The following is a 72089-nucleotide window of genomic DNA, read 5'->3' as shown; positions in this document are numbered from 1 at the left end:
CTCTTTCTTTTTCTATGAATCTCCCTTTTTTATAGCAAGGTAGGGGTCAGGATGGGGTTAGGAATGTCTTGTGCTCCTTATATAAGCTTTCTACCGATGCTTCTGTTTGATAGCTCTATCCTGCACCCCTGCCTTCAAAGACACATGGTATCTCAGAGGTCTGAGCTTTGCTGAGAGTCTATGGTGGGCTTTGCATTGCTTCGTGTTGCCTTCCTTCATTACAGGTTTGGGGTCCACCTCTGTCGTGTGTGCTTGGGCACTTTCCACAGTCCACCTATTTAATGGCCTCCAACATTCTGCTGACGTTGCTCGTCCACTGTTGCCTCATTTGACATTGGTCTCTCCTGCGAGACTGGGAATCCCATGAGGCCAAGGGCTGTGTTTGTTTTGTTAACTTCTAAATACTATACCTGGCATTTCGAAAAGATTTGTTGAATAAATAAATGAAGAGGACTAAGCTGAGACTTGAAGGATGAGATGGAATGGAAAGATAGAAATGCAGTCTGACCGCAAGGGACTGGCATGTGCGGAAGATCGTAGGTGACAGAAAGCAAGGAACATCTAGAACCTGATACAGCTGAACACTCCTGCAGTGCAAGGCAGCTGGGGGTGGGGGTGGGGTGGGGGGGAGGATGCAAAGAAAGAGGAAAGGCTGGAGAATGCAGCAGAGACCAGACGGTGGTGGGTCTTCTAGCTGTGTTAAGCACTTTACCAGTGTTAAGCACTGGCTTTACCCAGCAAGCAATGGGGAGCTCTTTTAGGGTCTGTATTAGTGCATAGGGCTGCTGTAACAAAGTACCAGAGATTGGGTAGTTTAAAATAACAGAAACGTATGGTCTCATGGTTCTGGAGGCTAGAGTCCGAAATCAAGATGGCAGCAGGGTTGGTTCCTTCTGAGGGCTGTGAGGGACAATGTGTCCCATGCCCTTCTCCCAGCTTCTGGTGGTTGCCGGCAAAATGAAAAAATGGGATTCTCTGTTGAAAAATGATTAAGAATTTTCAGACCCTGACAGCAGAACCTTAAGCCAAGTGCAGAGCCCTTCTGAGCACAGGGCCCCACGTGGCAAATGCCACATGCCCACGGAGGAGCCCCCAGTCAAGAATCCTTCCTTGACCATCAATCTAGTCTTTCTTCTCCTCCTAAAACCTATAGTGTTTGTTTATAAGCTATTCTTTACATTGACTGCATGCTACCTTTCTTTGTCAGTTAATCTCTATGACTAGCTATCTATGTGTTTGCAGCATCTTTGTTCATTCATCAAGCTCTTATTAGGAACATACGATGTTCCAAGCCCTCAGAAAACAAACCCAAAAGATTCAGTCTCATAAACTCGAGGAGTTCACAATCTGGGAGGTTACCCAACGCACTCACAATTATCATCCCCTGTGACAAACACTGTGATAGAGAGATGCTTAATGTACCAATGACAGGGGAGTGGGGAAGCAGGCAGGAAGGCGTCTTAGAAGATGTGTAGCTGAACCTCCAAAATGCTTAGAAGCTCGTCAGGCAAAGGATGGGAAAGAGAGCGATAAAGGGCGTTTCAGATAGAGGAACCAGCATATGTACAGTGTGGTCATCTCCCAACTAAAATGTCAGCTTCTGGAGGACAGGAATTGCACCCTCTCCTACCACCTAACACAATTCATTGCTCACAGTACAAATTCAATAAATATTTGGTTAGTTGAGAAGGCAAATTGATTCTATGAACAATATGGCATTTAAAGGTTAAACCAAAGAGCAAAGGCAATTAGATGTTTTAAATAGACCTCTAAAATTCACTAAGCATGACAGTTCTCCCAGAGAATTTATATATGCGGCTGCCATATAAAGACTGACTTTCACACATGTTTAATGCTAATTTTACTTTCCCTTTCTGATAATGGTGCAATGAAAGCTAATTATAGCTATTATTGCCAGATAGATTATAAAAGGAAGAGGGCTGTTCATAGCTGCAAATTTTATTTTCACAAAATGTCAAGTACATAAAAATGTTACCTCTGCAATATTTCTAAGTATTAAAAAGTTGAATCCAGCACAGTATGTGGTCTATGACCATTTCAGAAGTAGAGCATCTGCACATCTTTGGTTTATAACAACTCCCTAGATATTCACTGACATTTAATAACCCATTTGCACTAACAAGAGTCATTAAAACAGATGCAGGCTGAAATGTACGCTACTTACATTCAACTTCAAATGTACGCTACTTACATTCAACTTACACTGGAAATACAGTATTTTCTCAACTTTTGTAAATAGATACGCTGCTGCTGCAGCTGAGACCATGTTTGAGACACTCCCAACCACCAAGAATACAAATACAAGGACAATGATTTTTAAATAAGCATATAGAAAACAATAAAAGAAAAAGAGTGTGAATGAACCTTTTAACAATGCAAACCTAAAAATAATAAAAATTTAAAAACTAGTAAGAAAACTCTTTGAGGATGGTACACAGGAAAAGCAAAAGACCTGAAATTAAAAATTTTAGAGACAAATCCTGATTCCAGCATATGCTAACAGATCTTGAGTGAGGCATTTTCCCTTTCCTTAGCTGAACTTACATGTACATTAGAGAAAATACCACCTATATCATAGGGTTACTTTGAAAATTAAACGAGATGATATATGCTAACACACCCAACACCATGGTCCTAGTTAGTGCCAAATTTTAGTTGAATCTGAATTTTTAAATTGTGATTTATATAAAATACCTAAATATTTCATTATATTGATTCAAATTCATTCCATCAATCAATCTTGTTTTTTAGTAAGATTCAGTTGGAATTGATTTTACATCTACTACTGCCCTGAGCTGGGGGCCGTAATGCATCACATTGAATACCTCCAACAAACCCATGATATAAGTGGCATTTACTCTATTCTAAAGTAAAGAAACTGAGGCCCAGATGAAAAGATTTTGTCTTTTCCGTTTATCTGCAGCTGCAATATGAAAATATTTCTGGTCAAGTTCTCCATTCTTTAAATAGAGAGATGAATCAGCCGCTAGTTCTCTGCGTATTAGGCCAAAGGATAGTCAGCAGAGTTTCAGTGAATTCATATGACATAGTTTCCAGATTTCAATCACTCACTTATTAAGCAAGTATTTACTGTGTACAATGAAGTGTCAAGGAAGACACAAAGCAGACCCAGGTAAAGAGCATCTTAGGAAACATACACAATAGAAAGTAAAACAGTGAAATAGATGATTTTAGATTAGTCTGGTGGCAGAGAAATGGGATGGATGGGAAATGACTGGAAACAGGGAGAAGGGTTAGGAAGCCATGGCTACTGACAAGGTATGAGGCAGTAACTGCCGGGTCTAGACGGTGGCAGTGGGCACCTAAGAGATGTTTCTGAGGCTAACTGTCTATAGAAAATAAATGAGAAGATGAGTCAAGGATGACTTTGAGGTCAGTCAGCTGCGGGAGGAGTGATCTCCTGGATGGAAATGTGGCACTTAGGGAGGAAAAGGATGAACTCCACGTGACCACAATGAGGTTAGGGCCACACGGAAAAGGCTCAGGAGAGCTCACCTGTGCAAAATGCAAGCTGTGTAACTGGAGGGTGAGGCTAGATCAAGGCAGAAGATACAGATCCGAGCCTCATCACCATGGAGATAACTAAAACCATAGGATGGAGTCAACTCTCTAGGAGGGGGAAGCGCTTAGAAGCATGTGAGCAGAAGTTCGAGGACTGACACCTAACATTAAGAGAGGGAGAAAGAAGAAGGGCCAATTTGATCAATTTTGGGCATGTACTGGAATATATTTAGATAATATTATTTTAGCATTCATATTATTTTAAATCAGATGAGCTAATAAAGGACTATATTTTATTCCTGTTTTTCTGTGCCCAGTAAAGGTTAAGTATCAACAAAAGAGAAGGCACATACACTTTCAATTCTGTCCATTTTGAGAAGAATCATATTCAGGGAAAGGAAACCATGGCTGAAAATGAAGTCCCTTCAACCAAGTGGGAATATTTAGAATCCATTTCCATTTACACCAACGTGTAACATCTGTTTCCATCAGCAAGACCCTGAAAGTGCCCAGCTTCTGCCTTCAGTGATCCCAACATCCAAATTCATTCACTATTTTCCTCATTCATCCTACTTTCTGCAAGGTGCTCAGCCAGACACTGAGAGGACAGTGATGGATAAGACGGACACACTCTCTGTTCTTGTGTAGTTCATAGTCTAGTCCACAATTCCTATCCTGCCTCTTTGCTTCTAATCCAAAGCAATCAGGATTGAACTTCAGTGACATTTCCCATTGTCCTCTGGCCACGTACTTCTTCTTCTTTATTTTTTTAAATTTATTTATTTATTTTTGGCTGCATTGGGTCTTCATTGCTGCGCGCGGGCTTTCTCTAGTTGTGGTGAGCAGGGGCTACTCTTGGTTGTGGTGCGCGGGCTTCTCATTGAGGTGGCTTCTCTTGTTGCGGAGCACAGGCTCTAGGCACGTGGGCTTTGGTAGTTGTGGTGCACAGGCTCAGTTGCTCCACGGCATGTGGGATGTTCCCAGACCAGGGCTCGAACCTGTGCCCCCTGCACTGGCAGGTGGATTCTTAACCACTGTGCCACCAGGGAAGTCCCTGGCCACATACTTTTTACAGATGAAGGCTGAGCGTTTGTTAACCAGCAAGTAGAAGTCTTCTTTTAAATGAGTTATAGAGTAGCCAGAAAATGTGACAAATATATGCCCCAGTGGTTACACATTTTAACCTGAGTAGTTTAACAGGAACTTGTGGTTCCTGTTACCACTCCAGAGGGCTGTGTCAGTTGTCAACACAGTGAGGTCTGGGCCTTACAGAGGCCTCCTAGTCCTTTATGACTCCAGTCAGAGGAATGAGAACATGGGAGGGAGAAGAATCCTTTGCCATCTCATCTCCTTTCTCATCTCATTGCTCCTTCCCATGTAAGTCAAAAGAAATGAAGGGTAGGGCTTCCCTGGTGGCGCAGTGGTTGAGAGTCCGCCTGCCAATGCAGGGGACATGGGTTCGTGCCGCGGTCCGGGAAGATCCCACATGCCGCGGAGCGGCTGGGCCCGTGAGCCATGGCTGCTGAGCCCGTGCGTCTGGAGCCTGTGCTCCGCAACGGGAGAGGCCACAACAGTGAGAGGTTCGTGTACCACAAAAAACAAAACAAAACAAACAAAAAAGAAATGAAGGGTAAATGAAAGATAAACAAAAATATATATTTTTTTAAATTAAGAATAAAAAAAGAAATGAATGAGCCAGAATGAATGAACTTCTCCAAAACTACTTCCAGTGGTAGTTTCACTGAAGCTACTGAATTTATAAATTTTCATTTTGTAAGTGTTCAGAGAGAGGAAGCAAAGCTTCAGAGTAAGTATACAACTCTGCCTACTGTAGCAGGTGGCAACAGTGAGCACACAGGGTTGTTTTAATCTCTAAGCCATTTCTCTGCCTATGGTTTGAGTCCATCTCAAATACCTCCAGGGACCAGGCAGGTAACTAAACTGAGCTAAATGAGCCAAGTGTAGGTGGCAGGAACTGACACACACTGGAAAATGTATGTCTTGTCTAAAGGTAGTAGCAGAAGGAAGGCAAATTTGATTGTTCAAGAGAAACCAAAAATCTGATTTTCTTGGGAAATCATCTGATTTTTAAAAATACTGGCAATGAATTTAAAAATATTAAATGTCATATTGGTTACTCTGTAACTGATTCATCCAGAGGTCATTAATTTACAACCTCTGGTCTATGGCAAGTTTGCTGTGTTTGCACAGAAACATGGAACTCATCACAGGTTTACAAACATGATTAACCTTAGCATATGCAATCAGTGCAAAAGACTTAAGAATGCTGAAATAACCTAAAGGAAGAGGCATGCAATTATAATTGAAATGAAAAAAGAGAAAAATTTAAAACTTAAGAATAATAAGAACATAATGACCATTACTAGTGCATATTGGATGAAGATGTGACAGTAAAGATGATACTGAAAGGTTGATAACGAATCATGCAAAATGTTGAAACAGGCTTTACCTATGTAATCATTATCATCATCATCATCAACATTATCATCTGCAAGAAACTAGGGAAAAATCTTTGGTGTGATAAATGTTGGATGTCTAATGTTAATTTAGAGGAAGAAAGCTAAGAATCTGAGTCATAACATACTGTGGCAAATTACTGCTCAAAGTTGTTGCAAGGCGTGGATAAGTCTATTGGTTCAAAGCCTGTTTCACTAAGGCTTGTGTTGAGGTTCCAGTACAGATTCATGCATCCATTCATTCATTCAACGAATATTTATTGAGCACTTACTATGTGCCAGGTACCATCAGAGGCACTGGAGATACAATAGTGCATGAATGAGACAAAAGTTCCTGACCTTCTGGAGTTGACATTCCAGTTAAGAGAGACAGACAATATACAATATAAATAAGTAAATTCTATATTACATACTGATAAGTCTTAGGGGGAAAAATTAAATCAGGAAAGGGGAATAGAAGCTTGTTTTTGTGTAGTATGTGTGCATCCTTTTGCAGGGAGAAGGGTGAAGAGGATTTGAAATTCTAAATAAGGGGAACAGGAAAGGCCTTACTGAGAAAGAAACATTTGCATAGACACACGAGGGAGGTGAGGGCTGACAGTGAGTGAGTGGAAGTGGAGCAAGCCTTGAGATATCTGGGGTAAGAAAAGTCCAGGCAGAAGGAACAAGTGTAAAGGTCCCAAGGGAAAGGTGCATGTGTCACTTTCAAGAGCAACATGATAAATCCAAGAACTAGGGGCAGAGCAGTAGCAGATGAGGTCAGGGCGGCCTGATCACACAGAGGGCTGGCCTTCACCATCAGTGGTACTGGAAGTCATTGCAGGGAAGGTGGTCTAATCAAAGGAGTTACAAGATTTGACATATGTTCTAAAAGGATCCTCTGACTGCTGTCACGATTGAACCAAAAGACAGCAAAGCCAGGGGCAGTGAGACCAGTTGGGAGGCTGTTTCAATAATCTAGGTGAGAGACAATGATGGCTTGGACTAAGGTCTTGGCAGTGGAGACAGCAAGAAGGCATCAGATTCTGTGTATATTTTTATTGTAGCACTGGTAGGATTTGCTGACATTCTTTGCGGCATATGAGAAAATGAAGAGGCAAGGATGACTCCAAGGCCTTTGGCCTGAGCCACTGGAAGGATGAAGCTGGCATTGATTGATGTGGAGAAGACTAGATGAAAGCAGGCTTGGGGGTGGAGAACAGCAAGAGTTCAGTTTTAGACCCATTAAGCCTACTGGGGATCCAATCAGGAGATGCGGCGTAGGCAGTTGGATATAGTGTCTGGAGGTCCACACTGTAGGTTTAAATTTGAAGTCATCAGCATATATTTGGTATTTAAAGGTATGAGATTGGATGAGATCACCTAGAGGGTGAATACAGATAAAGAAGAGAAATGGACCAAGCTCTGAGCTTTGGGGGCACTCTAACATAAAAGGTTAGGGAAATGAAGAGGGACCAGCAAAGCGTACTAAGAAGGAACTCTCAGTGAGGTAGGAGATAAATCAGGTGATGGTAATGATTTGGAGGCCTACGAAAGATAGATCTCAAGTTGGGGAGAAGGCTCAACCTCTGAAAAGCCACTGGTGGTCATTTAAGGATGGACAACTACTGGCCACTGGATACAGAAACATGGAGGCCGCTAGTAGTCATGTAAGAGCAGTCTGGTGGAGGAGTGGGGCAAAAGTCCCATTGGAGAGCTTCCCTAAAAGAATGGGAGGGAAGAAATTGGAGATAGCAACTATAAACAAATTTCAAAAGATTTATTATAAAGGGAAGAAGAGAAATGTTGTGGAAGCTTGTTCAAGGGGGAAGTGGGCTCAAGAGATTTTTTTTTAAGACAGGAGAAATAACAGTATGTTTCTATGATTCCAGGAATTATCCAGCAGAGAGAAAGATAAAAATAATGCAAGAGACAGGGGGAAGATTAGCTGGGACAATTTTCTCGTATAGATAAGATAAGCTCTAGTGAACAGTAGAGGGCTCAGCCTTGGCTAGGAGCAGAGACAGCTCATCTACAACGATAGGAGAGAGAGCTGAGTAAATGGTCACAGGTGCTGGGAGGTCGGGCTGTGGAAATTCTTCTGATTGCCTCTATATTCACAGTGAAAGATTTGGCGGAAGCTATGGAAGGGTTAAAGAGAAAGCAGAGTGTGTGAAATAACTGTTGAGGAGGTTGGAAGAGTGAATGCTTTAGGGGCAGAGGGTATGATGGCTGAGCAACATCCTAGGCTAGTGATTACATTTTAAAAATATTTTCCTTTTAATTTCTTAACTTTTCATCTTGAAATCATTTCAGAACTACAAAAAGACGCAAAAATAGTTCAAAGAATTCCCATGTGCACTTCACTCAACTTCCCCAAATGTTAACATCTTATATAATCACGGTATAACTGTCCATATCAGAAAGTTTTCACTGATCCACCACTCTTCAGTAAACTAGACCTTTTTCAAATTTAGCAAACTGTCCTATGAATGTTCTTTTTCTGGAGTAGGATCCAATCCACGATCCCATATTCTATTTAGTTGTGTTGTCTTCTTAGTCTCCTGTAATCTGGGACAGTTCTTCAGTCTGTCTTTCATTACCTTGACACCTTAGAAAAGGCTAGTCATAGAATGTCCCTCAGTTTGGGCTTGTCTGTTTCCTCACAATTTAAATCAGGTGCGTAGTTTTGGCAAGAATATCACAAAAGTGATGTGTTGTTTTTAGTGCATCACATCGTGCAGCACGTGATCTCTGCCAGGGTCCTCCTCTGTAAAGGTACTATTTCCTTTATAATTAATAATACAGTGATCATGGATTTTAAAATACAAGCATTCCGTATGGTTTTTTTCCCCACCCCATTCATCTCCACTGGTGCAGGTACTGAGTAAGTGGAGGGTTGATTTAATATTGTGGTTTATCAAGTGAGGACCTCAACCAAGGTATAACTAAAACAGTTGTAGATATCATCAAAGAGAAGGGTTAACTGCCTCAAAAGATTTTCAAAGTAGACCAAGACAATCAGTTACAGAAGAGATGTTTGATAGATTGATTATCAAAGGAGATAAACAGACCTGATTTTAAAGTTTTCCAGGACTGGTTGATTTACACCCAGCTTTACTGGAAATACTTCTGGGGACTTTTGGGAAATACTACTTCAATCCACTTTCGTCATTATCGACTTACATACAAGTGTACTTGAAAACAGCCTTCTGAAATCTAACCTGTTCATAAGCAGAAAAGAGGTTCTAGATTTTCATTCATCCATCCAACAAATACTTATTAGACCAATATCTGGTCCAAAACCTGAATACTTGGTTTGTGCTACAGGTGATAGAGAAAACAAAAGATGTGTCAAATATCTGATTAAAACATTCCAGAGGCTCCATGAAAAGTCAAAGATTTCCCCAAATGACATTAAAAATATGATTAAATATTCTAAACTTCTGACACAGTAGATATGCCTAATTAAACATTTTTCTTGCAGTAGAATCTTGAACTACTCTGTGGCTTCACCTATATACTCTCAAAGAAACGGAGGCCTGGGGTGAGGTGGAAAATATACCTGACCACAAGTCAAGAGATCCTGGATCAAAATTTGGCTGTTTCAACTTGTGTGGCCAGATGAAGCCGGTATAGCTAGGTGATTAAGAGCACACGCTCTGGAGTTACAAAGGTCTGGGTTCCTAACTTGGTTCCTAGGTTTATTGTCTTTGTGCCTTTGGACAAAGCTTCTTAATCCCTGTAAGCCTGTTTTTTCATCACAACGGGAAAAGTAAACAGCACTCACAGCCTAGCATAGTTACAAGGTATACAGGAAGTGATGCATGGAGAGCACTTAGCATAATGACCAATATACAAGATATGAACCAAACGTAAGTCATATTTAATAATTTTTATTATAGTTACTATTATTATTAGTCACCATTCTGTGCTTTGTTTTACATAACTGTAAAATGAGGGGCATCAGCTAGACCAGAATTTCTCAAACATGAATAAATATCTGGAAAAATTATCCCAAACGTCCAAAGTTGTCTTTATTTCTATTACATGAGCAAACATAAAACTTGGCATAAACTGCTAATGCCATCAGAGCCTAAGTATAAATCCAAAATCAGGTTAAATTCAAAACAACAATAACAACAAAACCAAATTAAGTTACTTTAATGAGGATACTCGTGATTTTCTGGAATTAAATTGCCTTGTGAACATGGCGCTTATCCCCCATCGTGCGAGTTCTTCTGTGTTCACCGTCCAGGTTGTCTACTGTGTTCTGCTCAGTTCTCCCACTTTGATTTCTTTGAACAACTGCAGGCTTCAGTGACATCATTTGGCCTTCACTTTGCATGAACTCATGAATTACTTGGAGCTGGTTCTTTTTCATTAGCTCATGAAAATTAAAGGAGGAAGTTGGCCTCAATTCTAGATACATCTCTTAATGCAGATCCCCGTGGATTCCCAGCTCCAAATCTTTCAGTAGCTCTCTGCCTGTCAAAATTCTGACATTTAAGTCTCTCCCAGACTTACATTTGCAGCCTTACCTACCCATCTTCTCTCTAGTCAAACTAGGATACCTTTTGCCATAGACTGTCGGTGTCCCTTCAAAACTCATATGTTAAAACCTAATCCCCAGGGTGATGGTATCTGGAGGTGAGGCCTTTGGGTGGAGCTCCCATGAATGGGATTAGTGCCCTTTTAAAAGAGATGCCAGAGAGCTCCCTTGCCCCTTCCATCACGTAAGGACACAGCAGAAAACAGCCATCTATGGAACAGGAAACGGGCCTCACCAGACATCGAATCTGCTGGTGCCTTGAACTTAGACTTCCCAGCTCCCAGAACTGTGAGAAATAAATGTTTATTAGGCACCAGTCTATGGTAATTTTGTTATAGCAGCCAGAACAGACAAAGACACTTGCAAAATATTCTTTTAGAATTTGCTGAGATTTTCTTTATGGCCAAGTAAGCATCAATCTTGGTCAATATTTCTTGTGTACTGAAGAGTCTGTGTGTTCTCTGGTTACAGTTATCTATATACGTCTATCAGATCAAACTTATCAACTGGGTTATTCAAATTTTCTATATCCTTAGTACTCTTTTGTTTTCTTGATCTCTTAGTTACTGAGAGACGTGTTTTTAAAAAAATCCCCATTTTAGAAATGAATGTATCAATAACATCTCCTTGTAATTTTGTCCATTTTTGTTTCATGTATTTAGAAGTTACGTGGTTAGGTGCAGAGAGTCTCATGTTGGCATGTCATCTTGATGAATCATTTCCTTGCATCCTTAAAAAATAAGTCCATGAGAGCCTACTTTGTCCAATATTCATATATTTCTTGCCCAGCATTACGGTCAACTTCCTTGACACTTCACTGGCTAAGGTGTAGATTTTCTAGCTCCAGAGGATGGGTTGCAGTTTTGAGGCTCTCAACTTTATTCAAGGTGTTTTGATTCAGTTCTCTGCCCACTGGAGACTAGAGAGCTCATCTTTACTTCCTGTGTCAGTGGTACAATCCCAGTGCCTGGCCCCTAAAACTCCATGTTGGATACCCCTGTGGAGTACCATGGCTTCACCTCGACCTTACTTCACTGCCATTAAATTTTTTTGTATTAACACCTGGGATCTCCCTTTCTGTTCATCTCATACATATTTTATCTTACATTTCTATGTATTTGAGGTGGGTAGAAGGCTGTCCACATCGGCACTAATAGCCACATAGACTGAAAGTCCTATCAATGATTTCTAACCAACGAAACAAACCACACATGCTCAAGCATGAAATAACGTTATGAATATATATATATATAATTTTGGGGAAGGGCACAAGTTCCATTCAGTTTAATTTAGCAACAAAGAAAGTCACCGTTATATGTAATTATAATAATAATGGTCAGGAGTGTAGCCTTTTCTTTATACTATTAGATTCTGGAATTATCACTGGGAAAAAATGATAGTTGACATTTATTGAGCATTTTCAATACTCCAAGCACTGTATTAAAGCACTTTGAGGACATTCTCATTTAATTTTCACAACAGTTCTATGTAGGGTAGGTGCCATTACTGTCCCAATTTTACAGATATGGACATTAATAGTTAGAGGGTTGAGAAACTTGACCAAAGTCTTACAACTAGTAAATGGTGGAGACAGTACTCAAACCATGCCTGTTTGGTTTTAGGGCCCAAACATGTAACCAGTTTATGTCTCATCTTAAATAGTGAGGTAGACAAACTGGGTACATTAGGTATCTGTACTATACAAAGACTCCCTTCAAAATCACCACGGGGAATAATAAACACTAAAATGTAAAAATAGGCAAGAGACTAGAATAAGTCATTTATAATAGAAAACATTCAGTAATAAACAGAGAAAAAGATGTTTAAGCTCATTAATAATCAAATGCTAATTAAAATAAGATGTTATTTCCCACCTATTAGAATAGCAAAGCTTAAAAAATTGACTAATTCCCAGGATCAGTTAGAATGAAGGGAAATAAACACTCTTACACACAGCTGATAGGTGCTTAAATCAGGATTTCTAGAAGAAAAATAGGGGGACTTCCCTGGTGGCACAGTGGTTAAGAATCCACCTGCCAATGCAGGGGACACGGGTTCGAGCCCTGGTCCGGGAAGATCCCACATGCTGCGGAGCAACTAAGCCCGTGCACCACAACTACTGAGCCTGTGCTCTAGAGCCCGAGTGCCACAACTACTAAGCCCACGCGCCTAGAGCCTCTGCTCCACAACAAGAGAAGCCACCACAGTAAGAAGCCCGTGCACCGCAATGAAGAGTAGACCCCACTCACCACAACTAGAGAAAGCCCGTGCGCAGCAAAGAAGACCCAATGCAGCCAAAAATAAATAAATAAATAAGAACCTTGAGAATATTTAAAAAAACAAACAAAAAACCCCACTCTGAATCAAGTCTAGTCCTCAAGTGTGGGTCTAAAAATCACAGCCGCTCTAATTCATTACAGCTCATCTTACACTACAAGATTAGCAAAACCGGCCATTCTGGTTCCTAACTAACTAATTCCTACTAAGCAAATGGTGACAAGCCGGATTTGTTATACTTGTGGTTCCACTTTCAGTCACTGTGGTCTATCAGCTTAGCTCCTCACTGATCCCATAAGTCCCTTTTCCATTCACTGGGGACATCAAGTGCCTCACAACCATGTACTGAGAAGAAGCAGAGAGTGAGTGTGAGGATGAGATGCTTTTCTCCTCCCAAAAGGGATCACCTGGGCAAAGTGATATGAGAAGGTACAACTCCCCTGGATGCAAATCCTTTTCAATGCCAGGAGTCTGGGTTTGGGAAGTGGGTGTTGGGGAAGAAGGGGATGGTCTGGTTTCCTTAGCTCCTACTGAAAGAAGGGGTGACTAGAGGTATCTCCTTATGGGTCTCCTTATGGGTCTGATTCGGATGGGTGGGTAGTGTGGGGTTCGTGGGTGCAAGGAAGGTACCCCACCAGCAATGGCATGCGAGGTCTCCATGATTCAGGATGAGGTTCCATCTGATGAAAAGCAGGAGCACAGACTTACTCTCATGCTATTTGGTGGTTTGCATGCAAATCTCTTGTAGTTACCGAACCTCTTCTTTAAAGCAAGTCTTAAGCAGAGCCATATTAATATGTCAAAGAGATAAAAGGGTAGTTGCTCTGCTTGGAACTGCGGTGGATGGAAGAGCAAAGCCCCATGATCTGTCTTCCCCATGGCTCCTGAACAGAGCTGGACACCGTATCTCTTCCATTGGAGGGTATTACCTCACCTGGAATAACTGGCAGAGGAAATGAAGGAACAGGGTGAGAAAAGAAACAGTGTCCTGGGATTTACTAAGTTCAATCCTGATAAACTCTCCAACATCAAAACATAAGGGTGGGGGGGATTGAGAATGTTGTAACTCTTGAAGAACTGTCAAGAGCATACTAAACTCACTGTGTGACACTGAAACAAAAGTGATGGTTCTGTTAGTCCGGTTGTGGTGTAAGAAATGTGAGTTCTTCACCAACATGGAGAATATAAAGCACCATGACATGTGCAGGCAACCTGTGCTCTTCCCCACCTGCCATCCCCAGGCCTCATTACACTTAGGACTGTCAGCATAAAGCAGAGTAAGTTTGAAAAGCAAATCCACCATATTTACTGTTTAAGATCATGAACTGCTATTTGCCTTAGAATGAAGAGTAAGTCATTACAAAGCATTTCTGCTTACCTATGGTTCTACATGCTAGAGGTCTCTTTTTTTTGTTTGTTTGTTTTTTGCGGTACGCGGGCCTCTCACTGTTGCAGCCTCTCCCGTTGCAGAGCACAGGCTCCGGACGCGCAGGCTCAGCAGCCATGGCTCATCGGCCCAGCCGCTCCGCGGCACGTGGGATCCTCCCGGACCGGGGCACGAACCCGCGTCCCCTGCATCGGCAGGCGGACTCCCAACCACGGCGCCACCAGGGAAGCCCTAGAGGTCTTTTTTGAGGACCGAACGGAAGGCACGCAGCGCCTCCACCTCCTGGCACATGCTCCTTGTAAGTTTGGGGCTAAATCCTAGCTGGTCCCAAGGACTCAGTAGATTATTCTCCCAAAGTCCAGTGAGCACTTTAGAAAAAACCTGAGAAAAATTATATACTTTCAGAACATCTTTCCCTCTAGCAATTCTGAGCAGGGACACACTGCAGCCTTCTGGCCTTTTCCGCTTTTGTTTGGCCCACCAGCTGGCCTGGAGGACACCGAGAACAAAGCGGCTTTCATCCTTGGGTCACAGGTTGAAATTCATCATGGATTCGGTCCAGCTCAGTCAATGCTGACAGCAGCTCACGGACTCAACTCACGTAAATGACACAGGTCAAGGTCTCTTTACTCACATCACTGCACTTGGACACTTTCAGGCATGAGCTGTCCCATGGCTCCTCTGCGGCCCAGAGGGGTATAAGGACCAGTGACAGAATGTAGGGACCTGCCCTGGAGCATGCGCTGCATTTGTTCACAAGTTGAGAGGTGCAGACCTCTTTCACCAACATATCAGAGACGTTAGCAAACCAAGTGTGATACTTTATGGATAAATGCCCAGGATTCACCCTTCAACCCTCCAAATACTTTGGTTAACATCAACTATAATCACATAAAGCAGGGACAACGCAGATAGGAAATCTGAGCTATTTGTTTTTAACAGTTAGCATCTAATGAGGACTCACCTGTACCCAGCAGAACCTAAGTCCTTGACCTAGATTCTCTCTCTAAATCCTCACAACATCCTGAGTCAGGTACCATTTTACCCCAGTTTTACAGGTGAAGAATCCACAGGAGCTTTAATAGGTTGAGTAGCTGGTCCAAGGGCACAGAGCTATCAAGTAGCGGCCAGGGATTTGAACCCAGCCGAGCTGAGCTATGCTGCCTTGGATTGACATATGATGCAGGTAATAGAATTTTCAGTTAACGTGAGAACTGTGGAGTAAGATAAAACATAAAATCAACACTTAGACCAGTGCCTTCCACGTGGTAAGTAACCACCATTGACATTTCATCACTCACAGCATGAAAGGCAATGTTGCTTAGTCAACCTAACATTAAGGAAACAAGTATTATCTACCCTTTTTTGGTGAAGGTCACAATCATACAATATACACAGATATCTAGTATCAGCTGGGCGCAGACAGTCTAAAACAATCACTGAAACTAAGGAAATACAGAACTGTTCCTAAGTGTTCGGGGTACTGTGAATACATAACAGTATTCTATCCAAGCAACATAATAAAAAAATGTTAAAAACATTAAAAAATCTCAAGTAGTCATAATTATAAAGACTGAAAAGATTTAAATTTTCATTTTAATGTCTAAAATTATAAAGCCTCAAATGAATCATTACATGTTGTTTTAATAAAGTTTAAAGTTTAGCACCTAGCAAAGAGCCTTACACACAGGTTCCAATAAATCATTCTGGAATGAATGGCTGAATTCATGAATATGCTTTTATAACAGATAGACGTTGTTCTTTCACTATGTCTGGGAATTTTTCTTAATTCTATGATGCAGGTTGCATGACCTTTCCTTATTAATAATGATTTTTCTGAAAAAAATCCCAGGACTATCATCATGAAAGACAAAAAGGAAAAACTAAATAACCCGCCCCTAAATAATTAAGAACAGAAACGAAGTTTTTGCCTTTGCAATGAGATAGGAGAGGTAAAAAGAAAAGCAGCTTCTTCAAAATATCTTTATTAACATTTAAGAAAATATAAAATTGTTCTCTATGCAGCAGCATGAAAACACATGAAACAAAAGTATACATTTAAGCCACTGTGACTAGTGAAGAGTAAAGACATTTCTCAGTATATATATAAGAAAACAGGTAAACTCAGATCAAGAAAATACCTCTTTCTCAAAAGCTTTTTGTGCCTTGGTTTACCCTGGGGACTCAACAGTTTATTCAATGTACTCTCAAAAATAACTGTTTTTTTTAAAGAACTTCTAAAAAACTAATATGAGCACAAAAATACAGATCACTGCAGTTATTTCCATAAAGTAGAATGCTAAATTAAATCTACACTGACCAAACTATTTTGTAAACCTCCATCCTGTTTAAAAGGAAAACAAACAAATAGAGCGGTATATAGAAAATAGTTTTTCTATATATAGAAGATTTCCAGCAACAGTTTCTACACCATTCCAACAGAGCTGTGTCCTTTCACCAATAGCAAATCTGAGATTCCCCAAGTACTCCCCATTCGCGAGGAAAATCAATAGCATTACCTGCAGGGTGCGTAGGGTTGCTTGTGCATAAGGCTTTTATCTCATTTTAGCAACATTAAAAAAAAAACAAAAAAACCCGCAGAATGTATACAACCTTGGCGCTCACCATTACTGTGGCCTCCTTAATACAGTCTGCTAAAAGTGCTGCGGTTCAGTTTGACAAGCTTCATCACACAGCTAATGCGACAAACAAAAAGGATGACTGTACTGTACATCAGGTGAAGGAGACCCTTAAAATCAGAGGGAGTTGTATTATTTAAAGAGACATGACTATTTTTTAAAAAAAAAAGGAGATAGAGGTAGCAATGTTTCCCCCCAAAATTTAAAAATTAATAAATTAAATAAAAATAGTAGAAGAATCCAAATTGAATGTGATGTGTACTTTCTAAATCCGGCCTGCACTTGTACATCATTTCCATAGATGAAGCACGTAATCTGTGTTAGAAAAACTGATATATGCATATGAAACACACCAAGCCATGAATTGAATTTTCATAATCACGATCTCATTTACCTAAATGTTTGGTGCTAAGTAACAGAAATAGTAAGTAGTGGAAGACAAAACATTCACACCTAAGGAGGTTACATATTAAACAGCCTTAGTTTCTGCCTGCTATTTGCTAGAAGAAATCTGCAGGGAATGAAGCCTGATGCCTGATTCCATGTGTGACAAAGCATTTAAAAAAAAACTATTGATAAGTGCATCGCTTTGATTTTGACTATGCAATACTAAGTACAAATTTTAAAGGCCAAGCATTGGTCAGTAAAACTGAATCCCAGTAGTTCTCACGGTTCAAGCAAATTTTAAGAGGATAGGAACCTGACTCAATTTATCTATTGGAACATAAATATTTTTCATGGTTAAAAATATAAACATTTTTCACACTTACAAAATATGCACAACAAATATTACTTGAGACAAAACCTAGCGAACAGATCTGCCTATTGTCAAGTTTCTTAGCTTTCTGAGAAGCTAATTAATCTATGCAGTCGATTAAGAGTGGAATAAATTCATAGTGTTGAGCAGCAGCTTAATTGGGACATAGTTATCTTACAAGGAAAAGAAACTACATACAAAGGAAAACAAGGTGCAGAATATTTCCCAGAGTCTGATGAAATACTTTTTTACTTTTCCACTTTTTTCACTGACTGTTTAAAAATATATGCTTGCTCCTAAGGAGAAAAAGGAAGACTTGGTTAGGGAGTAAATCTTGAAAGACCCCAAAGTTACAAAGATTTACACACAAGTCTCATCTTCCAACAACTGTACTAAAGTTCCTACACTTGTACTTACAAAATAAAGCAAAACAAAACAAAACACAAGACTGGAAGGTAGCTCCATCTACTTCACTTTCTGAGCTGGGATTTACACACCTACCTAATGAGTTTTCTCTCTCGCACTTTTTCCATCAAATCTCCAGAGAAACACATGCGCATACATGCAAACACACACGATGTATCGATCACTGTACGTACAGGTTCATCAACAACGTGACACAGGACACAAGTCACAACACGATAGTCAGAACAAATAACTAGGACAGTGAGAAATGGGTTTCTTTTAAAGCTTTCTTGGATCCTTAATGCCCCTATGCCTACACATTTCCTATTCATCCAGGCACTTTAAAGGATCAGAAAGACAAAACAGGTTGCATTAAAGGAAGAGAAACAAAACAGAATGTTCGCTATTCGGGGGCCCTGTAAAATCAGCCCCGGGACCCGGCTGCGCAGAAGTGCAGCATGAAAGAATGCCAGCCTGGACCCCAGACACCCGAGTTAAGCACCTTGCAAGCGAGGAAAGTAAATACATAATAGTGGTCATTGTCATTAAGAATAAAAACAGTAATAACGATTGTCACCACGGGGTTCCGTACAGCAGGTGCACGTGGAGCGGGCTTCTCCTGCAGCCCGGCACAGCGGCTGGGCAAAGCGAACGGCCTCGGCGCGCGCCGCCCGCTGGGGCGGGACCCGCTGCGCAGTGCTCCGCAGGCGGGTGCGCTCCCCGCCCGGCCCCGCCCGGCCCCGCCCTCCCCTCTGCGCCTGCGCATCCGGCGGCCGGGACGCTTTTATCGGCTTCCAGTTGCTAGGGCCTGTCTCCTTGGCCTCGGGTCGCACCTGGCGGTTGGGTGAGGGTGGCCTGAGTGCTTTCTTTCCGGACAGCATATACCGCGGGAAGACCTGCGACCTCACTTGCCCTTAACCTGCCTACATTCCCAGGAAGAGGAGATAAAAAAAGGAAAAGCTGATTGTTTTGAGAAGCAGCTGATTGCCCTAAAGGAGAGCGTACAAGTCCAACGTTTCCAAGCATCTCTTCCAATAATAAGAACGGAAAATTACAGGCATCAAGTGGGACGTACTACCAGGAAGCATACCTTGAGTGCTTGTGTGCAAGTCATCCTGGGGGGATAAAGCGGCCCATTTGTGCAGCTCCAGAGCGTACCCGCCTAGACTGTCAACGGAATAGTGATGTCCCAGGCACTTTGATATTGTCGCGACTAAGCACACATATTTGGTTCTATCTTCTGGCGTCATTTCTCAAACAGTACTAATTGGGACCGCGATCCTGGAAAATCTCATTATATTGAAGACCATTTTATTTTTGGGTTAAATAGTTATGGCCCAAGTGTAGTGGTTGAAATTTAAAATAAGTCATTATTACAGAAAGGAAACAACTTATTTGTGAAGAGTTAGGTATTGTGGGTCTTCAGAGGCCATGGAAGGTCTTCCTCACCTTTTTGACCAACAACTCTTTCCAAATTTATAAATTGATAATATTTTGGAGGTAGAAAAAAGATGAGTGTCAGTTCTACTGTTCTGGAAAATCAGTATTTACTAGCTGAAATAACACTGACTGAACTTTTTGCTAACGTGAAATTTTAGAATGATCCTGATAGGTAATAGTATATGTATTTTTAAATTCTGTATTAATTATAAACCTAAATTTTATTTAGATTCTTTCTAGAAGTTTTAAGAAATTATTTTCTTCCCCTCTTTTCCTTTTATAGGAATTCTGCTTGGACCCAGTATAGTATTAGTGCAGAACAAGTTTCATTAGGATGTAATCTGCATTCGAATGAATTATTTTTCAGCAACAATTCAAACACATTCAAAAACTTTTCAATTCTCAATAGCTGTGAAAAACAGTGCTTATTAGTAAAATGCAAAACCATCCGCAACTTCTTAGAAGACCCTTACCTCCAAATCTCCCTAAGCTGTCTTTATGTCAGAAGAAAGCCCGTGCAGGTATGTGCATTACTCAGATGTTTAACTTTATTTTTTACAGAAGTCTCTCAACCTGCACAGCTCAGAATCACAATAAGGACATTCACTAATAACCAGCAACTTAACAAATGTTTGTTGTAAGATGGTAACATCCAATTCATTTCTACAAGTACAGTTTATCCTCATCATTTGTGGGTTCTGTAGGAGTGAATTTACCTAACTGCTAGAATCTATTTGTAACTCCTGAATCAGTACACTGTACTATATTTTGTCTTTTTAGCTCCAAAATATACCATGAAGAACACTTTGGAGCAGTATATAGAGCTCTTTCTCAGTCCTTTTATAATAGTGAAACTGTGCAGGAGGCGGGTATATATGATAATTCTCGGACACATGCAGGGCATTGAAAACACACATGTTCCCAGCTGAGGTCAAAGAAAGATATGGCTGTGCCTTCTTGTTTTAGCTCTCATATTACAAATAACTGCCCTTTTCCTGGTCTAGTTAGTGCCATGCTTTCTGAATTCTGTACTTTCTGTTGGTGATTTAACAGTCTAACATAGCCCCTAAGTATAGTACAAGAAGGCTGTGATGTGCCTTATGGAGAAAATATATGCCTTAGAGAAGCTACCTTCAGGCCTGAGTTACAGCGTTGTTGGCTGAGAGTTCAGTGTTAATGAATGAACGATCTATATTAAATAAAGTGTCTTGAAATAGAAGCACATATAAAACAAGGTTATGTATTGATTGGCTGCTGATAATGTTGAGACCAGAGGCTTGGAGGAACCTAACCCCGTATCTTCCCAAGAAGTAATGGCTCAGTGTTGGATAACTCAGTGCTCACTGAGACTACAGAACAGAACTGCCACAAATCATGAGAACAGAGTGTACTTATAAGCACAGTGCTAAGAACTGGAGATATAATAGTGAGCAAAACCAAGTCTGCCACTCCTCTTTCTTAGTTACCCTCTGGTGGGATCCAATGATCATACAACTAAATGTAAAATTATCCGTGATAAGTGCTGTGAAGTAAAGATGAGCCACTTTTATGATTATAACTTTATATAATACCCTTAATCCTCTATTTCTGTATATGGTATTTATTAACTCCTTACTTATAAGCAATGGTAAAATTAGCATATTTCCTCTTCTTTCCCCTTTTCAGTCTCCTCTACCCCCTGATTTTAGTTGATTATATTATTTTAGTGTCGGCATTTATACTGTTAAAACGTGCCTAGTCTAACTTGATTTACAATGCTAAATCATTACCTTTTGATCCATGGCTATTAAAGATGTGTCAATCAACATACCTATGTTACATCCAATTTCCTCTCTCACTTTCCCTACCAACTTTTGTTATATCATTTCTACATTTCTATAATGGTCTACATTTCTGCATTTACAATCTGTTCTGTAATAATAATACCCACAGTTATGTAGATATACTGCTCACTACTAGTTCTTTGGTTGTAGTTTTTCCGTTTATCTTTTGGTTGAAGTTTATCCTCTAGTACAGAGTTTCTCACTCTTGCTATTTGGGGCTGGATAATTTTTTTGTGGGGGGGGCTTTCCTGCTTTTGACAACATGGAGATTCAACGACCTTAACTATTAGTAATCCTGTGTCTCCAAAGGTTCTGGGCAGAGTGCTTTGCATATAGTAGATGTTCAAAATACTCGAATAAATGAATGAATACTTAAAATGACTGAAATACAATTTATAAAAATGAATATTCAAACACTGAAGTAAAAACCTGAAATAAATACCTGCAGTTTGCATACAATGCTAAACGCTGTAGGGAATGAATGACACGATTGATCTGGTCCCTGCCTTTCAGGACCTTTCAAGAACTTTAGTTAAACTCTAAAGATGAGATTCACATACAGTAAGTACCTTAAATAATAATACAAAGAGCATAGAATTTATGCCCAATTAATGGTACAGACAGTAGTACTTCATAAATGTGAGAAACCCTGGGGCAGGAATGGGGTGTGAACTAAGACTTGAGGAATTAGTGAAAGTGAAATGAAATATGTTTAATTATAGAGGAGACCCATGTAGTTTTTGATGGCAGAGGAGTCTATTGGAAAAGTGGAATTTTAACGTACTAGAAGAAAAAGAAAAGAAATCATGGGGATGGGGAAATGTATCAAAAAATAGGGAAGTCTATGGGCTTCCCTGGTGGCGCAGTGGTTGAGAGTCCGCCTGCCGATGCAGGGGACACGGGTTCGTGCCCCGGTCCGGGAAGATCCCACATGCCACGGAGCGGCTGGGCCCGTGAGCCATGGCCGCTGAGCCTGCGCGTCTGGAGCCTGTGCTCTGCAACGGGAGAGACCACAACGGTGAGAGGCCCGCGTACCGCAAAAATAAATAAATAAAAATTTAAAAAATAGGGAAGTCTAAATTGAGAAGACAGATATCTTCATTGGGCAGATTTCCCTAAGCACCTCTTCTCTCTGCACCCAGTCAGAGTGCTTACCTTTATGGTCCCAGAGTATCCCCTATCTACCCCCTTACTGAGCTCTTATTCTCTAGTGTAACTGTTTACCTGCCTAGTTTCTATATTAAATCATGAGATCTTTGATGGTAGTAAGGTTTGTGCTGTGTGATTGTCCCCTCAGCACTATGTGTACAGCTAGCACATGGGAGGTGTTAAATGTTTGTTTAATTAAGTAATGAGAACAGTAAGTATGGGTTGTGTTAATCAAGAAGGATGGATTGTATAAGGTTTAAGGTAGACTTTGGCAAAGGAAAATGATTTAAATTGGTTGGTAAGAGAAAGTATTCCACACCGTGTGAGCAACAAAAGAAACTCAGGTCTACCTAAAAAAAGAAGAGTGTCAGAGAAGGATAAGTGATCTCACTTGATCTTATAGGTAAGTCTCTGTTCTAAGCAAGAATAGCAACTATGTACTGGGTGATTATAGCACAAGGATAAATGGAACGAATGACGGCGGTGTTATAAGGAATGGAGAGAAGAATTGGGACTATTCTGTTAAAAGATACTTGCCATACCCATTAGGCGGTGTAGTGTTTATTGAAAGTAGACTTAGATTCGCTGTAAATGTATATTGCAAACTCTAGGGCAACCACTTTTTAAAAAATTGTATAAGTAAAATTGATATGCTAAGAAAGGAATGAAACTGAAGGAGAGAAACTGACTCATAAAATTCTCACCTAAAACCAGAAAAGACAGAAAAAGAATGGAAGATTTCAAAAAGACAAAGAAGTAAAACAACTGCGATGAATAGAAAACTTTACAAATGTGGTGGATGTTAAGCCAATGATGTCAGTAATTCGTTAAAACGTGAATGGTCTAAGTGTACCACTTAAATGATAGAAACTGTCAGAGTAGATAAAAGACAAGAGCTAATTATATACTGTCTGCAAGAAACTTCCTTTAAATATAAAAACACAGATAGATGAAATGTAAAGGGATAGAGAAAGATACATCATACTAACACTAATCAAAAGAAAGCTGGAAGTGTATATGTGTCAATGCTACTCTCTCACTTTGTCCCCGCTTCCCATCCCCCGCCCTCCACCCCTGCCACAGTGTCCTCAAGTCCATTCTCTATGTCTGCGTCTTTATTCCTGTCCCGCCCTTAGGTTCATCAGAACCATTTTTGTTTTTAGATTCCATATATATGTGTTAATATACAGTAATATCTTTTTCTGACTTCTTCACTCTATATGACAGACTCAAGGTCCATCCACCTCACTACAAATAACTCAATTTCATTTCTTTTTATGGCTGAGTAATGGTCCATTGTACATATGTGCCACATCTTCTTTATCCATTCATCTGTTGATGGACACTTAGGTTGCTTCCATGTCCTGGCTATTGTACATAGTGCTACAGTGAACGTTGTGGTACATGATTCTTTTTGAATTATGGTTTTCTCAGGGTATATGCCCAGTAGTGGGATTGCTGGGTCACATGGTAGTTCTATTTTTAGTTTTTTAAGGAACCTCCATACTGTTCTCCATAGTGTCCGTATCAATTTACATTCCCACCAACAATGCAAGAGGGTTCCCTTTTCTCCACACTCTCTCCAGCATTTATTGTTTGTAGATTTTTTGATGGTGGCCATTCTGACCGGTGTGAGGTGATACCTCATTGTAGTTTTGATTTGCATTTCTCTAATGATTAGTGACGATGAGCATCCTCTCATGTGTTTGTTGGCAATCTGTAAAATAGATAGCTAGTGGGAAGCAGCTGCATAGCACAGGGAGATCAGCTCGGTGCTTTGTGACCTAGACAGGTGGGATAGGGAGGGTGGGAGGGAGACACAAGAGGGAGGGGATATGGCGATATACGTATATGTATAGCTGATTCACTTTGTTATACAGCAGAAACTAACACAACATTGTAAAACAATTATACTCCAATAAAGATGTAAAAAAAAAGAAAAAAAAGCTGGAGTAGCTATGTTCATCGGCTTGTTTTCTTATTGTTGAGTTGAAGAGCTCTTTATTTTGGATGCAATTCCTCTTTCAGATGAGTGTTTTGCAAATATTTTCTCTCAGTGCATGGCTTGTCTTTTTATTCTTTTAAGAATGTCTTTCACAGAGTAGAAGTTTTTAATTTTAGTGAAGTCTAACTTAACCATGTTTTCTTTCATGGATTGTTGTTTTGGTGTCATATCTAAAAAGTCATTCTGAATAGCACAGGGAACTCTATTCAATACTCTGTAATGACCTATATGGGAAAATAATCTAAAAAAAAAAGGAGTGGATAGATGTGTATGTATAACTGACTCACTTTGCTGCACAGCAGAAACTAACACAACATTGTAAAGCAACTATACTCCAATAAAAAAATACATTAAGAATAAAAGTCACTGCCACACCTAACATCACCTAGATTTTGCTCATGTTATGTTTTGTTTTAATATGAGAGAGAGAGAAAGGAAAGTTGAACATGGTGGTGTAACCATTTTATGGAACGAGCTAGCTTTGATAAGTTCCATATAAGCAGGAAGCAAACATTATCCTTCTCCTACTACTGCCCTTTAAACTCACACGGCACACATCTCTCTACCGAGGCTTTTCTAGTCACTTTCATCTATTAGCCTTGTCTCATTTTTAGATATTAAGTCCAATCTAAATCAATACTTTCATCTAGCATGTAATTAAACCTTGCCCTTTCTCCCAGCTCAGACTAGGTCTGCTAATTTTTAGACAAGCCAAGGGAAACAGGGGCATGATAAATGCTTCCATCTTGTTCTTTTACTTCTCTTCCCCAACTCATAGTTTCTGGTATCTTCATAGGTGTGGCTAGGAGTGGGAAAGAGTTAAGGAGTTAAGAGTGAAGGTGAGAATCCGTCATCAGTCTCTGTACCCCCCTGAAATGCCGGAAGGTAGAGGTCAAGTAGATTCAAGGATTCTCTTGCCTTACACAAGTTGCGACACAGCAATGGGAGGGCCAATACATTTCTGTTACTCTGTAGGTATAAGGGGGTTGGGGGAACCATGGCAGGGAATGATGAGATGTTATCTTCTCCTTGTGGCATACACTCCTGTGCTCTGTAGATGGTTCTCTGAGAATCCCCCTCACTTGGTTTGAGGTCGGGGTAAATCCTCCTCTACCCACCACAAGGAGGGGAAGATCGGAGAAACACATAGCTCGCCAATAGCTCAATTCAGAAGAAATCCTCTCTGCGAATGCAGATCAACCTCTAGCCATCTCTCATATACAGACAACAGGTGAGACTTGGGCTTGTTTTGGCCATCTCTTTGCAAGTCTTGCCTTAATGAATCTCTTATCTTCTCATCAGAATGCTGAGGTCCTCATCATTTATTGTACTCAACTGAGATGATGGACAAAAATGTTATTTAACGTTCTGTCACAGAAGAAAGAGAAAGCACGATTTGATATAGTGAGGTCCCTAAGAATGCAGGCACAGTGCATTTTCTGGACCTAAGAGAGATAAGAATACTTCTGGTTGTAACCTGAGTGAACTCGTGGTACCCTGTAGCCAGTACCAGCATGTTATCATGTTCCAAAGCCATCTTGGTCTGATATCTGGCTTTGAAAAGAAATGTAAATCTTTGCTCAAAGAAGTTTCAAATAATAATGATAAATAGCGAAACTTCACTGAGTCATTTTTACCTCTCCATATTGCCAGAGTTTTCTGTGGCAACTGCTCAAAAATCTCCCTTTATGTCCTACTCTTCTTCATCCATTCTGTTCTTCCAGGAGTAGCCCCCTACTCTTTCTAAATCTAGTATAATTTAGCCTTCCTGATTCTCCAATTGTTCATGCAAACTTTATCCCAGTAAGGTAAGCAGAAGTCCTGATAGCTGAGTGAGTGTATACAGAAACGTTTTTATAAGGTGAGAGAGGGTGAGTGGATAAAGAAAAGCTATGAATGCTGAGACGTTAATAGTTCTGCCCCTGACACCTTGATAAACATAATCTAATTCTGCCTTATTTTTTTTTTCTGGTTTAGGAAAGACTGGTGAAACTAAGCTACCACGTGTACGGTTCATTCCAGATAAAACCGCTTCATTTGAAAGAGATAAAACTAGTTTTCCTGATGTTCCAAGAGATCAGTCACAACCCCCTGTTAATATTCAAAATCTCTTTCTTGATCATCATGTACAAAAAAGAGTGACTACTATTTCAACAACCACAAAATCTTCTAAGCATGTCTATTGGCACATTCCAGAGACTGCTACTGGTTCCATATTTTTTCCCAAGTGTTGTTCAGCTTCAAGTCGAATTTTTGGGAAAGAAACAAGCAAGATGGAAAGTTCCAGAAAATCAGAAGAGCCATTAAAAATAACAAATATTTATGCTAACATTTTAAAAGAGATTCTGATTCTCTCCTCAGAGTTCTCCAAACTACCAAGTGCCCCTTCTTCAGTGCCCACTCCCAAACTCAAGGAAGTTCATTCTGACCAGTTTTTACAAATGAGCAGTACCTATACTTTTAAGCAGCCCCTGTTACGTTTAAGTGCAACAGTGCCAATCCCTGTACCGAGGACTATACCTGTTAAAGCTGAAAGTCAGCAGTCTGACCGTTTACAATGTCGTACGGTGACACTAAATATTAAAGATTTTCCAGGTTCCATTTTCACACCGACGCCAGTTTTACCAAGGAAACCTCTAAGACAGTCTGTGATAGGTAAATCCAGTCTGAACATGGTCTGTAATAATGGGGTCAAGTAGAGCAAAAGGGAGAGAAGGCATCCAAGCATATGGTGGTTCCCCCTTGGGTCTGCAGAATGGGATGGTGGGATCCCTTTTCACCTGTACATTTAATATATGGGGCAGAATGCAGTAGCAGAAATCCTGACCTTGCAGGTCTGCCAAGGGCAAACTGGGAACTCCACCCAGATGGTGGTGATGGGAACCAGATAAAGCAGTTCAAAGGATCAGAAAAGCTCACATAAAGGAGGAGTGTGAATGAACAGTCGTCTGTAAGGTGGTCTAGATGAACTCTAGAAGCAGAATGCCAGTGCTCATGGATGCCTTCATGGGCACTTTTCCATGGATAACCTCAATTCATTAAAAGATGAACAATTATAATGAAGTCATAATACCCTCAACATGAATTTTCACACGAATTTAAACATTATCCTATTTTAAATTTTTTTCCTAGAAAGTCATGTAACAGAACATGAACGTGTAGAAAGTGTCCCAAAGCAAAGCATGCTGAACGTATGTGAAGGTAAATGCTAGGTTTATATCATTCTTTTAAAAATTGTATATATGATTATCTCTCCATAAAAGTATTTGTGATTTTGTGTGTTTGTGTATATGTGTGTGATTCACACATATGTCCCACCTCATTTTCCATTCCTTAAGCTATTTACTCAGCAACTATTTTTAGAGTGTTGACTATAAACCCAACTTTGTACTGATGTTGGGAACATATAAGATGGAGTATTCTTAATCTGGATGGAGAAGATAGACATGCAATCATGACAGTTAACTGCTTGCCATGTGCCAGCACTGTTTTAAGTGCTTTGACCTTAGTTACCTAGCAGAAACAAATGAGAAATCATCTTTAGAGAAAGATTACATCATCCTACATCTCACACTATTTCTATAAACGATTTCACAAATACAGTGTATAGTAAACAATTCACAATTGTCAGGTACACAAAGAAAAACAAAATGAATGAAAACTAGCAGCAACAGTAAGCAGTAGAAACATACCCACAGGAGTTCCAGCTATTAGAATGATCAGATTCAGATTTTTAAATAACCTAATGACTTTTGGTTCTAGCCAAGATTGAGTAGCTTGTATTGGACAATCCCTCCCACCAAAATCAGTTATTAAAGCTGCCCACAAATATATAAAATAACCACTGAGGTTACTGGAGAGTAACCCTTGCAAGCATGACTTGAGTGGTTACCATCTTTGAAATAAGCTGAATTAGCTGTACATTTACCTTGGCTTTTTCTTGAGGGGATTTGCGGTGTTGGCGAACAGGGCACAGGTAGAAAGAAGGTGATAGTTTTACTGGATTGAAGAGATAGCAGTCAGACTTCAGAGTTGACAAGATAGCTGGGATAGAGGGGTAATATATCAGGGAGGAGAGAACGGAATTCAAATACCTGCATACAAACTCCCTTAAGAGTGTTGGCTGATTTCTAAGCTGGGCATGTACAGGACAATACGCTAAGAAACACAGCAGAAACCATCAGCTGAGATGCTAAGGAAGTGCGCCTAGATTTTGACAGTTGCACAGAAGGCAATTATTGGAGGTCAAGCTCTGCTGAAATGAAGGGGCCTTGGTAAACACACTGGGCTTTCAGTTGCAGACCCAGAAGACCTATGCCTTGGGAATAAGAATGATGCTCTAGGAGAAAGGACAAAACTAAAATAGGTTATCCCCTACAAAACTCAAAACCAATCCTTGATAAATCAAAGTGGTACTTCCTGCCTAGTCAAAGAAAACCTAACACTTATTAGAGACAGATAATATTATCCAGACCCTTTAAAATTTTCATTCACAATGTCCAGCATTAAACTTAAAAATCACAAGGCATCCTAAAAACAGGATAAAAGGTCTGGGAACCAGTAGAAAGAGGCAAAAGAAAGAGAACCACAGGATCAGGTATTGGGGTTTTCAAACAAGGATGTTAAAATAACTATGATTACTATGTTGAAGAAAATAAAAAGTTGAAGAATTTTATCAGAGAACTGGAATTTCTGCTTTTAAAAATTAGAGTCATATAAAATTTTAGAACAGAAAAAGTAATATAACAAATTAACGATTCACAGATGTGTTTAGTAGGAGATTATACACAGAAGAACACTCCAGACATAAAACTTTCTCTTTTTTCCCCAGTTGTATTGAGATACAATTCACATGCAACTCTGTATAAAGTTAAGGTATACAATATAATGATTTGATACATGAATATACAGTATGGTGAAATGATTACCACAATAAATTCAGTTAATACCCATCACCTGACAACTTTTTCTTGCTACAAGAAATTTTAGGCTTCACTCTCTCAGAAACTTTCAAATATACACTGTAGTATCATTAACTACAGCAGCCATAAGACTTTCTGAGCACACTACCCTTCCAGCAGTTCCCTATCCCTGTCTGTGACATAAATTAACCACTGGGTCTCCTCCACATCATAGGCCTAAACCAGTCATGTTACCATTTCTGACTTAGGGAGTTTATTCCACTCTGGTGTTTCCCTCTTTGAAAAGTTCCCAGGGAAGTTTAAGCATCCTGAGATCCTTCAGAGATCTTTCAGGGAATTTCTAACCACCTCTGCATCTCCATCTCCCTCCTTTTCACTCAAAAATCAACTGCTTGAGCTTAGCCCATAAGTGTGGGTGGGCAGGAAGCAGGCCACAGACTTAATTCTTAACTCATTCTCCATTCCTCTTGCTCCATTCCCTCCCAAAAGACAAGGAATCGCCATATCACATCATACATCTTTCTTCATTCTGTGGTTAACTTTCATATCGATTGACCTGAAATGGGCACAAAGGCCTGTTTTAGAAATTAACAACTGAACATTGTTTTCTTTGGTCTAGGATGCCTCGTTTCTTCTCATTGAAGCAATGGTATAAGAATTATTGAGATGATAAAATATGTTGCAGCAAGTAATACAGCAAGAATGGCTGGGAGTGTAAAATATATTTCAAAATATTTTCCTGCCACACCTGGGTGTGTGCTTGAACATGCCATTTTTGACAAAAGGGGAAACCCACAAGGGTTGTGATAAAGTAAATGTAGGTGGTCGCTGTTTGGCTACTCCTGAGTTGTCTGCTTCCCCCCACCCCTTTCTTGTGTGAGGTCTTTAAACTGAGGGAAGAGCTTAGTTACATAGGGTATTTGAATCATGCATCAATGCGATATTAAAGCAAAAAGCAAGATTTCTCCTTGGGATATGATCTCTATCTGATATATGCTTATATGATGTCCTTTATTCATTTTGTGAAGAAAGAAGTTGTTTATGTAATTCATCATAAAATAAGATGTTTTTACATATAGCACAAGACTCAGACTGATGGAATCTAAATTATTGAGGTAGAAATCTATGAGCTTATGGTTTTCTTTTGGGAAGAAAAGTTTGCTATCTAATATTAGTCTGCTATCTAATATTAAAATGTTTGGCCAACAGAACCAACTGAGGTTGGGTGGATGGAGGTTATAGGGAATCTCCAACATGAGGTTGGGTGGGTGAAAGTTATGGGGAAATCTCTTCCAAAGGAGGCATCCAGGTAACCTATTTATGATGACTTACTGTTATCATAACATGAATACCTTTTAACTTTCACTCTAAGTGATGACACATTTACGTTTCCTGTCTTGTTTTGTTTATTTAGGTAGCATTAAATCTAGAAAAATCGAAACCTCAGTGTCACATATCGTACATTGTGAAGGTTTTAAGGCTGTTGTGGCAACACGCTATGGAACAGTAACAGCCATGACCAAGATGGCCATAGTAACCTGTCAAATTCATGGAAGAAATGCACTTAATCTTAAGGTATACTACGTCTTCTCAATGGCAACTTCCTGTTGTATTATCGGTCATTTTTGTTTTAGGTTTCCTAACTTAGGTTATTCTCCATGGTATTGAAGGAACAACATAAAGTGGTGGTGGTTGAGGGAGTAATGGAGTTGTATAGTAACAAAACTTTTGTGTGCTGTTGAAGTTAACTTGGTATCAATCCAAACTAGATGTTTTAAATTTAGGATGCTGATCGTAATCTTCATGGTAACCACTCCTAAGAAACTATCTTAAAAATGTACACAAAAGGGAATGAGAAAGGAATCAACATGACAGATTACAAAAAATTAATTAAACACCAAGGAGGCAGTAATGTAGTAAACGTGGAATAACAAGAACAAAAATTCCAGAAAAGGCAAAACTATGGTGACAGTAAATATATCAGTGGTTGTAAGGGATTTTGGAGGGAGGGAGGGAAGGATGAATAGGAGGAACACAGGGGATTTTTAGGGCAGTGAAATTATTCTGTATGATACTGTCATAATGGATACACATTTCATTATACATCTGTCAAGACCCATTGAATATACAACAAAAGGTCTGAACTCTAACATAATTTACAGATTTATGTTGATAATGATGTGCTAATGTTAGTCCACTGATTGTGACAAATATACTGGTGTGTGAGATGTTGATGTCGGGAGATGTACTGGATGTGTGTGGGGAAGGGGTATGTGGAAAAGAAAGATCTCAAATAAGTAACCTAACTTTGCACCTTAAGGAACTTGAACAAAAGAGCAAACTACACCCAAAATTAGCAGAAAGAAGGAAATAAAGATTAGAACAGAGATAAATGAAACAGAGGATAGAAAAGCAATAGAGAGAATCAATGAAACCAAAAGTTAGTTCTTTGAAAAGAATGACAAAGTTGACCTTTGGCTAGACTAAGAAAAAATAGAGAGAAGATCCAAATAAATAAAATCAGAAATGAAAATGGAAACATTTCTACTGGCTTCACAGAAGCAGAAAGGATTATAAGAGAATACTATGAACAACTGCATGCCTGCAAATTAAATATCCTAGATGAAATGAAACATTTTCTAGTAAAACATAAATTACCAAAACTGACTCAACAACAAATAGAAATTTGAGCAGACCTATAAAAAGTAAAGAGATTGAATAAATAATCAAAACCTCCCAACAAAGAACAGTGCAGGTCCAGATAGCTTTATGGGTGAATTCTGCTAATCATTTAAAGAAAAAGGAACATATATACTTCTCTAAATCTTCCAGAAAATAAAAGAGGAAGGAACACCACCCAATTCCACTGTTGTGCTGGTGGAGGGGGCGGGAATCCCACATCACCCAACAGTTCTTGGACACCAGCTGGGTGTCCTACAATTCAACTCAATTCTGACACTATCTACCCAGAGATAACATCAGATTCCACACGTAAAGTGCTCAGTCCCATAAGACTGCTCTACACTTCAGACGCCAATCACAAGCCCAGGTGGTTACCTGTGATTCTGACCAACCACCTACAGACTGGAGGTTCCAAGGACCCCCTCCAACTCAGGATGCCAATCACAAGTTGTTACCTATAGTTCTGATTGACTGGCTATAAATCAGAAATTCCCACGACCCCTCCTGATTAATTCGCTAGAGTGGCTCACAGAACTCAGGAAAGCTATTTACTTACTTGATTACTGGTTTATTACAAAGGATATTAAGGGATGTGAATCAACAGTTATATGAAGAAAAACATAGGACATGGTATGAGGAAAGGGTGTGGAGACCCTACACCCTCTCCAGGTGCTACTCTCCCCAAATCTCCACGTGTTCACAGACCTGGAAGCTCTCCAAATCCTGTCCTTCTGGTTTTTCTGGAGATTTCATTAATAGTATAATTGATTAAATCATTGGCCACCGCTGATTGAGCTCAGTCTTCAATCCTTTTCCCTCTTCAGAGGTGAGGGGACTGAAAGTTCCAACCTTCTAAATCACATGGTTGGTTCTTCTGACACCCAGCCCCTTTCAAAAGTCACCTCACCAACATAAATCCAGTTGTTGTGGAAAGGTGTTTGTTATGAATAACAAGACACCCATTTCGCCTTTATGGTTCTGAAGCAATTTCAGGAGCTGAAGATAAGAGAATAAGTATTATGACAAAAGATGCTCCCATTGCTCTTATTGTTCAGGAAATTCCAAGGGTTTTGGGAGCTGGTAGCGAGGAACCATGGATAAAGTTCAACTATATATGAGAAATATATTTTGGTCATTCAGATGACCAAATACATTTTTTAACAAGTAAAAATATCAACAACATATAACACATTTTATGCTATCAGTATAACCCAGATATCAAGGGAAGATAAAGACACCACAAGAAAACTACAGATCAATATCCTTTGTTAATTAATTAATAAAATTGCTAAATCCATGATAGGATTAAGAAAAAAAGAAACACTAAATACCAAATTCAAAATTTAAAAAGGGGAAATCACCACATTTCCTACAGACATTAAAATAGAAAATAATGAAATAATAAGAACAACATTTTCCCAATAAATGCAACAACTGTGATGAAATGGAAAAATTTTTTGAAAAACACAACTTGCTGAAACAGACACAACAAGGACTAGAACATCAGAAAAGTCTTGCACCTGTAAAAACCTAATTGAAATTTTAATTAAGAGCCTTCACACAGAGAAAGCTCCAGGCACAAACAGGCTCACTGGTGATTCTATCAGACAATGAAGAAGGAAATAATATCAGTTTAGGCTAACTCCTTCAGAAATCAGAGGAGGAAGAACACTTGCTAACTCATTGTTTGATGCCTGTGTAACTCTCCTACTATCTCTTCAGATATTGCTCCCGTCTCATTCCTTTTGTCCTCTTCTTATCAGACTCCAGCTACATGTATCTTAGGCCTTTTCATCTTGTCCCATATATCCCTTACTCTCTTCCTGTATCCCTTTTACTTTCTGTGCTTTATTCTGAGCATTTTCTTCTTACCTAAATTCTGGTTCATTCATTCCCTTTTCAGCTTTGTGAAATCTGCTGTTAAACCCTTTATCAAGTCCTTAATTTTGGTTGGTTTCTTTTATAATCTAATTTCTTTGAACTTTAAATTCTTTATCTTATAATTTGATTTTTCGAGGCTATTAATCACAGTTAACTTTTTTTTTTTGTTTAACACATCTGACGTATCCAAAATATGGACCTTCCATGGGCCTATTTCTATGGTCTATCATTTCTCTTGATTTTTGTCCAAGTATCTTTTTGCACGTCTTTTTATTTTTGATTGCATGATAGATGTTGTGTAGAAATAATTTGAGGCCATAGATAATGTTATATTCTTCCAAAATTTTTTTATTGTTGCTTCTGACAGGCAAAGAGGCTAGGGGATGTTCATCTTAATCTAATCAAAATCAGCTGGTTTAATGCTGGACTTTAATTTTTGTAGAGATTTCCTGTTAAACTTCTTTCCTAAGGCTGTAGCCTTTTAGCCACCTCATACCAAGTCTGAAGTCCCTTCTCCTTGGGAAGCCCTGAATTCCAATTTTTGTCTCCCTAGCCCTGTGAGACTGGCTATAGTTCGCCACCACAGCTTTGGATTAGGCAAATGACTTTTGGAGAAAAATAGTGTTGAGTGCTGTGTTTAACACCCTGAGATTCCCTTCTTTCTGGAATTTTGGCTTCTTAAGACCTAGCTACTTTAGTCATTCTCCAAGTCTTTGTTGTGTTGTGTTTGTTTCCATTTTTGGTTTTAGTTGAAGGGCTGGTTTGAAACAAGGCTGTTGCCCATTAGTATAAGTGAAAAAATCAGATTATCTGGTTTTGAAGTGAATTACTTTATTTATTTATTTCTTTTTAAATAAATTTATTTATTTTTGGCTGCGTTGGGTCTTCACTGCTGCACACAGGCTTTCTCTAGTTGTGGCGAGCAGGGCCTACTCTTCATTGCAGTGCATGGGCTTCTCATTGTGGTGGCTTCTCTTGTTTCGGAACACAGGCTCTAGGCTCACGGGCTTCAGTAGTTGTGGTGCATGGGCTCAGTAGTTGTGGCTCGTGGGCTCTAGAGCGTAGGCTCAGTAGTTGTGGTGCATGGGCTTAGTTGCTCTGCGGCATGTGGGATCTTCCCGGTCCAGGGCTTGAACCTGTGTCCCCTGCACTGGCAGGTGGATTCTTAGCCACTGTGCCACCAGGGAAGTCCCAAAGTGAATTACTTTAAATCAGGGGTTGGCAAAGTTTTTCTGTAATGGGACAGATAAGTAAAATTTTAGACTTTGAAGTCTACATGGTCTCTGTCACAATTAATCAACTCTGTTGTGTAGTATAAGAACAGCCATATTACATTACAACACCCAAACTTAGAGTGTGGCTGTGTTCCAATAAAACTTTATTTATAGAAACAGGTGGCAGACTGTAGCTCACTGATTCCTGCTTTAAATCGAGGAAGAGTATATCTTCTAAAGAGTTAAATGGAGCTAGTCAAGAGAAATATCTACTTACACAGTCATCAATATTATTTTAAAAGAATATTTGACTCCAGAGTAGAATCCTGAGCTCTGTGGGGATGATATAAAAGAATTAAAAGTAATAACTTCTAATCTATCTCATGGACTTATTAAGGAAACAGATTTTACATGAATAGAATTTACACAAAAAAAATGTACTGATTAATTTAATACAGACTCAGTGCATCAATGCTTAAATGTTGCTAGAGCAATTCAAGAGCTTGAGAAAGCCTCCACTTTCTTGGTGTTGTTTAATTCTTCACATCCTTATCATGGTAACTGCAGCAAACAGGTTTTATGATGGGACGGTAAAAGAGAGATCCAGCATACCTATGCTGGGCAGACCTCATAGTATATCCACAGTGAAGGTTCCTGGGATTCAATGAGGCAATAAGAAGGTCCTGGATAGTCACTCATTCAGCCAATATTTATTAATAAGCCACTATGTACCCAGTGGTAAACTACGTATCTCATTATGTATCAGTGTGCAAAACAGAAAAAAAAAAAACCTATTTCATGGAGCTTATACTTTAGTGGGATAAGATCATACATACATACATTTATATATAGTCTGTCCTCTGGTGATAAGAGTTATGAAGAAAAATAAAGCAAGTGGAGGGGACAGAAAGCCATCAATGGGGCACTGGTTTGAGAGGTTGCTATTTGTGATAGGATGTGATGACTTACGAGCAGACAGCTGCCTATAAGCAACCTGTGAATGAAGTGAGAAGATACTTCATGGGAATAGATGGGGGAAGAGTTTTCCAGGCAGAAGAAAATGTAAAGGCACTAGTTATCTGAGCACACTTAGTGGAATGATTACAGACTGTGACAGACACTTTCCTGCTACATAATTTAGTGTACCACTAGTTAAGTCGAGAAGAGATGAATGTTTAGTGACAGGAAGAAAGAACACCTACTCTTCTATAGGTGTATATTTCTACCAACATCTAGACATTTACAAATATTGATACTTTAATAAGAGGTCAGTCTTGAAACCAGTACTGTCAATTCTAAGATTCTTTAGCCATGAACCTCATCTCTCTCATACAGTGCATGCCATAACCCAATGCATTGGTAGCAATGCCTCCCTTCACTATAAGCTGAGGTTTGATCCTTCAGCATTAGAGTTCCTTGGTTCATTCAGCTGAACACTACTGATTCTATGATACTTAAGAAACAAATGTACCAACTTTCCTGGAATATTAAAGATACTGGGGGCACTAAGCATGTCTTGGTCAATTTGGGCTGCTATGACAAAATGCCATAGAGTGGCTTAAAAAACGGACATTTACTTCTCACAGTTCTGGTGGCTGGGAAGTCTGACACTGAGGTGTCAGCCAATTTGGTTCCTGGTGAGCGCTCTCTTTTTCACAGCTGACTTTTTGCTGTACCCTCACATGTGGAGAGAAAGAGATCTCTGGTCCACTGTTCTTATAAGGACACCGATTCCATCGTGAGGGCTCCATCCTTAAGACCTCATCTAATCCAAATTACTTCCCAAAGACTTCACTTCTAAATGCCATCATGTTGGGGATTAGAGCTTCAACAAATGAATTTTGGGGGAACATGAACATTTAGTCCATAACAAAAGCATATGTTTTCCTCAATCAGAAATTGGCATATTTAAGCAAGAAATTTTAAGAAGACGTTAGATTAATAGAAAGATAACAGAGAAATAGAAGTAGAAACATGAAAAAAAGAGGGGGTAAAGAGAATTAAATATAAAATATATTTAATTACTTATTTCAGCATGTAGTGGACAGTCAATAAATGTTTGCTTGTTATTAACTGAAATAATGCCTTTCACACATGTAACACTATATTTATTACAGATGTAAATACTTAGTTTTTCTATTTTTTTTCTTTACATATTTAAGAAATTATTATCATGAAAGACTAAAATAAATGAATGGAAGATTATTATAGGCTTGTTATTAGGTCACACATTTAGATTATGTGCTCATTTTTTTAAACACTAGTATAAAATATTTTGTGCATGGTAAATAATTCTTATCTCTTGTCACTTTCTTTTAGGGCTTTTTTCTCCTGAATTGTCCAGACCTAACATCTTTGGCTTTCCAATTGATATATCTTAATTTATCATATAATAACATCGGTTACTTTCCCACAGAAGTGAGTCCATTTTTATTATTGTATATATTGTCATAATTTATTATTAATAATAATTATAATTTAAAAATAGACACTTATGATACCCTGGAGTTACTATAAATAAATATATTTTGGATTGTATCCTAAAAGGCTTATTTTTAGAAGTACCAAAAGTATAGTACATTTTTCTTAGCAAGTCCCATGACACAATCCCCAAAGACTGTGTTATGGTCAGGCTCTCAAATATGTTCTCATAATTGTACAACGTATATAAAATTATTTATTTTTCTGATTCTGAATAAAACCTAAGATATACTTTATCCATGTTAATCGGAAGCTTTAAAGGCAATGTTTAGTGACAAGGTAATATGATGTTGTAACAAGTTTTAATTACAATAGGCTGAAATAGGATATTCTGCTTAATAAAACATACCAAGGATCATCAGATATGGGGTGAGATGATTCAATGTCATTATATAAACAAGTCATTATAAGTAATTAGGACAGATTATGTTTTCAGTGTCTTTAGTCATTGTTTCATTGGTCACGGGGTGTTTTGTTGTTTTGTGAATTGATTTCCAGAGTATTAACTTTTAGTGAATTAATTTCTAGCAAATTGACTTGCTTTCTATTTCAAACATGTAGTATTGGAAACATATATTTTCCATAATTTCTATGATATTGTGTTTTTATTTTCACTAGAAGAGTTATTTGTTCTTTTCTAGTATATCACACTAGTTTTATTAATTTGACTAAGACAAATTGACAAGAATTCCCAAGGAATACAGGGATCTTAGTTCTTCACGTTAATTTTAACCTTTCTTCTAAACAGTCATATATGAGGCTTGTGCATCTGCCAAAGAATACTCTAGCCACTCAAGCAGAATGTATAACCATATGGGAGATTTTCAGGTGTAAAATATAAAGCGCTCATTTTTAAAGTGACAGAAATAAGTAGAACTTGCCACTAAAATGCAGATCAGTGTTGTACAGCTATAGATAAAATGTTCCAATGAAAATGGCAATATCCAGGCTTGGAAGGGCCATACTAGGGGTAGGCAAATGATGCCAAGTTATTAGCATAGTGTAAGTGAAATGAATAGAAGACTAGAGGCTGGCATACATGTGGTGACTGGACAAGTTTCATGGAAAATTCAAGATGGTAGACTCTGGCAGAGACAGAGCCTACTGAAATAGTTTAGGACAGGAAAAGGTAGAAGCAGAAATGGTAAATATAACAAACCATATAAATATATACTTGGTCTCCTTTCTTCTCTTAGCTTCTTTAAAAGACACAAAATCACGTACAATAGTAATTAATTATAATACTGTATTGTTATGTTTGTAACATATATGGATGTAATATGTATAACAATTATAGTACAAAAAAGGAAGAGGGAATAGAGCTATCTAGGAACAACATCTCCATCTCACTGGAATTAAGTTAGTGTAAATCTGAAGTAGATTCTGGTAAGTCAAGGTGTATATTACAACCCCTAAAGCAATCACTAAGAAAATAACTGAAGAGAATACAGTGGGAAAAAAATCATTAAATTAATTAAAATGTTATACTAGAAAATATCCAGTTGATGCAAAAGAAGACAGTAAAGGAGGAACAAAAATGACATGACATTTAGAAAACTATAAGTGAAATTGTGATGTAAATCCAGCCACGTTAATAATAACATTAAATGTTAATACATGAAACAATCCAATAAAAAAATACAGTTTGTCAGCCCCAGTGATAGTCTGTCTAAAGGAGATACACTTAAGAGTAAAAGATCCAAAGAGGTTAAAAGTAAAAGTATAGGAAAAGATATATCATGCAAATAGCAATCATAAGAAAGCTGGAGTGACTATACTAATATCAGACAAAATAAATTTTAAAACAAAACATGTCACTAGAGATAAAGAGGGACATTTTGTCAATCTTTCAGGATGCTGTAACAACTATAAACATTTAGGTACTTAACAACAGAGCCCCAGAATACATGAAGCAAAAACTGAAAGGACTGAGGGAAGAAATAGAGAATTCAAAAATAATAGTTGGACACTTCAATACCCCACTTTCAATAACACACAGATCAACTAGACAGAAGATGAAAGTGAAATGGAAGACATGAACAACATTACAAACCAAAAAGACCTAACAGACATTTATGGGACACTCCAACCAAAAGTAGCAGAATACATAATTCTCAAATTCACGTGGAACATTTTCCAGAAGAGACAATAGGTTAGTCTACAAAAAATTTAAAAAAAAATTGAAAGTCACAGAAAGTATATTTTTGGGCCATAATGAAATTTAATTAGAAATCAGTAGCTGAAAGAAATTTGGAAATAAATGGAAATTAAGCAACACACTCTTAAATAACCAATGAGTCAATGAAGAAATCAAAAGGGAAATTAAAAATTATTTTGAAATAAATAAAAATCAAAACACAACAATCCAAAATTTATGGGATGCATCTACATCAGTGCTCAGAGGGAAATTTATAGCTATCAATTACTATACTAAAAAGGAAAAAATCGAAACCTAATATTCCATCTTAAGCCACAAGAGAAAAAGAGCTAAATAAATCTAAAGAAAGAATAAGGAAGGACATAATAAAAACTAGTGAAACAGGGAACAGAAAAACAATGTCAGCAAAACCTAAAACTGTTACTTTGAAAAGATCAACAAAATTGACTAACCTGACATAAACTGACCAAGAAAAAAACGAAGATTCAAGTTACTAATATTAGGAGTGAAGGATGGGATATCATACCAACCTTACAGAAAAATTTTTTAAAGATTTTAAGAAAATACTACAAATAACTGTATACCAGCCAACTAGATAATGTAGATGAAGTGGACACATGTTTAGGAAGACACAAGAATCGATTCAAGAATAAATAGAAAACCTGAATGGTTCTATAAAAAAAGAAAGAGTTTCAGTAGTAATTTTAAAACTTTCCTCAAAGCAAAGTCCAGGATCAGATAGCTCCATTGGCGAATGCTGCCAGATGTCTTAAAAAGAATTAACACCAATCCTTTACAAACTCTTATAAAAAATTGGAGAAAACGTTCTCATTCAAACTATTAAACCAGTAATACCCTGATACCAAAACTAGACAAAGATATGGAAAGAAAAGCAAACTATAGAACAATAGCTCATGAATATAGATGCAATAATCCTCAACAAAATGCTAGTAAACCAAATTCAGCAACATATAAAGAGGATTTTCCACCATAACCAAGTGAGATCTATTCCAGGAATGCAAGGTTGGTTAAACATACAAAAATCAATCAATGTGATTCCACATTAATATAGTAAAGGGTTAAAAAAAACTATACAATTATATCAACAGAGACAGAAAAATCATTTTACAAAATCCAACATCCTTTCATGACAAGAACACTCAACATCTATGAATAGAAGGGGGGCATCCTCAACTTGATAAAGGGTGTCTACAAAAAACCCACAGCCAATACCATACTTAATGGTGAAAAACTGAAAATTTTCTTCCTAAGATCAGGAACAAGATGAAGATGTCTACTCGTGTCACTGTGTATTGTACTGGAGTTTCTAGCCAAGACAATTAGACAAGAAAAAGAAGTAAAAGGCATTCACACTAAAAAGGAAGGAGTTTAAACTATCTTTTGTTGTAGCTGATACAGTCTTATATATAGAAATCCTAAGGCATTCACTAAAAACTATTAGAACTAATGAGTGAGTTAATCAAGGGTGCAGTGTACAAGATCAATATACAAAAATCAATTGTATTTCTACATACTAGCAACAAACAATTCTGACAAAATTAATAAAGCAAATCTACTTACACGAAAAAGAAGAAAATACTTAGAAGTTTAACAAAAGCACAAAACTTATACTGTGAAAACTACAGAGCATTGTTAAAAGAAATTAAAGAAGACATAATTATATGACAAGACATCCCATGTTCATGGATCTGAAAACTTAACATTGTTAAGATGGCAATACTTGCAAATTGATCTACAGATTCATTGCACTCTCTATGAAAATTACAACTTGCCTTTTTTTCAGAATTTGACAGGCTGATCCTAAAGTTCATATGGAATTGCAAGGGATTTCAAATAGCCAAAACAATCTTGAAAAGAAAAAACAAACTTGGAGGACTTAAACTTTCTGATGGCAAGAATAAGCATGCTCTACTCCACCAATTTTAAATCTTCATGATATAAAAAGTTTTAATTTAATGTTAAAGAGAGCTAATGTAAAAGCTTGTTAAGATTCACTAGAGAGGAAGAAATATATAAATCAAGCAAAGATTGTGGATTTAAATGGCATACTCTATTTTTAAATTTCATATGAAAAATCAGTTATTTACAAATTACTGTGATATCAGAGTGAATCAAGCTGGCTATGATATCAGACACCCCATGATTGCTACGGTTAATTCCACTTATTTTCTTGATTCTGCAGGTATCTCCTACATTCCTCATTCTTGACATGGTTGTCTCTTATGAAACCGTGAGCTTGATCAAACAGGATGATTTTCCCATTTAGAAAAGGAACATTCTTGAGTCAAGGGTATATGAGTACAGTAGCTGCACTATCTTACCATATCATACATATGAATGCTGGTTAGTTATTTTCAAGGCTTACCAAAGGTATTTATTGAGATATATGACACAGCCAATTAGTGTTACCATACTGATTTGACTGCATTAGTTCAAAGGGTTTATAAAATGTAAAAAATAAGGATTCGCACACTTTAGTATTCTACTCATGCTTATTTCTCTTTTCCATTCTTCAGATATTTTGTCTTAAAAATTTACAAATACTGAATCTGAGAAATAATCCTATCAAAGAAATCCCTTCTACAATTCAACAACTTAAGTTCCTCAGAACTTTCAACATCGCCTTTAATTTGATTACTACGCTTTCACCTGGGTAAGGTTGATAGTCTGAGATTCTAAACATAGAAAATAAAGAGCATATAATTTAGAAAAGGATCAATTTCCCTTCTGAAAGCAGCTAGCTACTTTTTAGCCATTTGATAATTTTTATTCAGTTCCAGTTAGCTGATTTGCTTCTAATTATTGTGTTAAAAAAAAAAAAAACTACCAGCTACATAGATGGCAATTAATCTGGGGCTAGTAAATACATATCTAGACATCCATTATCTGAGTATGGATTAAATCATATAAAGAAGCTCAGGTGAGAAACTTACACCTATCCCTTGGTAGCCTTTTTGGATATCGAAAGAACTCTGAACTTGGAATTAAGAATTCTAGCCTTGGGACTTCCCTGGTGGTGCAGTGGTTAAGAATCCGCCTGCCAATGCAGGGAACATGGGTCTGGGCCCTGGTCTGGGAAGATCCCACATGCAGTGGAGCAACTACGCCCGTGTGCCACAACTATTGAGCCTGTGCTCTAGAGCCCACAAGCCACAACTACTGAAGCACGTGTGCCTAGAGCCCGTGCTCCGCAACAAGAGAAGCCACTGCAATGAGAAGCCCACACACCACAACAAAGAGTAGCCCCTGCTTAACACAACTAGTGAAAGCCTGCATGCAGCAGTCAAGACCCAATGCAGCCAAAAATAAATAAATAAATAAATTTATTTTTTAAAAAAACATCGAGAAAAAAAAGAATTCTAGACTTTTAACTTCAAAGTTGAGAATTATCTATTTGATCTGGAGAAAGACACAACCATTCTAGGCCTCAATTTCCTAATCTATGAACTAAGAAATCACCTGTATGATGTCTAAGATCCTTTAAATTCTGATAGGAATGTTTATACCCAGGCATAAAAGAGATGGATTTTTTCCCCACATATGGACTGGTAATTATTTAAGTCTTAATGAAAGTTTTGAACCAAAACCTTAACCAAATGCCAAAACAAGATATCTCTTCCAGTTAGATTTTAACAAATTGAACGTAGGTTAAGGGCAAAAAGTTAAGAGCACAGGGACTCTTAAATAGTTTAACATTTTGCAAAAGAAGGTTCTTATAGTAATTAAGAAAGTGCATCAAAATTCATTTATAAAACTGTTCATCCAGCATTGTTTGTAATGAACAATCCAAGATCTACATTAAAACACTGTAAAACTATTCATTTTGAAAAATTAAAAAGTATATAAAAATTATATCATTTCTGTGTAAAAACGCTTATATACACATCACACATTACACATAAAATGTATTTAAAAAGAAAGAATAAATACTAAGTAAAGATATTGCATTATGAGTTTTATTTTTGTTTGACTCATCTATCTTTCCAGAGTAACATAAAGTGTACTGCCTTGATTCCCTGCCTGGATACTAGAATCAGCCATTTCTCTTAAGAAACCCTATTTCCTTTTTATTGGAGGATGGTATTTAAAAAACAAGATCTGGGTGCTGTATATTCCCACTGCTATTGGGATGATATTGCTTCTAGACACTCTCAGTGGACAGAGATAGATAATTTATGTATGTATACTAATCTGTGTACACACATATCTATAATTGTTTCTGTGTATACACACACACACATACATCTATGTACACACACCTCACTCCCTGAAGTTATGAAGCCATAACTGTAACAAAAGTTTAAAAAAAAATGCTCTTATCTTTTTCTCAGTGGATACCAGGAGGAAAATGACATAGAAAATTACTACTTTTAACTAACAGAATCAAAGTTTTGCCTTGTTTTGGTTCAGTTTGATTTAATTAGCCAGCATGTTCTTTGGGAAAGAGAAGCTGTTTGGAATAAAGAATTTAAGAACATACTTGTGAACCCTGAAGTAAGAGCTGATTCTAAAAATGCACAAATTTATTTTCCCATATTGGTATTGATTAAAGATAGGGACTGAATTACTTTGTATCCATATACTTGAAGAACAGGGAGTACTAATTTGATTTCATACTGACTTGGATAAACTACTTAACTTCTTATAGCTTCCTTTTTTTTTTTTACAGTTCTTTTTTTTAAAAATATCTTTATTGGAGTATAATTGCTTTACAATGTTGTGTTAGTTTCTGTTGTACAACAAAGTGAATCAGCTATAAGTATACATATATCCCCACAGCCCTTCCCTCTTGAGCCTCCCTCCCAGCCTCCCTATCCCACTCCTCTAGGTCATCACAAAGCATGAAGCTGATCTCCCTGTGCTATGCAGCAGCTTCCCACTAGCCATCCATTCTACATTTGGTAGTGTATATATGTCAATGCTACTCTCTCACTTTGTCCCAGCTTCCCCTTCCCCCTGCCCCCCCCCCCCGCATTTTCTAAGACTGTGTCTTTATCCCTGCCCTGCCACTAGGTTCATCAGTACCATTTTTTTTAGATTCCATACACCTGTGTTAGCATACGGTATTTATTTTTCTCTTTCTGACTTACTTCACTCTGTATGACAGACTCTAGGTCCATCCACCTCACTACAAATAACTCAATTTCGTTCCTTTTATGGCTGCGTAATATTCCATTAATATGTGTGCCACATCTTCTTTATCCATTCATCTGTCGATGGACACTTAGGTTGCTTCCATGTCCTGGTTAGTGTAAATAGTGCTGCAATGAACATTGTGGCACATGTCTCTTTTTGAATTATGGTTTTCTCAGGGTATATGCCCAGTAGTGGGATTGCTGGGTCATATGGTAGTTCTATTTTTAGTTTTTTAAGGAACCTCCATACTGTTCTCCATAGTGGCTGTATCAATTTACATTCCCACCAACAGTGCAAGAGGGTTCCCTTTTCTCCACATCCTCTCCAGCATTTATTGTTTGTAGATTCTTTTGATGATGGCCATTCTGACTGGTGTGAGGTGATACTTCATTGTGGTTTTGATTTGCATTTCTCTAATAATTAGTGATGTTGAGCATCTTTTCATGTGTTTGTTGGCAATCTGTATGTCTTTGGAGAAATGTCTATTTAGGTCTTCCACCCGTTTTTGGATTGGGTTGTTTGTTTTTTTGATATTGAGCTGCATGTGCTACTTGTATATTTTGGAGATTAATCCTTTGTCAGTTGCTTCATTTGCAAATATTTTCTCCCATTCTGAGGGTGTATTTTCATCTTGTTTATGGTTTCCTTTGCTGTGCAAAAGCTTTCAAGTTTCACTAGGTCCCATTTCTTTATTTTAAATTTTATTTCCATTACTCTAGGAGGTGGGTCAAAAAAGATCTTGCTGTGGGCTTCCCTGGTGGCGCAGTAGTTGAGGGTCTGCCTGCCGATGCAGGGGACACGGGTTCGTGCCCCGGACCGGGAGGATCCCATATGCTGCGGAGCGGCTGGGCCCGTGAGCCATGGCTGCTGGGCCTGCGTGTCCGGAGCCTGTGCTCCGCAGCGGGAGAGGCCACAGCGGCGAGAGGCCCGCGTACCACAAAAAAAAAAAAAAAAAGATCTTGCTGTGATTTATGTCAAAGAGTGTTCTGCCTATGTTTTCCTCTAAGAGTTTTAGAGTGTCTGGCCTTATATTTAGGTCTTTAATCCATTTTGAGTTTATTTTTGTGTATGGTGTTAAGAAGTGTTCTAATTTCATTCTTTTACATGTAGCTGTCCAGTTTTCCCAACTCCTCTTATTGAAGAGGCTATCTTTTCCCCGTTGTATATTCTTGCCTCCTTTGTCAAAGATAAGGTGACCGTATGTGTGTGGGTTTATCTCTGGGCTTTCTATCCTGTTCCATTGATCTATATTTCTGTTTTTGTGCCAGTACCATACTGTCTTGATTACTGTAGCTTTGTAGTATAGTCTGAAGTCAGGGAGCCTGATTCCTCCAGCTGTTTTTCTTTCTCAAGTTTGCTTTGGCTAGTTGTGGTCTCTTGTGTTTCCATACAAACTGTAAAATTTTTTTGTTCTAGTTCTGTGAAAAATTCCATTGGCAATTTGACAGGGATTGCACTGAATCTGTAAATTGCTTTGGGTAGTATAGTCATTTTCACAGTGTTGATTCTTCCAGTCCAAGGACATGGTATATCTTTCCATCTGTTTGTATCATCTTTGATTTCTTTCATCAGTGTCTTATAGTTTTCTGCATACAGGTCTTTTCCCTCCTCAGGTAGGTTTATTCCTAGGTATTTTATTCCTTTTGAACACTCTCATTTACTACTGCAAGGAATCAAGGTAGCTTCCATTTTTTAAATCTGTAAATAATATTAACAATATTGCTGTGGTCCAATGAAAGACCATTCTAAACTGCCACAAACACATAGTAGGCTCTCAATAAGTAATATTTATGTTGCTGTGGTGGTGATTAATGTTATGACATGCAAATATTAATGCTAGCACAATCTTCCAAGCCAACAGCAAGCGTCTAGTTTAAGCATCTCATTGCTCAATGATGTGCTGATAAATAAAACAATGAAATAAATGTAAAACATTCTATACACCCTGAAAATTGTGATAGATTTGTTGCTATCAAACCAAACTAAGGCTGTCTAAACAAATGTGCTCTCTAAAATCGTATATAGATGAGATAAATTTCAACTCTAGAGCCTATGAAATTTCTTAATTAGCTTTCTCAGTGCTGTCTACAAGCCCAATTAAACATCACAATCAACAGGAATTTATCAACAGTGAAAGCCTAGAACCAGACTAGTTTGCTTGTACTGAAGTAATAAGGGAATACAAAATGACTCTAGAAACTGCCTAAGGCAAGAAAATGAAATAACATAATTTTGAATTAAAAAAATGGAACAGATGGTACTAATATTTTCTTTACAGAGGTGGAAAAAAAGTCTGAGATGAACACTGAACTGAAAAGTTTTTTTTTTTTTTTTGCTTTTCTATTCAATCTCATTACTTTCTCAGAGCAAATGATTTTATATTAACTGGGGTCACCATACCTTTTATTCAATTGTGATTTCATAAGCACTTTTGATGTGCTAGGCACTGGTCAAAGCACTGGATATACAGAAATGTAAAATAGAATCCTTGGCCTCCAGAATGTCATAGTTTAGGAGACACTTATTACACAGTGTGATAAATTCTATGATAGTTGTAAGCAGAGAAGTACAGAAGAGGCAGCTCACCTATTCTGAAAGATGCAGGAAGAGTTCCTTGGAAGAGGTAACATCTAAGCCAAGACTTAAAAAATGAAAGACACTGATCAAATTTGGGGGAACTGGAGATATGTGAGAACTGGGCTAATTCAGGGAAATTCAGCAAATAAATTCTGGGCCTGAGGTGAATGTCGGGTAGTGTGAGAGGTGAGTTGGACGAGTAGTCTGGGGACAGATCATGAGGACCATTATAATCCACACTAAAATAGTATGAAGTTAATGAAATATTGTGCTCATGATGCCTTAGTTAATAATCTTGCAAGTAATTTTTCATCCTTTAAGGAAAACAGGAAGGTATTTGAGAAGAGCATTCACAAAGAGGGGAATATTTACTAGGGATTTTGGTAAATGTCATACTTCAATTCCAGTCTCCAAGAAGCAACTCCCACTCCCACCCCCCAGGAGACAGGACTCTCTGCGTTAGCCTTTGTGTTCTTTGGTTCTTACTTTTAAGTACTTTGCTTAATGGAAAGAAAGACCAAAGATATTTCACCAGGAAAATCTTAATGCAACTGCACTGGGTTGAATGGTGCCCTTCAAAAATTCATGTCCATGCAGAACCTTAGAATGTGATCTTATTTGGAAATAGGATCTTTGCAGATGTAACTAGTTAACATGAGGTCATACTGGATTAGGGTGGGATTAGGGAGGGTTCTAAATCCAATAAATGGTGTCCTTATAAGAAGGCCATGTGAAGACAAAGGTGGAGATTGGAGTTATACTGCCATGAACCAAGGAACACCAAGGATGGCTGGCAACCACCAGAAGAGGGGCAAGGGACAGTTTCTCCCTCAGAGCCTCCAGGGTAACCAACTCTGCCGACCCCTTTATTTCAGACTTCTGGCCTCCTGTATTGTGAGAGAATAAATTTCTGTTGCTTTAAGCCACCCAGATTGTGCTATTTGTTATGTCAGCCCTAGGGAACTAATACAGGTGGTTTTTTCTAGATGGGGCTTTACCAACTCTAAACATTTCAAACCAGTCTTAAGGGATAGATGAATCATTTTTAGGAAATTTCATTGTAATTATACCATCTATAATAAAAAAAAAGTCTATAAGTTGAAAAATCTTAGAAAAATACAGTTTCTCTATGCTTCTATTTACTGACGAATTCAATTCTTTATTAATGCCCAGTAATGGTAAACATATAATCATTTTCTCTTTCTATTTAAGGTTATTTTGCTTGTTTAATCTTGAGGAACTTGATATTTCCTACAATAGTATTGCTTTTATTCCAAATGAAATCCAGAAACTCAGGTATTTTGGAAGTAGTAAGTACCCATAAGACATATGCCCCTTAAGGATATATTAGGTGATGATTGTGATGGATAAAATTGAGTCCTTTCATTTATTCAATAGCCATAAAACATAATATGTGAAGCATAAGGTTTACCAAAATGTAAACTGAATGACTGGTGTTTAGTATTTTTAAGACATAACATTTTCAGTAATTATTTAAAAGCTAGTATTGATGACCACCTTAACAGAATGACAAGCTGCTTTTGCCCATTTATCCATGTGTGCACCTGTAATTCTTTTCAGTTGATTTTTTTGTAAGGAAATACATACACACAAAATGCTAGTAATACACAGTGCTTTAATACTAAGATCTGATTCTCGTACTAATTTCTAAAAAGTCTCTGAAGTTGATCTCTGACCTTCTAGGTCAGTACCATACTATTTTGATTATGACTTTAGAATAATTTTAATAAGTAGTATGGAGATTGTTTTTCAATAATAGCCTCAACTAGTCTCTTTAGATTATGATCTTTAAGATCATTTAATATCATTCTAAGCCCCTCCTCCCCCAAAAAACATACAATTGTGTTGCTACTATGAATGTAATATTTTCTGTAATTTCCATTTCTAGTTGACTATCACCAGTCAGAATAGAGAAATAAAGAATACAACAGAAGAGAGAAGAGCTATTTACTTCTTTACATTTTAAAATCAAACTATGTAAAAAATTATCTTAGTTCTGATTGAGTTTTACTAGATTTTATTTGGTTTCTAGGAGCATTACCTTATCTTCAGTAAAATGAGATCATTTTGTTTCTAATATTTATACCAATTATTTAATTTCCTGTGTAACAATCTTTGTACTTTAATAGAATGCAGCCTGTTCACATCTGTTATAATTTTTTACCTTCCGTTTTACTTTGTATTTACTATTTATTCACTTTCTCCTTTTCATATTTCTTTTTTTTTGGTGGGGGAGATTTTTTTTCAGGATTCTATCTGTTCTCTTTTTTTCTCCCTTGTTAATTTTGGAACTCCATTGGACTTTCTGAGTCTATTAGAGGCTATCTTTCCTTCCCCAAAATTTACAAACACATTTTTCTTTAATCTTTTATAAAAGCAAGATAAAAGCTTCCCCCAGCATGATGGTCTGTTTCCCCACTGCTGCCTTCCACCAATAGTTGAGACCTTTACCTGAATGAAAAAAAGTACGTGTTAATGTTTAATTTGTCTATGAAAATTAATTCTTTCTTTGTATCACTGTACTATACTATATTATATTTTATGCAGTATAACATTCATTCTTCTGTTTGTGATTATTTCTTTTTCCATAGCGATGACTTGTTGCAAAGACCCAAAATATGTGCTTTAACTCTATTATTTACACAAATGCACTTAATTCCATGATAATATATTGGTTTGGTTGCTTTTTAGTTAATTCTCTTGATTTTTAAGGAAATACTTAACACATATTTTATTACTACTAAGTTTTATACCAATTTTTGGGAACATTGGGACAGATGTCTTCTTCTATCTTTTAAAATATGGTTTCCTTTATTTGCAGATCACTTGAAACATTGATCGTTGATGGAAATGAACTGACTAGTTTTCCACATGCAATTTTGAAGCTTAACCTGAAAAAAGTCCTATTTGAGAATAATTTCACTCATCCTAGTTTTTGGAAAGAGAATTCTATGAATAGTCCACAACATCTTACTCAACTTACTTCTTTGTTCTTTTTAAAGAATAATCTGCATAAATATTATAATGTGATCCCAGTGGAAATTCAAAAGTTACTAAAATGGTGAGCAAATTCTGAAGCTCTTTTTACCAAGACACACTTTTAAGTGTTTAAAATATTCTTTATTACAGGGCCAGATGATAGTTTTACTGTACACACACACATACACCACCACACACCAAAACATCTATGCAATCTTTCAGACTGCTCCTTCTGGCTCTTCAGGCATAATGTTGTAGTCTGGATTCAGGCCACCTTCTCAAGTTATTACTTAAATCCAATGTGAGGTACAGATTGCTGAGGTATAGCTGGCAATATCTATACAATTGTAGTATAAGTCTTTTCTACGAACCCCTAAGGACAAAGAAGGGGATTCTTCCAGAAAAAGATTCTTTAGTGCCAGGCACACTATGAAGGGAAATGCTTTATTCTACTCTAACTTCACAGAGACGAGGAATAGAGCAGACACACACAGGGCAACTTCTCTTCCTCAGGGGTTGAAAGCCAGTGTGGGAATTATTGCCTCTCTCAGGACTAGGATTCTCAAAGCCCACACACTATGAGTCCACTCAGGCTCACCTCTTATTTCCTTTCAGATGGTGTAAAACTATTTTTTCTGCACTACCGATGATCAGTGCTTGTATTACTGATATAACTTTTTTTTTTTTTTTTTTGGCTGTGCTGCATGGCTTGTGGGATCTTTGTTCCCTGACCAGGAATTGAACCCAGGCCACAGCAGTGAGAGTGCTGAGTCCTAACCACTGGACCACCAGGGAATTCCCTGATATAACAAATATTTGTTGTATGTCTAAGTAAAATGGTTTTCCAGGAGTATATTAGTCAACAATATTGATTGAATAAAAGACAGAAAAGCTGAACAGACTAGTAACCATTGGAGAAACTGAAAAAGTAATTAAAAATCTATCAATAAAAAAAGGAACCAGGTGCCAAAGTTTTCGATTTTAATGCACTATGTCAATGTTCATGAGTTTGAATGCACATGAGAAAGTAAGAAAATCACCAAGGACAAAAACATTTAAAAAGAATTAAAACCTAACTAGTGACTGTAAACATATATGGGACCAAGAGATTTGAATTCACCACAAAGTAGGGAAGCTGAACATGGTATTCCTGAGTGAAATCTGTACCGCCAAAGGGGCTGGTGGCCCCAGAGCAGTGAATACTTCTCTTTCAGCAGAACAAATGTTTTTGAGAGAAACATCCTCAATTTAGACATTAAAGATTCCAGAAAATTAATTTCAAATGAATATTATCTCAAAATTAAGACTTTCAAAGACATGAGGAAATAAACCACCAAGAGTAAAAATTAGCACAATTAACAGATACGAATCTCCAAGGATCTAAGATATTAGAATTGTTGACAGAATATGAATTACCTACTTTAAGAGTGTAAAGAAGTAAATAATTTTTAAAATGGTTAAGGAATAAAAGACCATCAAATATGACCAGGAAAATATGAGAAAGAAATTTTAAACACAATTAAATTCTAGAGACTAAAAGTGTAATAGTTGAAATTGGTGCGTGGGTTTAACAGACATTATCCACATATGAAGAGAAATCTGGAGAAATTGTATGTGGACAGGAGGCAAAGAGACATGGACAGTAAAAGGAGAAAATTTAACATATCCTTAGAGTCCCAGAGAATGTTGGGAGTCATTGTTCAATGAGGTAGTGACTGTAAATTCTCAGAAGTGATGAAAGGAGTGAATTCACAGAGACTGAACACTCTACACAAGCCAAGTAAAACACCTTGTGGTGAAAGTGAAGAACACCAAAGACAAAGACTTAGAAATCAGCTGGAAGGAAAGTCACTTACAAAGAACAACAAATAAACTGCTAGCAACAGTGGAACAATAACTGAAGAAATGTTATTCAGCCCAGCAAAACTAACTTTCAAGAACAAGGGAGAAAAATGGATTTTCAGATAATAAAACAGAGAATTTATTCCCCACAGATTTTCACTTTAGTGAAATGAAACTTGCAACGAATGTGCATCAGAAAGAAGGAAGATAACTCCAGAAGTATGTTCTGAGATGTAAGAAGGGATGGAGGGAAAAGAAATTAAACAAATATGATCTCTACGATCTATAAAGTAATAGTAACAACAAAGTCTATGGTGTGGTGTTAAAAAGAAGATGTAACTAAAATCAGACATCAAACAGTTAGAAATGTGATTTTTAAAAAGATACCTTTTATGATAGCAATAAAAAACATCATGTACCTAGGAATACATCAAGTGAAGTATGTCCAAGATATTTATAGAGAAAAAGATTACAACTTTACAAAACGGTAAAGAAGGCTGAATTAAATGGGAGAGATACACACACTCAGGTATAATAAGATTTAATACCAAAAATCTATCAGTTCTGGGCTTCCCTGGTGGCGCAGTGGTTGAGAGTCTGCCTGCCGATGCAGGGGACACGGGTTCGTGCCCCGGTCCGGGAAGATCCCACATGCCACGGAGCAGCTGGGCCCGTGAGCCATGGCCGCTGAGCCTGCGCGTCCGGAGCCTGTGCTCCGCAACGGAAGAGGCCACAACAGCGAGGGGCCCGCGTACAGCAAAAAAAAAAAAAAAAAAAAAAAATATATATATATAAAAATATAGATAGATATAGATAGATATAGAGATATATAGATAGAGAGATATATATATAGAGAGAGATATATATATATCAGTTCTCCCCAAATAGAGCTATAGATTCAATGCAATTCTGGTCAAAATCTGAACAGAATTTTCTGAGAAACTTGATAAGCTGATTATAAAATGTGTACGGAAAAGCAGAGACCCCAAAATAGCCAAAGCAAGCCTGAAAAAGGAGCCTAACATTAGGGACTTGCCTATCAGATAGAAAGACTTATAAAATTAGAGAAATACAGTTGATATTACACGCAAGGAAAGACAATCCAACCAATGAAGAATACATAGCTCAGTTATGTTCTCATGTACATGTGAAACTTGACGTTGGACAAAAAATAGCACTGTGGATCAGTATGGAAAGGAGAGACTTTTCAATAAATGACACTGAAACATCTGATCATCTATAAGTAAGCAGTATATAATTATGTTTCTGCTATGTATATGTTACCATCATTTACAAACTCATTTCCAGTTGGATTAATGACTTAAATATGAAAAGCAAAATTTTAAAGCCTTAACAAGCAAGTATAGGAGACTATCTGTATGACTTCAAGGTAGAGAAAGATACCTTAAACAAACCTCGAAAATATAGACAGTAAAGCAAAGTTTCATAAATTTGACAAAAGATGTTTCTACAGAATATTATAACCATCAATAATATTAAGAGGCAAGCTATTAACTGAAAGAAGATATTGCAATGCTTATAACTGTTTAAACATATATCTCCCACAAATCAATAAGAAAAGATATAACCCATAGGAAAGTGGTTAAATGATAGGAATATGCAATTCATGGAAGACAATACACAGATAGATGATAAACATAAAGAATGTTAAATCTCTCTAGTAACCAAGGAACTGCAATGTAAAATAGCAACAATAGGGTTTTTTACCTGTTTTATCAAAATTAAAAAGATTGATATTAAGTGTTGCCCTTGCATGCCCAGAAACAAGATTCTCATGCACCATTGGTGGCACTGTCAAGTTGGCGGAAGTTTTGTGGAAGGTTAATTTGACAGTATCTTACATATTCCCTTAAAACAGAAATTTAAATTTTAGTAATATGTCTTATAGAAATAGGTATATGTGAATACACAGTTAGGCAGAGGGATGATAACTGCAGACTAAGTGCACATCAATAAAAAAGTGGTAAGATAAAATGGTGTATCCGTATTTTGGAACATTATGGTGCTGTTAATAAGAATGAAATAAAACAAAATGTATTGACATACAAAGCTGTCCAGAGCATCTTGTTAAATCAGAAAAGCAAGATGTATGCACAGACACATACAGAGAGAACACATACACAAGAGAGATTCCATTTATGTAGAGAAGAGTCATGTGTCTGGGAGCTAGAGGGAACACCACCAATATGAGCTTCAGTTATTCTGCAAAGGGGAGTTAGAATGATTTAAAGGAGGAATAAAGGGGAAATTCTGTGCTTTTTTTCCTGTATGCATCTATATTTTTTTGGAAATTTTACAAGGATGGGTTTTCATGTAAATAAAAAGTGACAAATGAATTACAAACAAAAGGGGCTAGAGAAGGAAAGATTACAACTACAGCTGGAAAAATAGGGAAAAGATTTAGGAATGAAACGGTGTTTGAAAAGAGTCTTAGAAGAACAGGTAAAATTTATATATTTGGAAATATGTGTTGTATTGAAGAGACATTCCAGGAAGAGGGAACCAAATGGGGAAATGAACCGAAGCTGAGTAAAATTAGGAACGTGAGCAAAGAGAAAAAGTGAATGTCCAGCCAGAACAAAACATCTATGAAGAGTAGCAAAAGTAAATTTAAAAAGGAAGGTTGGAGCTAGCTTATGGAGACCACTGATGAGGTCTCTTCTTTAGGCCATGCGAGCCACTGCAGGTGATAGCAGCAGACCTGGCAGTAGCGTCGAAGATGGACTAGAGTAGCGGAAGGCTGGGTGGAGCTCACTTAAAGCGCTCTTGTAACTGGTAAGGGGAGATTAAACCAAAATAATGGGCATAGGAGTAAATGGGTAGGAAACGACACAAGACAAATTATGAAGGTAAAATGAACTCAACGGCTGCCTGAGTATGTGAGGCAAGTAAAAGAGGGAGGAGTAAAAACAATGAGGGGTTCAATCTCATCGAGGACAACTGTCATATTAATATAGAAACAACGAAGGAGGCGTTTGTCACCCAACCCCACCCTCACCCTCTAACGTCTACTCTTGGCTTTGATCCTTAATTTCCAACCTCCGTCCCGAGTACTGTGTTTGCTGGGTCTGGATGGTGGCCCAGCTCTGGGCTCTGTACAACGTCTGCTCCTAGGCTACTCCAGGCCCAGCTTCTGCCGCCACCCCAGTGATTTGGGCCCTACCCATTAGCAGCTGTGAGCTTCTTTTGTGACTCCTCCAACTTCTCTTTGCATTTTGCCTCCCTGTGTCTACCTGCATTCCATCACCTCAATCAGACAGAGGATCTGCCTTTGTTGAGAGTTGGGTCAGAAGACTCACGTTCCATAGGATTTTACCTTAACTTCCTTGCGCACGAGAATGATAGAAATATTTACTTAGAGATATAGACTAAAGTTTCAAAAGTATTTTTCAGTTCCACTAAACTATAAAGCCTTGATCATACTTAATACTTGGAAGTCATCTTTACTAGAGATAACTCAGTATGTTTTTTTAACATCTTTATAGCCTTCCATTTTTCATTATTGTGCAAAAGTCTTTGAATTTTTTGATAAAATTATATTAAATATTGCAATTTAATTTTCCATGTGATTTTATTAGTACCAGCGTATTTTCTCAAGTATATATCACTTACTTGGGGACAGTAATAGAACTATTTAGTTAGGGGAAATAAGGAAAGAACAACTCAGGCCACTAAACTCCCTTATTCTGAAGATGACATTCCTCAAGAGTTTAGGTGACCTGCTCAACCAAATTTTCTTCTCTTTAAAATAATTTTATCTTTTATCAACACAAGTATTTAGTTTAAAAGATCAAATGTTTACTACAGGTCTTTCCATGAAAATCACCCCTGCCCGCATCTCTATCCCCCTTCACTCTTTACCTCCAGAGTCACCTATTGCCAAACTCTTTTTGCAGTTCTCCCCTGGGTGTTTGCTCTCATATTTTTAAAATTTTATTTTCAATTGTGGTAAAACACACATAACACAGAATTTACCATCTTGGTCATTTTAAAGTGTACTGTTTAGCAATCAGCACATTTTTATTTCTGTGCGTCCAATCTCCAGAAGTCTTTTCAACTTGGCAAAACTGGAATCGGTCTTTATACCCATAAAAGAACAACTCCCCACTTCCCCCTCCCCCTAGCCCGTGGAAAACAGCCTTCTACTTTGTCTCTATGAGTTTGACGACTCCAGAAACACCCCATATAAGTGGAATCATGCGATATTAGTCTGTTTTTGTGACGAGCTTATTTCACTTAACATGATGTTCTCAAGGTTCATCCATGCTGTAGCATGTGTCAGAATTTCTTTCCTTTTAAAAGTTGAATAATATTCCATTGTACGGATACACCACATTTTGTTTATCCATTCATCTGTTGAAGGACATTTGCATTGCTGCCACCTTTTGGCTATTGTGAATACTGCTCTGAACATGGTTTTACAAATACCTGCTTTCCATTTTTCTATTTCCAGAAGTGAAATTGCTGTAATTGAATTTTTAATTTTCTGAGGAACAGCAACACTGCTTTTTATAGAGGCTGCACCATTCTACATTCCCACCAGCAGTGCACAGGGTTCCAATTTCTTCACATCCTCTCCAACACTTACGTTCTGTTTTGCTTCTGTTTTTGTTTTTTATATTGGCCATCCTAATGGGTGTGAGGTGGGATCTCACCGTGGTTCTCACTGCATTTCTCTAATTATCAGTGATGCTGAGTATCCTTCCGTGTGCTTTTTGGCCATCTGTGTATCTTCTTTGAAGAAATGTCTATTCAGGTCCTTTGCCTATTTTTAAATTGGATTGTTTGTGTTTTCTCTTGTCAAGTTGTAGTTGCTTACATATTTTGGATATTAACCCCCTTTAAAATACAATTTACAAATATTTTCCCCCATTCAGTCAGTTGCCTTTTCCCACTGTTGATGGTGTCCTTTAATGAACAAAGTTTTTAATTTTGCTGAAGTACAACTTAATCTATTTTTTCTTGTTTCCTGTGCTTTTGGTGTCATTTACAAGAAGTTATTACCAAATCTAATGTCATGAAGCTTTTCCCCATATATATATATTTTTTTAATTAATTAATTTATTTTTGGCTGCTTTGGTTCTTTGTTGCTGTGCGCAGGCTTTCTCTAGTTGTGGCGAGCGGGGGCTACTCTTTCTTGTGGTGCGTGGGTTTCTCATTGCAGTGGCTTCTCTTGTTGCAGAGCACGGGCTCTAGGCACGCGGGCTTCAGTAGTTGTGGCTGGCGGGCTCTAGAGCGCAGGCTCAGTAGTTGTGGCGCACAGGCTTAGCTGCTCCGTGGCATGTGGGATCCTCCCGGACCAGGGCTCAAACCCGTGTCCCCTGCATTGGCAGTTAGATTCTTAACCACTGCCCCACCTGGAAGTCCCTCCCCTATATTTTTTTCTAAGAGTTTCATAGTTTTAGCTCTTACAGTTAGGTTTTTGATCCAGTTTGCGTAAATTTTTGGATATGGTGTGAGTAAGGGTCCAACTTCATTTTTTTAATGTAGGATATTCAGTTTTCCCAGGACCATTTGTTGAAAAGACTGTCCTTTCCCCACTGAATTGTCTTGGCACACTTACTGAAAATCATTTGACCATATATATGAGGATTTATTTTGGAGCTGCCTCTATATTTTTAAATAGCATCCTTGAGTCATTCTTGTTTTTTCAATTTTAGCTATTATCTCTAAATTTCCTACTAAGCAAGATAGGTATTAGGACTCTTATCAGCCCTCATATATACCTGTCTTCTTCCTCCAACCTCACAATATAGTTATTTACAGAATGTTTAAAAGTTCAAGCATCCTATGCCTCACACTACTGGCACTCCTTATTCCTCCCCCTTCATTGCTTTAATTTTTCTCTGTAGCACTTCCCATCACCTCATTTTATATTTTATCTAATTATTTTATTTAATATCAGGCTGGTCCTCTAGTATGTAAACTCCATGAAGAGAAGAATACATGATAGTTTTGTTCATTAATGTTATCTCCAGTACCTAGGAGAGTTCTGGTGACATAATGATTAATGCTTCTCGAGTAAAATAATGATTTTAAGTTAAATCAATAATTATTATTTAATTATAAAATCTAAGTAATGCATAGTTAGGCTACACAGTGTACTATGAATATATTTCTTTTACTGTACAACTTTTTGTTCTTCCTAGAAAGAGTAATTGACTTTTATTCATTTACTTTGCTTTATGTGTTTATCATTAATTCTGCCATGAAAATTCTAATAGAATTATTTAAATCTTTATCAGTATGAATGTATCAGATATGGCTATCAGTCCTATTAATTTTTTTTAACACATCATCCTGGAGCCCTGTGTCTTTCTGCCCTAATCTAGAAATGTTGCTGTCTAGATCTGGTGCACAACTGTTATTCCAAGACTTCCCTTCACTATTATCTTGGAATTTCCTTTACTATAGTCACACTGAATACCTTGTTCTTTGTTTACCTCCACATTTTGGTGAAGCCAGCCCTCCAGTGTCTCCCTGCAAAAGAATGCATGGAAATAAAAATTTAAGACCATGCGTATTTGAATATGTCTTTATTCTGCACTCAGACTTGATTGATAATTTGGCTGGGTATAAAACTCTGGGTTCAATCATTTTCTTCAGGATTTTGGAGACATTGCTTCATCATCTTCTACTTTTCTATTTTTTATTTGAGATCTACAGCTTTCTTATTCTTTATGCTTTATATATAACCTATACCTTTTTTTTGAAAGGGGAAGCTTTTTGAATCTTCTCTTTTTTTTTGCTAGTTGTTTAAAATTTTCATGATGATGTGCCTTTGTGAGTTTTTTTTTTTTTAACTCAATGTGTTCAGTACTTGATGTATCCTTTCAATCTGGAAACTCATGTATTTTAATCTGAGAAATTTTCTTACACTATTACTTCGAAAATTCTATCTTCTATTTTTCTGTGCTCTTTCTGGGACTATAGCAAATATTGGACCTTCTGAATTTTTCCACTTTCTTAAGGCTACCAGAATATGCCACCCCAAAATATGCTTCTTTCACATAGGTATTATTTTGAGCTTAAGGCAACTGAGATCTAGCAGATGCAGGAAAAGCTCTTTACCTTCCAGTAACTACCTTAAAATAGAACATAAATTTCCCCTTTTGGAAATTTCCATTTGTAAAATGTTTTCACACCAGGAAGAGAACTACTTCAGGAGACAACTCTTATCACCTGAAAGACTCTTAGCTGTATAACAAGACAACCCTTATTTACCATATATTTCCACCCTTTGCCTTCCCATAACTGGGCTTCTCAGCCCAGAAGCCCAAATCCCCTTTTCCTTTGTTTAGCCTAAGATGGTATATAAGCCTCAATCATTTGACTGCTTCTTTGAGTCTCATTTCTTTGAGAAAGTCCCATGTATGTGTACATAATTAAACTGTTTTTTTCTCTTGCTAATCTGTCTGACAAGTTTAAACTGACAAATTTAATTTCCAGGGCCCCAGCCAATGAACCTAAGATGTGTAGAGGAAAAGATATTTTTCCTCTCTTACAATTCCTGGCCAGAGGAGGTTTGTTTTTTGTCTTTTTTTTTTTTTTTACAATATTGTATATATTTAAATTGTACAATAGGATTATTTGATATACATACACATCATGAAATGATTACAAAGATAATATTAATTAATACATCCATTGCCTCATATAGTTAACTCTTGTTTTATGAGGTGAAAACATTCAAGGTTTACTTTTAGCAAATTTGAAGTATATAATACCACATTAACTATAGTCACCATGTTGTACATTAGATCCTGAGAATGTATTCATCTTATAACTGAAAGTTTGTACCCTTTGACCTACACGTCTCCGTTTCCCTCTTCCCCCAGCCCCTGGCAACCATCACTCTACTCTTTCTATGAGTATGTACATCTTCAACCTAAGCAGAAATTGCCAAGTTGCTCCAAAGTGATTACACCAATTTATACTCCACCAATTTATATGTATCCTCACCAAACCTCGCACTATCAGACTTTTACATTTTGCCCATCTGATGATTTATGAAATGGTATTCTTTTGTTATTTTGTTTTGTATTCCCTGATTACTAATGAAATTGAGAAGCTTTACTTTTCAATGTTCTCTGGATGTTCAAGTTTCATCTTCTGTGAATAGTCCATTCATGTGCTACTCTTAATATACTAATGGGCTGATGTCTTTTTTTAACTGATTTGTGAGCACTTAAAAATATACATGGACACTAATCCTACGCTAGGTTACAATAGTCCCTTTATTTTTAAAATGATATATTTATTTTGAGTTATAAAAATAATATGTATTTATTATAGAAAATTTGGGAAATACAGAAAAACATTATGTAGAAATTTAAAATTCCCTGTGATCACATAGGAGAATAGGTCCAAGGATAATTACTGTCTTCCATTTGGGATTTGTCCTTAGGGTGTTTTCTTACTATGAATCTATACCTTTTTTGTTTTAGAGAACTAGGATTATTTTATACACATATATCTATTTTTTAGCATTTAGTTTTACACTTGCGTATGTCTTAGCTCCTCAAGGAGATGGTAAGATCGATAATGAGAGAGGCCATATTTTATACTACTTTGAGTCTTACAGAGCATTGAGCAAAATGTCTTTCCTTTAGTAGATCTGATGTTTCCTTCATTGCAGCACATCCCGATGTGAATGGTGTCATGGTCCAATGTTCGGTGAAGGTTTTCGCATCATCCGATCCTGCAATATTTTTGGAGTAACACAGTTTCCTGTTATATTTTATGTCTGTTCCTCTTCCTGCTACAGAAAAGTAAAGGAAAGCAATTTTGTTTTCAATAATGTTCCTGGTGAAAGAATATCTCTAAATCCCGAGTTGATGAATCATACAGTGATTTATGAGTCCCACTTTAAAAGCCATTAAAGTTTACGTATATAATCATTCATGTCTTTGAGAGCACAGGTTCTGTGTGGAAGATAAGTGTCTTCTCATGTGAATCCTCTTTGTAATCCTAGCTCCTAATGAAAGTCTGCGATTGTTAGGGAATCTTTGCAGAATATTTCCTTAAGAATGATTAGTAAAAAGGTCTTCGGGGATTTCAAAGAAGATCTAGAAAATTTCTTTCAGAGTATGTTTACTATAAAAAGAAAAATGTTAGAATCCTTTGCAAAAAGTATTTCTCTTACAATTGGCCTTTTTATGCATCCATTCTCAGGGATAAGATAGTAATCAAAGTCCTCAGTGGGGTTTGGGCCTCATATGGATTCAAAGTCATGTACCCAAGTTCTCAATATTTGTGCATTTCTGTGGAAATGTGTCCAGTGCCAACCATCTCAACTGTGGATTGCTCTGGGGAATAAAAGATTAATTCCAGTACTATATTTAGTTGTTTGAATTCATTACCCAGGCTCTAAGAAAACTGGTACAATCTTTCAGTTACCCGGACTGCCATCTCATAAAGCCTGATTCCACAGGCTAGTGCCAGCACTCAGCAGGCTTTCAGTGATAGCCTGGCAAGAAAATAAAGTAAAACGTACAAAATTACATTGCAAAGCAACATATGGATACAGTAGAACTTGAGGCTTTAAGAATTAGTATTTAGTAAGAAGAAGGTAAAAGAGCGTTTTGAGATAACAAACAATTTTAGAAAGGCATAGAATTGTTTCATATATGGCATATCTTTTATGTGCAGGTAACTTAAATCTAAAATGTCATTGCTAATGAAACCTGATGAAATGAAACGACTTAAATTTATACAACTATTCGTATCATTAGAGAATGTCAGAAAATACATTTTATGTCAGTTTGTGCATTTCATGTAATAATATCATTTAAATAAAAAAAAATAAGCCAGGCAAAATAATTTTTCTGACTAATGAATTCAATAAATTGGGATGCCTGTATTCTTCTCCTTGAGAATTAATTCAATTTTAAGCAGAAATAGGAAAACCTTGCCTGAGAAGTATACAAGGTATTCTCCAGCAAAAGAATAAAATTATTAATGTAGGAGAAGTAACTACCATATCGCATATGTAATCCAGAAGGGGGTATTTATAGCATGATAATAAATTCATTAAAAATGTAATATACCCATAATTGTGAAACAAGATTTAAAAAAATAAATCCTAATTCACTAAATCCTAGTGGCATATAGCCTACTAATGCTTACACTTGTTCCTGAAATATTTCTTGGAGGAAAAGTATATTTATTTTTTATTTAAAAAAATGTTATTTCTTGGTTTGAGTAACTGGGTGGTGTCATACTGAAATAAGAATAAACAGGAAAGAATAGGGTTCATGGGAAATTACAATATCTTAGAGACACTGCAGAGAAACAAATATACCTAGATGTTTGGACAAACATGAAACATACTTAGCGCTCAATCTCGCTATTTCTTCATGTTCAGTACAAACCTAGAATCTAAGTGATCTCTTACAGATCTTTAAAAAAATAACTTACAGTGTGTTTCTTAAATATGAAAGTAAGACGTACATTATAGAGGGGATTCCCTGGTGGCGCAGTGGTTAAGAATCCGCCTGCCAATGCAGGGGGCATGGGTTCGAGCCCTGGTCCGGGAAGATCCCACATGCCGTGGAGCAACTAAGCCCGTGCACCACAACTACTGAGCCTGCGCTCTAGGGCCTGTGAGCCACAACTACTGAGCCTGTGCACCACAACTACTGAAGCCCGCGCGCCCTAGAGCCCATGCTCTGCAACAAGAGAAGGCATTGCTCGCTGTAACTAGAGAAAGCTTGCGTGCAGCAACGAAGACCCAATGCAGCCTAAAATAAATAAATTTTTTTAAAAAGGCATACATTACAGAAATATTTGAAAATGGAACTAAACCTAAGAGGAAAACAAAATCTCTGTTGTAATGCCACCACACAATGAACAAGAGATAATCATTTTGACAGGTATATGTACACACTGAAATAATGTATTACTCTACTTAAAAAAACGGGATCTGTATCTGCCTCACACCACACACAACAATTAATTTCCAGATTCCTAAAGGTCAAAATTGAAAATATAAAGAGATAAATGGGTCTTAATAAAAATTCAGAATGAGAAGGATCTTTTTAAGTAGGAAATGAAACCCAAGAGAAAAGATGAACAGATTCACTGTGTAAAATTTTTCCTGTACAGCCAAAAACACCACAAATAAAGTCAAAAGACAAAGCAGCATACTGGAGAAAACATCTGTAATACATACAACCGACAGAGAACTAGACTATTCACCCAGGAATCTTGATTGTAAATGACAGAAACCCACTAGAACCAGTGGAAGCAACAAAAGGAAATGTATTAGTAGTCATTTGTGCATGAGTCTTCAGGCAAGCAAATTCAGTTCAAACCGTGTCATCAAGGCATCATCTATTTTCCTATCTATCTATCTATCATCTACCTCTTAGTAACACCTTTCTGTCAGTCTGTCTCATTTCTAGGTAGCAAGGATGACCACTGATGATTCCAGGTTCGTGTATTGGAATGTCAGGAACCTCAGAGAAAAGGGCACTATCTATCTCCACTGTTACTGTAAAACACATTAGGGATGATTTTCACTGGTTCAACATGGTTCTCACATGTCCATATATGAACAGATCATTCTAGATGCATGAATGGAATACTCTGATTGGCTGAGTTACATGCCCATTTCTGTAACTGGGAAAAGGGAAATTAGCCCCTCCCCAAATACATGAAATAGATTCTTTACAAGGAAGAAGAGTTCTGGAACTGAAAATTGGGGAAAGGAAAAATGTTTTGGGCAGCTAAAATCTAGAGCTATCAGAGACTTTTTACAAATAACAACAAAAAGATGAACTAAATATTTAAATAGCTATAACAATCAAAATTTAATATGTGTATTTTTTATCCTAATAACTGTAAGAATTTATTGCTCAAAAATACTTGCACAGGACTTCCCTAGTGACGCAGTGGTTAAGAATCCACCTGCCAATGCAGGAGACACGGGTTCGAGCTCTGGTCCGGGAAGATCCCACATGCCACGGAGCAACTAAGCCTGTGCGTGTGCCACAACTATTGAGCCTGCACTCTAGAGCCCATGCTCTGCAACAGAAGCCACCGCAATGAGAAGCCCGTGCACCACAATGAAGAGTAGGCCCTGCTCACTGCGACTAGAGAAAGCCCGTGCCCAGCAACGAAGAGCCAGCACAGCCAAAAATTAAAAAATAATTTAAAAAAGAAAACTTGTACATGTATGCAAAAATATATCCAAAGACAGTCACTGCAATGATATTTACAATAGTGAAAAATTAGAAACATTCTAAGTTTTCATCAGTGGAGAGTTGGTTAAATATGGTAAATCCAACTAGGTAGTATCATTAGCCACTTAAAAAATTAGCTTTGTTTTGCCTGACATGAAAAGATATCTACCAAGTATTGTTAGAGAAATATTTACCAGGTATTAAGTCACGTAACTCAAAATTTAAAAGACACAAAAGAGTATATCTTAAAAATTCTTTAACCCCAGTGCCCTGTCATTCATTTCCCTTCTCAGAGACAACCAATGATATCAGGCCTTTTATATTTTTCCAGGATACTTTATGTACATGTAAGCTAATAAATATATATATTTCCTACTATTTATAAAATATTAAAATAATACAGGCTCCTTTTTGCACCCTTCCATTTAATATTATGTCACAGAGATAGTTTCACATCAGCATATTAGCTTATATTATTTTTTATGATTGCATATTATTCCGCTGAGCACTGTATATAGTTTATTTTACCAGTTCGCTTTAGTAGTGAACTTTCAAATTTTTGTAAACTCTTGCTATGAAAAAAAAATGTTGCAGTGAATAACCTTGTCATTTGCACATGCTTAGATACAGCTGTGGGATATGTCCCTAGAAGTGAAAGTGCTGGTTCAAAATGTATGTGCGTTTATATTTAATAGGGAATATATATTTGTTTTATTTACTTTTGAATGAATAACAGTAGCACATAATACCCAGTTCAAAAAAGATTTAGGTGAGAGTGAATGTAAGTCTGCCTCATATGAATTTTTTTCAGAAGCCAGTTTTCAGAGGCAAACAATGCTACCAGCTCCAGAGAAATTACAAGCACATATAAGCATGCATTTGTGTACAGAAGAACCTCCCCTACTCCAGTAGGCTTAAAAAACATTTTTTTGCATTATATTCTATATTAGCATCATTTGTAAGCTTCTTGGAAATACAGATTCTCAGATCCACCCCAAACCTACTAGATCAGAATCTCTGGGGACGGTATCCAGGAATCTTCATAACTACTATCTCTTCAGGTTGTTTGAAGGCTCACTGAAGCTGGGAATCATTGGTCTCCAGAGGCCAGAAGGCTCACAGACAGATGCTGATTAAATAAGAGATGCAGATTTTGGTGTAAAATACTTTATTGTCTTCTCATTCCATCTCAGCCATACACTGTCATCCTTGAGATCCCATCTATAAAAATCATCCCAGGAATGCAGGACTGGTTTAACCTTCAAAAATCAATCAGTATAGGGGCTTCCCTACTGGCGCAGTGGTTAAGAATCTGCCTGCCAGGCTCCCTGACTTCAGACTACACTACAAAGCTACAGTAATCAAGACAGTATGGTACTGGTACAAAAACAGAAATATAGATCAATGGAAAAGGATAGAAAGCCCAGAGATAAACCCAGCACATATGGTCACCTTATCTTTGATAAAGGAGGCAGGAATGTACAGTGGAGAAAGGACAGCCTCTTCAATAAGTGGTGCTGGGAAAACTGGACAGGTACATGTAAAAGTATGAGATTAGAACACTCCCTAACACCATACACAAAAATAAGCTCAAAATGGATTAAAGACCTAAATGTAAGGCCAGAAACTATCAAACTCTTAGAGGAAAACATAGGCAGAACACTCTATGACATAAATCACAGCAAGATCCTTTTTGACCCACCTCCTAGAGAAATGGAAATAAAAATAAACAAATGGGACCTAATGAAACTTAAAAGCTTTTGCACAGCAAAGGAAACCATGAACAAGACCAAAAGACAACCCTCAGAATGCGAGAAAATATTTGCAAATGAAGCAACTGACAAAGGATTAATCTCCAAAATTTACAAGCAGCTCATGCAGCTCAACATCAAAAAAAGAAACCACCCAATCCACAAATGGGCAGAAGACCTAAACAGACATTTCTCTAAAGAAGATATACAGATTGCCAACAAACACATGAAAGAATGCTCAACATCATTAATCATTAGAGAAATGAAAATCAAAACTACAATGAGATATCATCTCACACCGGTCAGAATGGCCATGATCAAAAAATCTAGAAACAATAAATGCTAGAGAGGGTGTGGAGAAAAGGGAACACTCTTGCACTGCTGGTGGGAATGTGAATTGGTACAGCCACTATGGAGAACAGTATGGAGGCTCCTTAAAAAACTAGAAATAGAACTACCATACGACCCAGCAATCCCACTACTGGGCATATACCCTGAGAAAAACCATAATTCAAAAAGAGTCATGTACCAAAATGTTCACTGCAGCTCTATTTACAATAGCCCAGAGATGGAAACAACCTAAGTGTCCATCATCGGATGAATGGATAAAGAAGATGTGGCACATATATACAATGGAATATTACTCAGCCATAAAAAGAAATGAAATTGAGCAATTTGTAATGAGGTGAATAGAGCTAGAGTCTGTCATACAGAGTGAAGTAAGTCAGAAAGAGAAAGACAAATACCGTATGCTAACACATATATATGGAATTTAAGAAAAAAAATGTCATGAAGAACCTAGGGGTAAGACAGGAATAAAGACACAGACCTACTAGAGAACGGACTTGAGGATATGGGGAGGGGGAAGGGTAAGCTGTGACAAAGCGAGAGAGAGGCATGGACATATATACACTACCAAACGTAAGGTAGATAGCTAGTGGGAAGCAGCCGCGTAGCACAGGGAGATCAGCTGGGTGCTTTGTGACTGCCTGGAGGGATGGGATAGGGAGGGTGGGAGGGAGGGAGATGCAAGAGGGAAGAGATATGGGAACATATGTATATGTATGGCTGATTCACTTTGTTATAAAGCAGAAACTAACACACCATTGTAAAGCAATTATACTCCGATAAAGATGTAAAAAAAAAAAAGAAATATTTAGAATATAAAATATAAAAAATATAAGTATAAATAAAATATAAATAAATATTAATATGAATAAATATATAAATATAAAATAAAATATATAAAAATATTTTAAAAATATAAAATTAGTAGATGTTGAACATGATGGAGGGAGGGAAGTCTCTAGAATGATTCCCTTGTTTTAAACTTCATAGGAGGACGAAGTATGAAAAAAATCTTTATTTCATTCATTAATTCACCAAGACTATAACTTTGTCATAGGAAAAAATTAGTTTTATAGAGCTGATATGATATTTAGAAACTATGTTAGTTTTAAGTCATATTCTGTTCTCTTCTGGGCACTGAAGTGGAGTTGAGGCCACTTTATGCAAGTGTCACATATTAAAAAAATCTAGGTTTGTCAAACAAACAAAGTAAGGGTGATTATTCTCTTAATAAAAGCATTCTTTGAAAATCTTTATATGGCATCTTTAAATTATTAGCTCTAAGTATGATTTAATATACCACTCCTCAGAAACATATTTATAAAACCATACATATATAAGGACTTCCCTGGCAGTCTAGTGGTTAAGACTCCATGCTCCCAATGCAGAGGGCATGGGTTCGATCCCTGGTTGAGGAACTAGGGTCCCGCATGACGTGGCCTAAAAAAAAATAAAGAAAAACATACACATATATATACTTTCAAGTTGATTTATGTTTTGTTATTTTAGAGTAGGAGGCAGGTCAATATTTTCTAGGATGCATTCAGTCATTCACTCAATTAACAAATATTTATTGGGTTCCTATTGTATGCCAGACACTGTCCTAGACCGTTCAGTTATAGCAGTGAATGAAAGTGACAGAAGTTCCTGTCCTCATGAAATTCACATTCTAATGGATTGGCCATTTTTTTTTCCCTTTTAAAAATAGGGGGCTTCCCTGGTGGCGCAGTGGTTGAGAATCTGCCTGCCAATGCAGGGGACACGGGTTCGAGCCCTGGTCTGGGAAGATCCCACATGCCGCGAAGCAACTAGCCCCATGAGCCACAACTACTGAGCCTGCGCGTCTGGAGCCTGTGCTCCACAACAAGAGAGGCCGCGATAGTGAAGCCTTGCGCACCGTGATGAAGAGTGGCCCCTGCTTGCCGCAACTAGAGAAAGCCCTCGCACAGAAACGAAGAGCCAACACAGCCCAAAATAAATAAATAAAATTTAAAAATAGGGTATGCCATTTTCCCTTTTGCTAGTTTTTCAGGTATTTTCTACCACAATGCCTTACACACAGCAGGCACCTTCTATGTTTTCATTCAATTGAATAAATTTTCAACAGAACAGAAAGTGAGTCTAATAACATATTGTAAAATGACTTCACAATATTCTGATCTATTGCCAGACTCAGATAAGATGCCAGACTATACATTCTCATTTAAAAAAAAAATTCAGATATATGGTCACAATGTTTAAGTTATTTATCAGGAGAAAAAGACACTACGATTTGAATACTCCTAATTTGCTCATTTAACCTCTCACCAAATAGTGCCCTGTCTTTGCATCACTTCAAACTCTTACAACCCATTAGAAACCAGATTACATTGCCTAAATATTTTATAATTTGCAAAGCATTTTCATATACCAAAAGAATGGAGGGATTTTAAAGCCATTGCTTTTCTAGTATTACCTGTGTGGCACAGAAGACTGAAAACCCACAGCATTTCCTTTCTCCTTTTCCTTGTTAGGACCAGAATCTTGATTTTTAGCTAGGCACACTGCCTCCCAGTATAAGATACTGAATTTCCCAGGCTCCCTTGAGGCTAGATTTGATGAGGAAATTATGGCCAATGAGACATGAAAGTTTCCACAGGGCTCCAGGAAGTCTGTTTAAAGGAATCAAGATTGATCCAAGAGAAGACCCTTTCTGCCCTTTCCTCCTTCCTCCAGCATCGGGATGAAAACCAGACAACTGGAGCCACTTTGGGCCATGAGGCGACCTCGAGAATAGAAAGAAGGATCCCAGGTACCTGATGACACCATAAACCACAATGTCAGACCTGGTACTGCATATCTTGTATATGAGAGAGGAATTAATTTCTAGCTTGGTTTAGCCACTGATATTTTGCATCTGCTGTTATCTCCAGCCAGACCTAACCCTAACAAACATAGCTTGTCGTGTGACTCCAATTAACCATACCAGCAAAGAGTAATATGCCCCCTGCTAAAGTCATCTGTCTTGAGCTCACTTATTTTTCCCTTGAAGCTGCTCTTTTAAACCTGATTTCACTTAGGTTTATAATGTTAGGCTGGGAACAAGGTTAAGCAAACTGATTTGCTGTGATCCCACTTGTGGGGCGGGGCAGGGGGCCCGTGTCTTTCACCTCACCAGACACTGGTCTATCTAGCCTACTGGCAAGGAAGAAAGCAACCACTCCTGGTCCAATTACTTTCCTTTTTGTACCTCTGTACACCTCTTCAAAGAAAAAAAAATCTTCTAAAGAGCAAACCAAGATAGCCTGGGAACAGCATGTAAGATCTGCTGCCCCCAACATCTTCTGGGACCGGCAGACACCTAGCCCCGCATCATCATATTCCCCAGCTCCCTGCAGGCATTACTAATCAATCCTAACACTCACACCTGGTAGGTCCTGACCTGCCTCTGAATCCTTGTCAATATAACTTGTCAGACTAAGCTTTTCTTTGTTTACATGTTAGCACCTTATAAATGCATTTGATATCATTTCTTGGGTTCTAAGCTATTGTTTGATACTGGTTAGCAACTGTAACAGGATGCTAAAGTGGGACTCTTGGTGTTTGTTTTGCGGGGGCTTGAATGCTTAAAATAAGTTTCCAAATTGAGGTGTTGCACATAACATTTCAAGTCAAAACGTTATATAGAGCTTGGAAATAAGGTGGACAAAACTAGATTTGTGACCGTCACAGACAAGCAGACACACAGGTATCCTCCAGCTACCCAAAAGAAATCGTGGAGGTAGCTTCCCCCTTGCCTTAAGGCACCTGGGAGAGGTTTCTAGGGCCTGCTTGATGAGTTGTACGTTCACTGGAACTTCACGAACACAAGGCACTGGTGAAGGACACGCACAGAGAATTCTAAAGGGAAGAGACTGTGGCTACAGGCCTGAGGTGGCCAAGCAAAGATAAAGAAAGAGACAGGACAGCTTGGGCACGAGCGGCAGGACCACACTCAGGGGCAAGGATGCAGGAGTCTCCCTTTGAGTCAGGCGACCAGAGGGCACATCAGGCCTGGAGTCGTTGTGAAAGGGTTCTCTCTGGGAGCTCTACTGGGGTGTGGAGTCAAACGATTCTGCAGGGGGATCTACTGCTGGAGGTACAGGGCTTGAGGGAGACGGAAGCGGCAACTGAAGGAAGCATTGCCTGACTAGTGGGAGCCGCAACGGGGGATTCCTGGGCGTGGCGGACTCTCCAAGAAACCCACAAAACTACCAGAAAGAGAGGGCTTCGAGCAACCACCAGGCCCACATGGCGCAGTGCCAGATCATGACAGCGACACGAGACTGTGTCCTTTTCTCCTAACCCCCTCCCCCCCGGGGCACCTCTCTGAAAGGTCAGACACTGTAGCTAAGCAATCAGAGAGCAAGGTGGGGGAGGGTAGTGAGGGGTGACAGATGCAGTGGACCACAGCCCCTCCCCTCCATGGGTTCCAGGCCTGACCCAATATGTTCTTACTTGCTGAAGAGTTCAAAGTGTGATTATCTCACTGGACTGGTTGCTGTGGTACTGAAAGGATACTGCTTAGGACACAGAGGGCAGGAGGACTTTGGGATCTAGCAGAAATTCCATGCCGGGGCAGGGAAAGAACCAGCCCTTGGACATGGATATAAACGGCTGTGCTGCGAAAGGGTCAAGTTACTCGGTGCCGCCCCCTTCCCGACAACGGCCTCCGCCCTCACTGGGTCCCACTCGCTCAAAAAGGGCAGCTGCAGCCCCCTCGCCATCGGGCCCTCGTGGCCCAAGGACACTGCACGAGTGCAGGACGCTGGGACCACCTGTCCCTTTTGAGAGAATTTCTACCCCGGCTGCTTCTGAAAATTGGAAAGGACGTTTCCTGGCGCCTGGCGCATGAGAAGAATAAGGCCCAGCCTCCTCAAAGTGTCAGTTTTGAAATGCTGTCTGACCCGCCTTAACAGCATTTCCACAGCAATTTGCTGAGTATGTTTGATCACTGGGAAAACCTGAACCAGCTAAATTTGCACTGGGTTTCAAATACAGGAATTTGATGTTAGAAAATTCTGCAGAAGCCAGAGTTGAAACTTTATGGGGCCAAGTGGCATATTCCTTGGCAACTCAGCTAAGCCACCTACCATTAATTTTAAAAAGTTCAGTGAGAACCATGGGCTTACTTGAAACTGTACAAATGACAGTCATCTTGATTTTCTTCCTTTACTTTTTCTTAGCTCAATTTCACATAGCTTATAAACGGTAGGTGTTTTCTGTACTAAAAAGAGATGCACACTAATGGCGTTTTTTGACCCCTGAGTCACTCTTGCTTTGGTCATACACTTTTCACTTAAGGAGCGAGGCACTAAACAGTAAGAATTACCCCAGTAATTTACAGTAATGCAAAACTTGGCTCGGCTTACAGATCAATAGTCTCCAGAAGGCCTGGGACAGATACAGAGACAATTAC

At 38.0% G+C, this 72089-nt stretch overlaps 1 protein-coding gene across 1 annotated transcript; it reads left to right on the top strand.

Annotated features, from left to right (window-relative positions):
* Window positions 1-16817: 16817 nt before the first annotated feature.
* LRRC63 (leucine rich repeat containing 63) lies at window positions 16818-61250 on the top strand (the record flags this gene model as incomplete). Its single annotated transcript, XM_082859793.1, has 8 exons — window positions 16818-16952; window positions 18614-18860; window positions 30770-30930; window positions 37452-37550; window positions 42309-42445; window positions 48718-48801; window positions 50348-50587; window positions 61007-61250. 8 exons carry the CDS (start codon window positions 16818-16820, stop codon window positions 61248-61250), a joined length of 1347 nt encoding a protein of 448 aa, XP_082715919.1.
* Between the last annotated feature and the right edge of the window lie 10839 nt (window positions 61251-72089).

This window comes from Leucopleurus acutus (genome assembly GCF_964270905.1).
Source record: "Leucopleurus acutus genome assembly, chromosome: 18".
NCBI lineage: Eukaryota > Metazoa > Chordata > Mammalia > Artiodactyla > Delphinidae > Leucopleurus > Leucopleurus acutus.
This window is presented reverse-complemented; position numbering and strand designations above follow the sequence as displayed.